At 49.7% G+C, this 70,991-nt stretch overlaps 1 protein-coding gene and 1 long non-coding RNA gene across 3 annotated transcripts; one reads left to right on the top strand and one right to left on the bottom strand.

Moving 5' to 3' along the window:
* Positions 1 to 28,516: 28,516 nt before the first annotated feature.
* Positions 28,517 to 31,164, bottom strand: LOC308526261. The gene is made up of 3 exons (XR_013996527.1): positions 30,226 to 31,164; positions 29,315 to 29,595; positions 28,517 to 29,217 (listed from the first exon to the last, which is right to left on the bottom strand). It is a non-coding gene; the product is annotated as an uncharacterized lncRNA (long non-coding RNA).
* A 1,083-nt stretch (positions 31,165 to 32,247) lies between these two features.
* LOC308525797 (uncharacterized protein) lies at positions 32,248 to 59,935 on the top strand. Of its 2 annotated transcripts, XR_013996479.1 has the most exons (9): positions 32,248 to 32,462; positions 34,891 to 35,156; positions 36,203 to 36,361; positions 44,392 to 44,531; positions 45,313 to 45,489; positions 46,661 to 46,752; positions 51,429 to 51,502; positions 51,780 to 51,884; positions 58,388 to 59,935. XR_013996479.1 is itself a non-coding variant. In XM_081100645.1 (8 exons), exons 2-8 carry the CDS (start codon positions 34,944 to 34,946, stop codon positions 58,661 to 58,663), a joined length of 1,059 nt encoding a protein of 352 aa, XP_080956771.1. In that variant the 5' UTR covers positions 32,248 to 32,462; positions 34,891 to 34,943; the 3' UTR covers positions 58,664 to 59,929. The 2 variants fall into 2 exon arrangements, 1 of the variants encoding a protein (XP_080956771.1); XM_081100645.1 differs by lacking the exon at positions 45,313 to 45,489 and having other exon boundaries at positions 58,388 to 59,929.
* Positions 59,936 to 70,991: the final 11,056 nt, after the last annotated feature.

Genomic DNA, 70,991 nt, shown 5'->3' with positions numbered 1-70,991 from the left:
CTGTTGGCCTCCGTCTAATCCAGTGGTTCTCAGTCTGCTGGCCCTTTAAACACAGCTCCTCATGTTGGGACCCAACCATGAGATTATTTTTGTTGCTACTTCATAACTGTCATGTCACTACTGTTATGAATCGTCATGTAAATATCTGATCTGCAGGATGGTCTCAGGCGACCCCTATGAAAGGGTCCTTCGACCACCAAATAGGTCGCGACCCACAGGTTGAGAACCACTAGTCTAATGGCTTCATGTCCACCGACTCCTGAGAAACTGCACTTGGTTCTCCGTAAGTTGGAGCGTCGGGGAAGGTGGATTTGCCTCCTTGCCATGACCGAGTGATAGATCTCCGTCCGACCCGACTCCCTCCCAGCCCCATCACACTTCCATGCAGGTCAGCTGACTGCTTCTCCAAAACTGCTACCAGGTTCTCAGCATCAGGGACGCTTCAGTGACAGTTCAAATAGTTTGTCACCCACATACTCCTGTTTCTTTAAATCAATTCGAGGCAGTGGAATGAATACGCAACCAGGAAAGAGGTTTCCCTGAGCGGAGACAGGCCTGGCTTCATCTCCGGGACCTCCAGTGCACACTCACCGCTCACCGCGCACCGAAAGGCCTGCTTCTGTGCCGTTTTAGGAAAAGGGTCTTTAAGTGCATCTTCAGCCCGTCAGCTTCAAGATGCAGAAGATGGCGACTTGAAGGCAGCAACCGAGACAGGTGACCTTCAAAACGGGGGGCAGGGGGCAGACTTCCTGCAAGGGGGGGAGGCGCAGTATGATCTATTGAAATAAAGGGCTTAGACAACATGGGCTGGAGAGGGGGCAGACGTGGGCGGTCCTCTTACCCCGTCCTCCCCTCAGTGCTCGGCCAGCTGACAGAGCCGGACAGTGGCAGAGCTGACCCGCGGGAACTCAGTGGGCAGCCTGGACCGAACCCCAGTACCCCCGCCTCCCTCGTCCTGCCCCCCCACCCTCCCCTCCCGTCTCACTCAGGGCCTCTCACCAGGCCCTCCCACACCCTGGCCTCACTCAGGGCCTCTCACCAGGCCCTCCCACCCCCGGCCTCACTCAGGGCCTCTCAGCAGGCCCTCCCACCACCCCGCCTCACTCAGGACCTCTCACCAGGCCCTCCCACACCCTGGCCTCACTCAGGGCCTCTCACCAGGCCCCTGCCCCTAGGTGCCCTCAAACAGCTTGTGCTGCCAGTTGGAGTAGGAACCATGAGGGCGTTGGGTGCAGAGCCCAGAGGTGCACCACCCTGGGACCCTGCCCCCGAGGCTGCTCCAGGCTGGGGGCCGAGCCCAACTGTGACCGCAGATCTACCGTCTTCACCAAACCCGCTGGAGAAAGGAGCCAGCATTCCAGTGCCAGTGCCACAGCCAGCAGTGCCAGTGCCCCGTGAGCAGCGCCAGGCCTCCCTCGCCGGCCTCACCATGAGCTTTATCTGCAGTTATGCCCACAGGAACGGGGGCCCAGGCCCAGGACAGTGTACATGGAAACCAAAGCAAACGTGGTTCCATTCCTCACCCAAGGGCATTTTTTTCATTGACGTTTAGGGAGAGTAGAAGGGAGGGAAGGAGAGTGGGAAGAGACACAGAGAGAGAAACATTGATGTGAGAGAGACGCATCGATTGCTTGCCTCCCAGGTGCGCTCCGACCCGGCCAGGGAGCGAACCTGAAACCCACGTACGTGCCCTTGACCAGGAATCGACACTGAGACCCTTCGGTTGGTGGGCCGACACTCTAACCACTGAGACCACGTCCAGGGCCGATTCCAGTTTTAAGAGGATCCTCTGTCAGGAAAGAAACCGACGTTGTCCACGTGCAGAAACCCTGCTGTGCTATCCACATGCCACTCAGGCACGCAGACCAGCGTGAGATATGTTCAGGCTACAAGGCGTCACCTCCATCCCAGGAGCACGCGGCCGCAAAAGCGCTTGCTTACCAGCTGCTGGCCTTTGGGGCCCCAGCCTGCATACTGCAGCTTCGCGTAGCTCACCTCCGGCGGGTCTAGGCTCTGAGGGTCCCTGGAAAACATGACAAAGAGAGCAAAATGGTGGGAAGGAACGGAGAGTTAAGGGCTGTACTTTGTTCTGCACTGAGCCTCACTCTCGCCACCCCCACACACACACACCGCGTCAGGCTCTCCAGGAGCCTTCTCATCGGGACCAGGGCCCCCAGGCGTGTGAGGTGGACTCAGGTCCTCATGCTGAGTCCCAATAGCAAATATTTCCCGGGAGCGAGCCTGCGGAGGAGTCTATGAACCGATTTTTAAAAATATTCAGAACCGCCTGGGCGGGGGATGGGGGCGGCGCGGGCAGCACTGCTCTCAGCACAACACCTGGTTCATTGTCATTTAATGGACTGAAATCCTCAGGGGTGTGTTCATGCATGAAAGAGAGAGAGAGAGAGAGAGAGAGAGAGAGAGAGAGAGAGAGAGAGAGAGGGAGAGGGAGAGAGAGAGAGAGAGAGAGAGAGAGAGAGAGAGGATGCATTCATTTATTTTGGTGTTAGTTCATGCTCTCGCCCCATGTTTCTGTCTTTCTCTTCATTTACTCATTTGTTTTAAAGAATCCAGTCCAGGCTCTGTATGAATCATGTCAGGGAAGAGATGGACTGGTAAAAAATGACTAAGGACAAATACAATGATCTGGACTTAACTCCATCCCAAAGCAATGACACAGTCCCTTCTGACTTTGAGTATCTGAGCAAGAAGCAACCAGCATACATCATGCTGACTTTTGCAGATTACATTAGTGAATGGAAGTTTTTTAAAAATATATTTTATTGATTTTTCTGCTGAGAGGAAGGGAGCGGGATAGAGAGTTAGAAACATGGATGAGAGAGAAACATCGATCAGCTGCCTACCACACACCCCGTACTGGGAATGTGCCCGCAACCAAGGTACATGCCCTTGACCGGAATCGAACCCGGCACCCCTGAGTCCACAGCCGACACTCTATCCACTGAGCAAAACCGGCTGGGTCATGAATGGAAGTTTACTCGTTCCTCTTCCTGAGCTGGGCAGAGGGTTGAAAGCTTCCAGACAAAAGGCGCCTTTGGAAAGAGAAAAGCCAAGGACTGCTTTCCTGGCTCCTAACCCTTCAGGCTAAAAACATTTTAAAAATTAGCATTTCAGTGTCCAATAATACATGTTTTCAGAATCTTCCTCACGGTGGATAACATAAACATATAAAAGACCCTCACAGTCATAGCAGAGTGTCTGACACATTGTAGATGCTCATACAGATTAACTGGATAATGAATACAGTGAGTGGAACCTCAGTTCACAAACCTGCTTTGTTCTGGAAGGCTGTTCTAAACCCGAATCCTGCTTTCCTTTAGAAATAATGTAAATTGAATTAATGCCTTGCAGACCTCTAAGTGACCTCCTGTTTGAATATTTCTCCTATACAACACATGTCTAATATACAGTTTAACCTATAAATAAACACCTTAAAAACAAAAAGGACATGAAATGTAAATGAGGATTTGACAAAAAGGAAACGAAATGTACAGTAAAAAAAGAAAATCTACACTAATAAAAGACAAACATGCAAATTGACCATACCTTTGCTACACCTTAAGCTACGCCCACCAGCCAATCAGAGCGACTATATGCAAATTAACCCAACCAAGATGGCGGCCGGCAGCCATGGCGCTGGAGCAAGCAGGAGGCTTGGTTGCCCCAATGATGGAGGAAGGCAAGCTTCCTGTGGCCAGCTCTGAGCTCCACTCAAAGCAACAAAGTTTCAATTATAGAAGGTAAATAAATCCCAGAATAAAAAAAAGAAAAGAAAAAAAGGAGATGCTGGGAGCTTCTGTTGCCGGCAGGCTTGGCCAGCCTAGAAACGGCCATCAGCCCCTCCACTAGGCTGGCCAGGCACCCCGTGGGGACACCCACCCTAAAGGGGGTGTGACCAGCCTGCAAACAGCCATCAGCCCCTCACTCAGGCTGGCCAGGCACCCCAGCAGGACCCCCACCCTGATCTGGGACACCCTTCAGGGCAAACCAGCCAGCCCCCACCCATGCACCAGGCCTCTATCCTCTGTAATAAAAGGGTAATATGCAAACTGACCCTAACAGCAGAACGACTGGGAATCACTGTTCACTATGACACACACTGACCACCGGGGGGCAGACACTCAATGCAGGAGCTGCCCTCTGGTGGTCAGGGCGCTCCCACATGGGGAGCTCTGCTCAGCCACAAGCCAGGCTGATGGCTACCAGCACAGCGGTGGTGGTGGGAGCCTCTCTCGCCTCCTCAGCAGTGCTAAGGATGTCTGACTGAGCTCAGGCCTGCTCTAGCTGGCAAGTGGACATCCCCCGAGGGCTGCCGGGCTGCCAGAGGGATGTCTGACTGCCAGCTCGGGCCCAATCCCCCAGGGAGCGGGCCTAAGCCAGCAGGTGGACATCCTCCAAGGGGTCCCAGACTGCAAGAGCGCATAGGCTGGGCTGAGGGACCCCCGCAAGTGCACAAACTTTTGTGCACTGGGCATCTAGTGTAATAATGAGCAGGAACAAAAGCAAAAAACAGGAAAATTTTCGCAGCACCATTTCCTGAGATGTTAGCAACGTGAGGTTTAGCAATAAACTGACACACACTCACGCATTCTCTCCCTTGTTTGTTGCCTGAGAGACGCGTGACTGATCATACAAGGATCAGCATGAAAGGGTGTGGGTGAAAAGCATATTGTTTGAGATGGAGACGTTTGAGAGCCAACGTTCCACTATAGAAGGATAGATGGATGGATATATCGGATACAGTTTAGTCACCAATGGATGGTTGGTTAGGGTCGGTACAACCTTAAACTCATATAACATTGAAAGATTTGTATTATTATTTTAATATATATTTTAAATTGCACAGTAATAATCTTTTTAAAAATGTTTTTACCAATTTCAGAGAGAGGAAGCAGGAGGGAGAGAAGGATAGAAATGTCAAGGACGAGAGAGAATCATTGATCAGGTGTCTCCTGTACACCCCTTACAGGGGATCAAGCCCCAACCTGAGCATATGCCCTGACTGGGAATCAAACCATGACCTCCTGGTTCATGTGTCGAGGCTCAACCACGGAGCCAGGCTGGCCAGGCCACTGTTAAATTCCTGAGGGCAGGGTCCTCGCTGGCATGAACCCTTCGCCTGGCCAACATTGGGGCTGGTTAGTCGGTGCTGTCTGTGTCTGTGGGTTCAGAAGCTCTGCCTGTGAAGAAGGACTTGGGTACAGAAGTCCTGCCGTGGAGACTGTGGGGTTGACTCGTCCTGAAACATATGTGATGGATCCCACACCCAACTCACAGAGGCACTTCCACATACATGGTCCCACACATACGTCCTCAATAAAGTCAGGGAGAATTTTTTAAATAATAGAGGACGCGTCGTGTCTTCAATCAGTGCACCCCATATCTACACCAGCCCACTGCCCAGGGAGCTCCTGCTGGAGGGGCCCTGGGAGGGCTGCGGGGGTGCGGAGGGAGGAGTGGTGCAAGTTTCCAAGGAACGTTAGCAAACCGACCATTTGTGCGATTTTATGGTTTCAGAGAATTTTCATAAACAAGGCGATTTCCTCATGGATTTTGTATGGGGAAAGGTTTTGTAAGGATGACTCACAATTCTGAAGCAATAACATAAGAGAGTGACACATTTGAGGACATAAACATTTTTTAAAAAATTACAGGACAAAACATGCAATGTTGAGCTGAAGGACACAGAGTGTTGGGGGAAGATGAAAAGTTCTGACACTGAATGGGGTGGGGCTGCCCCCCTTGGGAACACACTACAGACACTGAGCTGTGCAGTCTCCATGGGTGAATCCCAGGGGGTGGAATTCTATCTCAATGAAGCCAGGACAGAGAGGAGGAGAAGGTCCCTCAGGGTGCCCCCACACCTGCTCGCGCTCTCCGTAGCTTCTGCCCTGTCCCTCCAGGCCCTGGTGTGTAAGGGCGGATGTCTGTCGACATGATAAACACCTGTATGTAGCAAGCTCTCAGGGGAAAGCACCCAGAGCCATTCTGAGGATGAGAGGGGTGGCCTTGGACCCAGACGCAGGCTGGGGTCCCAACGACCTCGCTCCCAAGCTGTGTGGTCTTGGGGACTCACTAAACCTTTCTGAGCCTCCGCTTCCTTCTCTGGAATTTGGGGTCAGTCCGCTTGGGTTATTGCCAAGTTTTGTTTTGTTCTTTAATGTGTGTGTGTGTGTGTGTGTGTGTGTGTGTGTGTGTGTGTGTGGTTAGTTCAGAGAGGAAGGGGGAGGGAGAGAGATAGAAACATCAATGATGAGCCGAAACCAGTTTGGCTCAGTGGATAGAGCGTAGGCCTGCGGACTGAGAGGTTCCAGGTTTGATTCCAGTCAAGGGCATGTACCTTGGTTGCGGGCACATCCCCAGTAGGAGGTGTGCAGGAGGCAGCTGATCGATGTTTCTCTCTCATTGATGTTTCTAACTCTCTCTCTCTCTCTCCCATCCTCTCTGTAAAAAATCAATCAAATATATTTTAAAAAAAGAAACATCTGTGATGAGAGACAATCATTGATTGGCTGCTTCCTGCACACCCCCTACTGGGGACGGAGTCCACAACCCAGGCATGTGCCCTGATCGGGAATTGAACCATTACCTCCTGGTTTGTAGATTGATGCTCAACCTCTGAACCACACTGGCCGGGCATGTCACGAGTGTTAAACGAGGAGATGAATGTAACAGCCCAGCCAGCCCCTGGGTCCTGGCGTGAGTCCAGAAGGGTCACTGCTCTGATGTCACTGCTACTGATGATGACGGGGCCAGGGAGGGAGAAGAGCCAGGGATCCAATTCATTTGTTCAAGTTTTCTCCAAAGTTACATGGTCTGTAGTCTGAAGCACCTGTGATTCAGAAACCAGGCGATCTGCAGTGGGATGTGCAGTGGGATGGCCGAGGGAGTCAGTCCCTGTGGCTGTGCCCGAGGGCCCCGGAGCTGGCGCCTGGAGGCAGGCCGCCTGCACTTTGATGAGTGCATCTGTTTACTTCCTGTAGGTTTCACCTGACACCCCCACATTCATCAGCCTGAAGAGAGCAGGTGCCAGCGACCAGCCCTGCTGGAGGAGTGTGAACAGGCTTGGGGTCTGGCCCTCTGTCACACCCTGCCCCTCGGCTACGTGTCTCACCCCATTCCACTCCATGGAGGTGTGTCCACGCCCTGTTCTCTCCAGTACTTTCGAATGAGATGCCTATTGTGTGTGGATTTCTCTCAAGAGCTTAAATAGCTCGGTCAAGTCTTAGAATAAGTTGAGCTTCTTAACTAATGTCTCCTCAAGTTTGCAATGTTCGGCAATGAACTAAACCACAGGCAGCCGGCGGCCTGTTAACATTTCAGTGGAAGAAGCACCTAATGAAAGGATGGTGCTCGATCCGCAGGGCCTCCCCGTTCAATGACCGGCTTCACTGCGAATGCTCACAGGTTCCCAGGCCACACTTGCTGTCACTCACCAGCGTTGGCACAGACGGGCAGCCACGCTTCCTGTCTGTTCCGGCTATGCGTGCTTAAACCACTTGATTTCTGTCTCTTAGAGGCAGCCAGCACCAATTTGCTCTTTTCTATTCAGGCATCTCTTCCAAGGAGGGTTGGGAAAGCAGCCAGCAGGGATATTCGAGGGGAAACGGTAGACAGTTTGGTGATAGGCAGTGAGAAATCAGACCATTTAAACACGGGCCCCACGGACCTGACCCGTGAACTCTGAGTAGCTCTCACATGTGAGCTCGTGGGAAGCGGAGGGAGGAGGACTGCCCTCCGCACGTGAACACGGCCGTCCTCACTGAATGTGACCTTCCAGCAGGCCCACGCCTGAACTTCAGGACAGAGTGTGGTTTAGTTAACAGTGCATATTGAATAGGCCCGTCCTCAAAGCGTACATGGCAGAGAGAAGGCCCAGCCAAGCCTTGGCCCGCACACATGAACGTGCATTATTTGTGGTCCCAAATGCTTTATGAAAACCTGGCGTTCCTCATCTCAATGGAACTCATTTCCTTGGAACCAGGCAGCTTTCTGGCGGCGCCCCTGAGTAGGAAGTGCGAGGGCCTCTGTGCCGGGCTGAGGCACAGGCGGGAAACTCACCCTTGGGATCCAGCCGCCACCTTGTCACCAGGGAGTCCGGCCCCAGGTGGAGGTTGCACAGTGTGTTTCACCACAGGCCCAGCCAGGTCTCAGCTGACCGCCAGGCGTGTCAGGCCTGGCCTCCGCGCTGCCCAGCGGATGCCCAGGAGGAGAGATGACCCAGCCTGTGGCCCCATGCGAACTGCAGGTTTATGCGCACCATTATAAAGCACTGAACCTGGGGCAGGCTAGTACATCAGCGTGAGTACAGGGCGAATACGGAGAAAGTGTAAGCTGTTTGGGACCAAGTGACCTTCACCGTGTCACGTGGTGCAGACACACAGCTGTGTCAGGGGATGAGCCCCTCTCTGTTCTCCAAGCCATTCTAAGTGCAGAGCACAGGAGGGAAAGCGAGATCTCCCTCCCCAAGTGTTCTCCCCATGCGGTGAGCGCAGTGGCTGAGGGAACTGGGGCATCATAGCCTCCTTCTGAGATGCCTCCGCTCACCACGGACGCCTCTTCCTCCCCCCTTCATGCAGCCCCCGGCCCCGTGTTATCTCCATCCTACTCTCTGTACCCCTCTTTCTCTCATCTTTTCTACCTACACGTTAGATGCAGACACGCTGGGCTGGCACAGCTACCCAGGGCATTGGCCAACGCACCAGGCATTTCTCCCCAGGAAAAGGACTGATGGGGCAGAGGAGGGAGGAGATAGAGGCTGACGGGATAGAGGAGGAAGGGGACAGAGACTGATGTGACATTGGAAGTAGGATGGGACAGAGACTGCTGGGACAGAGGAGGGAAGTGACAGAGGCTGATGGGACAGAGGATAGAGGAGACATAGGCGGATGGGACAGAAGAGGAAGGGGAGAGTGGCTGATGGGAGAGAGGCGGGAAGGGACAGAGGCTTATGGAACAGAGGAGGGAGGGACCAGTGGCTGATGGGACAGAGGAGAAAGGAGACAGAGGCTGATGGGACTGAGGCTGATTTCATAGAGGCGAGAGGGGACAGAGGCTGATGGGAGAGAAAGGTGTGCACAGAGGCTGATGAAACAGAGGCTGATGGGACAGATGCTGACGGGACAGAGGAGAGAGGGGACAGAGGCTGATGGGACAGAGGCTGTTCGACAGAAGATGGAGCTGAGAATGGAGGGAGGGTACAGAGGAGGGATGAGAGAGATGCTGATGGGACAGAGGAGGGAGGAGACAGAGCTGAATGGACAGAGGTTTATGGGACAGAGGAGGGAGGAGATAGAGGCTGACCGGACAGAGGAGGAAGGGGACAGAGACTGATGGGACAGAGGAGGAAGGATAGGACAGGGGCTGATGGGACAGAGGGAAGTGACAGATGCTGATGGGACAGAGGAGGAGTAAGGACCAGAGCCTGATGGGACAGAGGAGGGAGTGGACAGCGGCTGATGTGATAGAGGATGGAGGAGAAAGAGACTGAATGGACAGAGGCTGATGGGACAGAGGAGGGAGGGAACAGAGGCTGATGGGAAAGAGGGGGGAGGAGAGAGAGGCTGATGGGACATAGGCAGATGGGAAAGAGTTGGAGAGAGAGGACAGAGGCTGATGGGACAGAGGAGGAGGGAGGAGACAAAGGCTGACTGGACAGAGGAGGAGGGGACATAGGTTGATAGGACAGAGAAGGAGGTAAGGGATAGCGGCTGATGGGAAAGAGGAGTTAGTGGACAGAGGATGATGGGACAGAGGAAGAGAGGGTACACAGCTGATGGGACAGAGGCTGATGGGACAGAAGAGGGAGGAGACAGAGGCAGATGGTACAGAGGACGAGGGAGATTAAAGAGGCTGATGGGACAGAGGAGGAGAGAGGGGACAGAGTATGAAGGGACAGAGGAGGGAGGAGAAAGACTGAATGGAGAAATGCTGATGGGACAGAGGAGGAAGGGGACAGAGGCTGATGGGACTGAGGTTGATGGCACAGAGAAGAGAGGGACAGAGGCTGATGGTACAGAGAAAGGTGTGTACAGAGCCTGATGAAACAGAGGCTGATGGGACAGGTACAGATGGGAAAGAGGAGAGAAGGACAGAGGCTAATGGGACAGTGGAGTGAGGAGACAGAAGCTGATGGGACAGAAGAGGGAGGGGACAGAGGCTGATGGGACTGTGGAGGGAGGGAATAGAGGCTGATGGGACAGAGGAGGGAAGAAACAGAGGTTGATGGACAGAGGAGGGAGGAGTCACTGGCTGATGGGACAGAGGAGTGAGGGGGTAGAGGCTGATGGTTCAGAGGAGAGAGGAGGCATAGGCTGTTGAGACAGAGGAGGAAGGGGACAGTGGCTGATGGGACAGAAGACAATGGGGAGAGAGGCTGATGGGAGAGAAAGGTGTGCTCAGAGGCTGATGAAACAGAGGCTGATGGGACAGAGGAGGGAGTGGACAGAGGGAGATGGGATAGAGGAGGGAGGAGAAAGAGACTTAATGGACATAGGCTGAAGGGAAAGAGGTGGAGAGAGGGGACAGAGGCTGATGGGAGATAGGAGGGAGGGGACAGAGGCTGATGGGACAGAGGAGGGGGTAGGGGAGAGAGGCTGATGGGACAGACGACGAAGGGTACAGTGGCTGCTTTTACAGAGGAGGGAGGATACAGAGGCTGTTGGGATAGAAACCAGTGGGACAGAGGTTGGTAGGACAGATGATGATGGGACAGAGGAAGGGAGGGTACAGAGGCTGATGGGACAGAGGATGATGGGAAGGAGGATGGAGGGGACAGAGGCTGATGGGTTAGAGGAGGGAGGAGAAAGAGGCTGAATGGACAGAGGATGATGGGAAAGAGGAGGGAGGGGACAGAGACTGATGGGACAGAGAAGGGAGGGGACAGAGGCTGATGGGACAGACGAGGAAGGTGGGGACAGAGGCAGATGGGACAGAGTAGGGATTGGACAGAGGCTGATGGATCAGAGAAGGAGGTAGGGGATAGAGGCTGATGGGACAGAGGAGGGAGTGGACAGATGATGATGGGACAGAGGAAGTGAGGTTACAGAGGTTCATGGGACAGAGGCTGATGGGACACAGAAGGGAGGGGGCAGATACTGATGGGACAGGGAAGGGAGGGGACAGAGGCTGATGGGACAGTGGCTGATGGAACAGTGGCTGATGGACAGAGGAGGGAGGGGACAGAGGCTCACGGGCCAGAGGCTGATGGGATTGAGGCTGTTGGGATAGAAACCAGTGGGACAGAGGTTGGTAGGACAGAGGATGATGGGACAGAGGAAGGGAGGGTACAGAGGCTGATGGGTTAAAGGAGGGAGGAGAAAGAGGCTGAATGGACAGAGGATGATGGGAAAGAGGAGGGAGGGGACAGAGGCTGATGGGACAGAGGAGGGAGGGGACAGAGGCTGATGGGACAGACGAGGAGGGAGGGGACAGAAGGAGATGGATCAGAGAAGGAGGTAGGGGATAGAGGCTGATGGGACAGAGGAGGGAGTTGAGAGCGGATGATGGGACAGAGGAAGAGAGGGTACAGAGGAGGAGGGAGGAGACATAGGCTGATGGGACAGAGGAGGGAGGGGAGAGAGGTTGATGGGTCAGAGGAGGATGTAGGAGATAGAGGCTGATGAGACAGAGGAGGGTGTGGACAGTGGATGATGGGACAGAGGAAGGGAGGGTACAGAGGCTAATGGGACATAGGCTGATGGGACATAGGAGGGAGGGGACAGAGGCTGATGGACAGAGGAGGAAGTAGGTGATGGAGCAACTGTAGTCAAACTACAGCCTGCGGGCTGGATATGGCCCCTTTGAAATGAATAACACTATTGAAAAAAAAGACCGTTCCCTTTGATGTAATGATGTTTACTTTGAATTTATATTAGTTCACACAAACACTCCATCCATGCTTTTGATCTCTCCTCCAACCAGTTTAAGAACCCATTGTTTCTATGGAGTAAAAAGGTATGCACAACCCTGGGATAGAGGCTGACGGGACAGAGGAGGGAGGAGACAGAGGCTGATGGGGCAGAAGAGGGAGGAGACAGAGGGTGATGGGACAGAGGAGGGAGGGGGCAGAGACTGATGGGAAAGAGGAGGGAGGGGACAGAGGGTGATGGGACAGAGGAGGAAGTAGGGGAGAGAGGCTGATGGGACAGATGACGGAGGCAACAGTGGCTGCTTTTACAGAGGAGGGAGGATACAGAGGCTGGTGGGACAGAGCAGGGAGGGGACGAGGCTCATGGGCCAGAGACTGATGGGATTGAGGCTGTCGGGATAGAAACCAGTGGGACAGAGGTTGGTAGGACAGAGGATGATGGGACAGAGGAAGGGAGGGTACAGAGGCTGATGGGACAGAGGATGATGGGAAGGAGGATGGAGGGGACAGAGGCTGATGGGTTAGAGGAGGGAGGAGAAAGAGGCTGAATGGACAGAGGATGATGGGAAAGAGGAGGGAGGGGACAGAGGCTGATGGGACAGAGAAAGGAGGGGACAGAGGCTGATGGGACAGATGAGGAGGGAGGGGACAGAGGCAGATGGGACAGAGTAGGGACTGGACAGAGGCTGATGGATCAGAGAAGGAGGTAGGGGATAGAGGCTGATGGTACAGAGGAGGGAGTGGACAGAGGATGATGGGGCAGAGGAGGAAGTGGACCGTGGCTGATATAACAGAGGAGAAAGGGAACAGAGGCTGATGGGAGAGAAAGGTGTGCACAGAGGCTGATGAAACAGAGGCTGATGGGACAGAGGAGGGAGGAGACAGAGGCTGATGGGAGAAACGACAGAGGTGACAGAGGCTTATGGGACAGAGGAAGGAGCAGACAGAGGCTGAAGGGTCAGAGGAGGTAGGGGACAGAGTCTGATGGGAAAGGGCAGGCCGGAGGGAACAGAGGCTGATGGGACAGAGGAGGAGGGATGGGACAGCGACTGATGGAACAGAGGATGGACTGGACAGAGGCTGATAGGACAAAAAATAAGGGAGGGAGAGAGGATGAAGAGACAGAGGAGGGAGGACACAGTGGTTGTTGGGACCGAGGAGGGAGGGGAAAGAGGCTGGTGGGGCAGAGGAGGGAGGGGAGAGAGGTGGGAAGGGACAAAGGAGAGAGGGGGCAGATAAGGGATGGGACAGAGGCTGATGAGATCGAGAAGGGAAAGGACAGAGGCTGATTGGACAGAGGAGGAGGAAGGGGACAGTGGCTGATGGGACAGTGGAGGGAGGGAACAGAGGCTGATGGGAAAGAGGAGGGAGGGGACAGAGGCTGATGGGACAGAGAAGGGAGGGGACAGAGGCTGATGGCACAGAGGTTGGAGGAAAGAGGCTGGTGGGACAGAGGAGGGAGGGGACAGAGGCTGGTAGGACAGAGTCTGATGGGACAGAGAAGGGAGGGAACAGAGCCTAATGGGATTGAGGCTGATGGGACAGAGGAGGGAGGTAACAGAGGCTTATGGGACAGAGGAGGGAGGTAACAGAGGCTTATGGGACAGAGGAGGGAGGTAACAGAGGCTTATGGGACAGAGGAGGGAGGGGACAGAAGCTGATGGGACAGAGGAGGAGTGAGGGGACAGAAGCTATGGGACAGAGGCTGATGGGATTGAGGCTGTTGGGATAGAAACCAGTGGGACAGAGGCTGATAGGACAGAGCCTGATGGGACAGATAAGTGAGTGGACAGAGGATAATGGGACAGAGGAAGGGAGGGTACAGAGGCTGATGGGACATAGGCTGATGGGACAGAGGAGGGAGATGACAGAGGCTGATGGCAAAGAGGTGGAGAGAGGGGACAGAGGTTGATGGGACAGTGGAGGGAGTGAATCGAGGCTGATGGGACAGAGGAGGAAGGGGACAGAGGGTGATGGGACAGTGGAGGGATGGAATAGAGGCTGATGGGACATAGGAGGAAGGGGACAGAGGCTGATGGGACAGTGGAGGGAGGGGACTGAGGCTGATGGGATAGAGGAGGGAGGACCCAGAGGCTGAAGGAACAGAGGAGGGAGGGGACAGAGGCTGAAGGGACAGAAGGTGATGAAAAAGAGGCTGATGAGACAGATGTGAGATGGGACAGAGGCTGATGGGACTGAGGTTGTTGGGACATAGAAGGGAGGTCACAGAGGCTGATGGGACAGATGATGGAGGTAACAGAGGAGGGAGGGGACAGAGACTGATGGGACAGAGGAGGGCGGGGACAGAGGCTGATGGGACAGAGGAGGAGGTAGGGCATAGAGGCTGAGGGGACATAGGACGGAGGGGACAGTGGTTGCTGGGACAGAAGTGATGGAGACGGAGGCAAAGGGACAGTGCCTGATGGAACAGATGCTGATGGGACAGAGGAAGGAGGGGACAGAGGCTAATGTGTCAGAGCCTGATGGGATTGAGGTTGTTGGGATAGAAACCAGTGGGACAGAGGTTTGTAGGACAGAGGATGATGAGACAGAGGAGGAGGTAGGGCATAGAGGCTGAAGGGACATAGGACGGAGGGGACTGTGGTTGCTGGGACAGAGGGGATGGAGACGGAGGCTGAAGGGACAGTGCCTGATAAAACAGAGGCTGATGGGACTGAGGAAGGAGGGGGAAGAGTCTGATGGGACAGAGCCTGATGGGATTGAGGTTGTTGGGATAGAAACCAGTGGGACAGAGGTTGATAGGACAGAGGATGATGGGACAGAGGAAGGTAGGGTACAGAGGCTGATGGGACAGAGGATGAGGGAGTGAGAGAGGATGAAGAGACAGAGGAGGGAGGACACAGTGGTTGTTGGGACAGAGGAGGGAGGGGACAGAGGCTGATGGGGCAGAGGAGAAAGGGGACAGAGGCTGATGGGAGAGAAAGGTGTGCACAGAGGCTGATGAAACAGAGGCTGATGGGACAGAGGATGAGGGATATTACAGAGGCTGATGGGACAGAGGAGGGAGTGGACAGAGGCTGATGGGAAAGAGGGGGGAGGAGAGAGAGGCTGATGGGACATAGGCAGATGGGAAAGAGTTGGAGAGAGAGGACAGAGGCTGATGGGACAGAGGAGGAGGGAGGAAACAAAGGCTGACTGGACAGAGGAGGAGGGGACATAGGTTGATAGGACAGAGAAGGAGGTAGGGGATAGCGGCTGATGGGAAAGAGGAGTTAGTGGACAGAGGATGATGGGACAGAGGAAGAGAGGGTACACAGCTGATGGGACAGAGGCTGATGGGACAGAAGAGGGAGGAGACAGAGGCAGATGGTACAGTGGACGAGGGAGATTAAAGAGGCTGATGGGACAGAGGAGGAGAGAGGGGACAGAGTATGAAGGGACAGAGGAGGGAGGAGAAAGACTGAATGGAGAAATGCTGATGGGACAGAGGAGGAAGGGGACAGAGGCTGATGGGACTGAGGTTGATGGCACAGAGAAGAGAGGGGACAGAGGCTGATGGTACAGAGAAAGGTGTGTACAGAGCCTGATGAAACAGAGGCTGATGGGACAGGTACAGATGGGAAAGAGGAGAGAGGGGACAGAGGCTGATAGCACAGAGGAGGGAGGAGACAGAGGAGGGAGGGGACAGAGGCTGATGGGACAGAGGAGGGAGGGGTCAGAGGCTGAAGGGACAGTGGAGGGAGGGGACAGAGGCTGATGGGACAGAGGCTGATGGGACAGAGGCTGATGAAAGAGAGGCTGATGGGACTGAGGTTGGTGGGACAGAGAAGGGAGGTAACAGAGACTGATGGGACAGAGGATGGAGGAAACAGAGGAGGGAGGGGACAGAGGCTGATGGGACAGAGGAGGGAGGGGACAGAGGCTGAAGGGACAGAGGAAGGAGGGGACAGGTCCAGTAGATCCACTGAACCCTCAGCCACCCAGGTGGTGCTGCCCAAGGAAATTAATGGGGAAAAGTTGAAACAATTTGCTGGAATCACACAGCTGGTACCTGGGAGCAGTGGACTACGGAAAATACTGGAAGAGAAGATATGTTTTTCGGTTTCTTCTCCGCTCTGTTTTCTCTGCTTCCCTCTGTCCACCTCGACCCCAGTGCCGCTTGCGATGTCAGAGACCGTGGCTGCCGAGCGGAAAATGGTCTTGGAGAGCTGACGTACTGCCCCACGCCCAGTGCTGCTGTTTGTTACTGGGATAAAAGACAGCAGATGCTTCTGTCTGTGGCTGGAGGCGCTTAAGTGGGATGTCTTCAAGAGGCTGTTTTTGGGGGTGGGCAGCCCAAGGCCTTCCGTGGTTCCCAGCTGGTGCGACCCGTGCGGACCCACCGGCAGGACCAAGGGCGTGCGGATGGCTCCCTGAAAAGCCGCCTGGGACTCAAGGGCAACTCCGCCACACGCCCATCAGGAGGCAGGTCCCTTGTCGTTCCCTGAGGTGAAGGACAGCAATGCCAACAGAGACAGCAGCGTGGCGGGCAGACTACCTCAGTCCTCACACTGTGGTTGTGGTGGGGCTTCGAGCAGCTTAGCCGAAACCCGGTTTCTGTGTCTCTGTCTCTGACCTCTGTCTGTGTGTCCTTCCTCGTCGCTCTCTGCCCCTCGCTCTGTCTCTTTGTGTGTCTTCCTCTGAGTCCCTGTGTTGGTCTGTTTCTCTCTCTGTTGCAGCACACACACACACACACACACACACACACACACACTCACTCTCACACACTCACACACACACACACTCTCACACACTCACACACACACACACTCACTCTCACACACTCTCTCTCACACACACACTCAAACACACACACACTCACACACTCGCGCACACACACACACACACTCTCACACTCTCACACACAAACTCGTACACACTCACTCTCACACACACACAGACACACTCACTCACACACACACACTCACTAGCTCACACACACACACTCACTCGCACACACACTCTCGCACACACACTCTCGCACACACACGCACACACACTCAACACACACACTCTCTCACACACACATCTTTCTCACATACACACTCTCACACACACACACACTCACTTGCACTCGCACACACACACACACACACTCTGAACACACACACTCTCTCTCTCACACACACACACACACACACTCACTCACTCGCATGCACACGCCCTCCCCGTCGCTGGCTAAGCATCCTGTTTCAGTGTTACCTGTGTGGAGAGGTCTTGGTGCAGAACAATCAGCTCCCCATCCTGGCACCACCGAGTTAGGGTCCACACAGGAGTTACTCTGGGAAGGTCACGCCCGCCTCCCAGACAGTCCCTGCTCCCTAGTTTCAATTCCCCTTCCAGCGTTCTTTCCCCTTAGAGATGATTCCTCTTGAATCGGAACAATGCTGCAATGAAACAAACGTCCTTCTATGAAACCCACCAAGAGAGCCGCCCCCCCCGCCCCCCCCGCCCCGTCCTGGAGGCACATGCAGAGGAACCCCCAGGGACAGCAGCCTGCCTCCCCTTATGCCTGCAAACTCAGGCTCCAGGGCTCCACACCCCCTCACTCCTGGCTTCCCTTTCTTCGAGTGGCACCACCACACACAGGGTGCCAGGGCCCCTGGAGAGTCAAGGGACTGTAACTTGGCTCAGGAGTAAAGGATTTGGGGGTGGCGTGGCCAAGAACTGGGTCTGTTCTTGTGTGAGTCCCAGAGACTCAGGATCCCCCCACCCACCGGAGCCTCCGGAACTTGGAGGTGGGAGGGCAGGGCGGGGCAGCAGTGGAAGGGGGGCGGCGTGCCCACCTCTGAGCCCTGGCGGATGGGCAGGAGGCCCAGGATGTTCGCAGCCTTCCTGGGTGTGTCACACCCCAGGGATGTGATGATTTGGGGGGGTGTTGGGGGGACAGCCACAGACTTTGTCTTCACTTTCTCCGAGTTGCACTGTGAGCCCTGAGATGGGAGAGCTGTGTCCGGCCACGCCTCCCGGCCTCCCAGCCTCCCCCTGCCACAGGCCGGAGCTGGGGGAGCCGGGACACGTGCTGCCCCTCTGGAAGGGGACACTGAAGGCGCCAGCTCTTGGGGCAGCTGGGGTATGCTGGCTCGGTGTTCTAATTTCCGTGTTCTCCGCCTTCATCCAGAACCCGATGCTGGGCAGTGTCTGGACTGTGCTGCGCGGCCACGCACGGGGCTGAGGAGGCGACACGGTGTGTGTAGGAGCTGCACGCGGGCGGCCCGGCCTTCGGGGAGCAGGAACTTACTTGAGACGAGATTTAGAATCCCATGATCACTGTAAACGTCACAGGATGCCTGACTCAGAGGCAAGGCTGAAGGAACCCAACCTTCAGTCCTTCCGGCATCAGCACCTTTGTCTGCGCAAAACTTTTGGATCCGTCTTCCCGTCTAAGGCCGCCATTCGATTGGCCATTGCTCCTATCAATCAAAGTCGACCGCACACATTTCCCACTACGATTGGCCTCGGCACCTTTGCCCCGCCTCCAGGCAGACACTCACTTTCACCGGTTTGGGCAAAATGGCACCACTGCCAGTAAGGATGACTGACCTTGATGGTACCAGGCTCTGACCTGAGCCGCCCCGTCCAGCGGAGATAGCTCCATCTTTCGCCAAGCTGGGTCCTCTCCAGGGAGCCCCGTAGCGGACAGGCGCCAATACCAGCCAGCGAGCCGCTCCAGATGCCATCCCAGCACCCGGACCCCAGCGCCTGGCCTGGTGACGCCCTCACAAAGAACGCTGCCCCAAGCCTCGCGAGGCTTTTGGAGCGGACAAGAGGCCCAGCCTCACAGTCGCGCAGTGCGCCTAGTTCCCCCCGCCCTCCTTTTAAAAGAATCCTCACGCAGGGATATTTTTCCCATTGAATTTTTTTTAGAGAGTGGAAGGGAAGGAGGGAGCGGGATGAGAGAGAGAGAACCTCAGTGAGAGAGACACAGGAATTGGTTGCCTCCCAAATGGAACCCGACCAGGGCAGGGGATTGAACCTGCAACCCCAGGATGTGTCCTTGCCTGGGAAGTGAACCTGACACCCTGCAGGGCGCAGGCCGCCACTCTAACCACTGAGCCACCGGCCAGGGCACCCTTTTTTTTCTTCCCTAAACGGAGTGTCTGGAAATGAAACGTTAAGTCACAGGATAGAAACAAACAATGTTTGCCTTTTACCTCCCTGTTACTAACAGAAAGCAGGCCTCCCCGGGCTCCCAGCCTCAGGAATCTCAGCATGGCATCCAGAACTGCCCAGGGAATGACACTGAGTTGATGAGGCGGCCACGTCAGCTGGGATTACAGTGAGATATTGGGGGTGCCGCTGTCCCACCAGCGCAATGCTGTGTCCATGCCTTGAAGAAGTCTCCTTCCAATGGCTTTGCTAAGCAAAAGCGTCACTTGAACTGCAAAGGAATGGGCTTTGTATTTTATCAGGAAGACGAGGGAGTTGGTGTAATCTCCTGGGTGTGGACTTTGAAGGCGATCAGGCCCGGAGCACGAGGATCGAGCAGCGCGCACGCCCGGCCCTTCCCCTTCGGGCCCTTTGGGGTGTTAGGACACTGACCGCTCTGGCACTCGGGGCGCCGCTCACAGAACGTGTAGCCACAGGGGATGCCTGTCAGTGTCCCTTTCATTCCACCGACACCCTCCTGAGGGGCCAAGGACCATGTGGCAATAGAATCCCAAGACTGATTCTCCTGAGGCCCAGAAGGCACCCCGGAAACCAGAACCCTGGGGCTTTCACAGAAGATGTCACGGAAATGGTAAATGTACTTACTAAGGGTATTGACCCCGATGGTCATCACACACATGCAAATTAAAGCCGGCAAATGTGTGCCTGGAGGTGTGAGCACAGGGGTAACGTAAGTGGACTTAAAAAGGACTAGTGCCCTGGCGGGTGTAGCTCAGTGGTTAGAGCGTCGGCCGGAGCACAGAAGGGTCTCGGTTCCATTCCGGGTCAAGAGCATGTACACTGGGTTACAGAACTGATCCCCAGCCCTGGTTGGGGCATGTCCGGGAGGCAACCAATTTCTGTGTCTCTCTCACATCGATGTTTCTCTCTCCCTCTTCCCTTACCCTTCCATTCTCTCTAAAATCAATGGACAAAATATCCTCGGGTGCGGATTAACATAAAGATAAAAAATAGAAATAATAAGGTTAGGATGTTACAAATTATTATATATAACTAGAGGCCCAATGCACAAAATCTGTGCAAGAGTAGGCCTTCCTTCCCCCGGCTGCGGGCACTGGCTTCCCTCTGGTACCTGGGACCCAGGCTTCCTTCACAGCCCTGGCTTCATCAGGAAGGTCGTCCGGAAGGTTGTCGGGAAGGACGTCTGGTCTAATGAGCATATTACACTTTTCTTATTACAGATAGTATTCAGATGATATAATATGCATCTGAAACAAAAAAACAGTTCAGGAATCCCCTCCTGCTCCGCCCCAACCCCCACCCCAGCCCCACCTCTCCCTGGCTCCCTCCTCGGCTCTGACCTAAATTAAAAAAAAAAAAAATAGTTCAGTGTAAAATGAAAAGACATGCTTAGGTCACCCCTGGGGAAGGGGACCTCAGCTAAGAGGCTGTCCCTGAGCATGAGTCCTCCCCTCCCCGACTCGTGGGCAGCCTCCCGGGAGGAGCACTGTGTTTTCCCCGGGGCTCAGTGTCTTATGGGGGCTCTGACCACTGCTTTCTGGAGCCCGCAGAGAACTCAGAGGGAAGTATCCGGGCCAGCGCTGCCACTCCTTTTGGGGTGCCAGTCCCGAGAAAGACGAGGGAGGCAGATAATTACACCAGGCCGCCCAGGAGGCTGCCAGCCTGTAGGTGCTGCAAGGAAAAGCTTCCCACGGGCGGCCTGGAGCACAAACACCGTCATTCACAACAACACTTTGTTTGCAGGGCGTTTAAGAGATTTTCCCAAGACTTCTCATAGAGGAGAGCGCATTTGGTCCTGAGATAAGCTGTTCGGCCTTTTCAAGGACGGGGCTGAGCTCAGACACACTGGGCGCAGAGCAGGCGGGGCTGCGGGCTGCGGTTCCCATAGCATCACTAGGGCGTGACCTGGGGAGAATTACTCCCATGTTTCTGAACTTTAATTTTCTCACTGCTGAATGGAGACACAGAGAACAGAAAAGGACAATATACTCGGAATGCCTAGCTTGGTGAGGGCCGCGTGGGGAGCCCTGCCTGCATGGTGTTTGTTATCAGTTATTCTGTCCCGTGGACGCGGTGAGTGGTGACGACGCCCTGACTGGAACACAGCACCTGCTGGTTCAGGCCTTTTCCTCTGTACAGGTTTGGTTGGATAAAATAACACCACAGCCCACCGATGCTGCAGAGAACATCTGTGGACGTGGGCAAGGCCCCCCTCCGCTCCTCCGCCCCCCCCCCCCACCCAGGGCTGGAAGAAGAAGAGGACACGCAGCTTCGTGGCACCCTGACCTCAGCTGAGGGCATGAACCCCAGGGCCCCCTAAGCCGGCACCTGCCATTGGCGCCTGTTGATCTAACAGGATACCACCGCCTCTGGGAAGCGTCGGTTTCCCTGGAAATGTTCTACTCTCTGGCAGTTTTGTGTGTCACACAGTCCTTTGTTCTGGGCCTGGTGATTAAAAATGGACTCTCACGCGTTCCTGGCTGTGTGACGTTGGAACAGTGACCCCCAGGCTGCGACGTTAACGGCCACTTCCTTTTTCTTATTCTGTGCCTTTTAGTGGGAAGATTTTGAAATCAACTAACCTGGTAACACGATGACCCAGGAAATTTGAAAGACAGAATGGGCCACACAAATCCCCCCATGAGCCTGTCCCAGGGTAACTGGGCTTACAGAGAGGAGCAGGGACTGCTCACGTTCAGAGGACATTTCAATGACTCGCTTCCCGGGAATAGCTGCAGCTCTCAGCTGGTTTAAAGACACATGAGCTGTCAGCGATGCAGGAACTCAGGTTAATTAAATAACCCATGGACATGCAATCACAATTTTTTTAGATCGGGGAGTTTACCGGAATTTCACGGAGCCTGCACGTGAACACGATATGGTGGGTGTTGTGCCCAGATTTCAAGGTTCCCAAATGGCCCAGCAAGGAGCCAGCGAGTCCGATGCAAAAGCAAAGAGTCATTTCGTACCTGTTCGGCTCCCCAACCACACTCACCGATGCAACGGTAAGCCCCAGTGGCCGAGAGAGAGCGAGGCCTGATGGGATTGTGGGTTTTATAGTAAAAACCTTTTATGCATACTAGAGGCCCCCGTGGGGGTCCCTCCTCTGGCCTGCGGGGCTCGGACATGTCCTGAGGGGTCCCGGATGGTGAGAGGGACAAGGGACCCCACTGGTGCACAAATCTGGGCACCAGGCCTCTAGTTATAGGTCAAATTGTTTTTCTTGAAATCTTGTTTACGGCATGTAACATATTTTAAATAGTTTTTCAAGAAAAAGAGAAAGAAAATGCCAAAGAAATGAAAAATGAAAATAAATAAAATAGAGCTTAGTAGAGGCTTTCAAACGAGCAATAGCATTCATGTGTTGGACTTACTGGAGCACCTGCAGTGATTCCGAGGGGACGTGCACACAGCTCTGCAGGCCTGCTGTCTGATGGATCCAGGAGCCGAGGGCAGCTCGGGGGCGGCCCACAGGCTCGGGACAGACCCTGGGACAGACTCTGGGCCCCACGAGGACGCCCCTGTCGCCACAGGCTTGGAGCGGAAGGCCGTCCCTGAGCGCGTCATGGCCGGTGTCCGTCCTGCCGCGGGGAAGGCTGCAGCGCCAAGTGCACAGTGACCACCTGGGCCGCGTTCCGTGGACGCTGGACCGGCAGCGGGAGGTCGGGGTCCGTGGCTCTCACTCCCCATCGGGACCTTCTGTCTGAGCCGAACCCTGTGGCTGAGGAGGTTGCGGGTCCGGGAAGCCCTGGAGCAGAGCCCTGAGCGGGGCCACACAGGGCGGGGCCGTGGCCGGGTCCAGCGCCCTCTGCAGGGAGGAGGGTGGCCTGGCCGGTGAGGGGGCGTCTTCCTCAGACACAAACCCCGACTAGGAAGGCGCCTCCCTCCTGGAGCCACTGGTGCGGGCAGAGCGGGGGTCGCTGCCCAGAGGACCTGGGGCCTGAGCAGGGCGGTCCTCAGCCCGCGCCCCAGGGCCCCGCGGCCCCCACTCGCCATCTTCCCTGCAGAAGCCTCCTGGCTGCCCTGGCCGTGCGCTGCCAGCAGCCACACAGGTCGGACAGTGCCCACACCTCCAAGCTGTTGGCTCCACAGGCTCCTGGCTGACTTCCGGGAGGGGCGGGACTTCCGCGCAGTGGGCGGTACCTGCGAGGGCCCGTTGTGCGCCACCTCGTGGCGGGAGGCGGCAGCACAGGGAAGTGTCAGCAGCCAGGTGCCTCCTGGGGGAGCTCTGTGCTCTGAGCTGGGGCAGCAGGGGCTGCTCTAGCTCCCACAGCAAAGCCCTGCAGGTCCCAGTGCAGACGCCTCCGCCTGCCCCGCCATGGAGGGGCCCTGCTGCTCGCAGGCATCACGTAGGCACACGTGGGCGTAGGGACTTGGAGACCATGCCCACAGGGAATGTGCCCTTGGCCTGGGCGCCTATTGGCCAGAATTGACGGGAAATTTCTACTCAGCTTGCTGTTGCCACTCAACCCCGGGCCTCGTGCCTCCGTGTGCCGTGTGGGGCCTCTTCTGTGGTGTGTTCTGTGCCCCCGGTCCATGCGGATGGGACAGAGTGGCCGTGGCCTTGTTGAGAACGGCCTTGGCCGGTGGACTCCAGGTCAGAGGGGTCTCAGGGTCTGGGGTGGGTGGGCCTCACTGAGTGACAGGTGTCCTGGTGGAGGGAAATGAGACTCGCTGGCAGAGAGAAGGTCATATGACTTGGACGCAGAGATGGGTGGGCGGATGGGGCTCCCAGCCCGGGAACCGAGGACAGCTGGCTCCACCTGAAGCTGCGAGAGGTTTTCCCTGCAGCACCAGGAGGACCAGCCTTGCCCTCTCCCTGATCCCGGGGCTGAGAGTCTCACAGGCAGCGTGGAGAGCTCCGGTCCCTGCCCACCTGCCCGGTCACTGCCTCCTGGGCTCCTGGAGAGAAGCCACAGGAGAGGAAGGGGCTCCAGGCTGGGGCTGAGGAGCAGGAGGAGGGGTGCCTGGGGCGCTGGCTCATCCCTGATGCCCTGGGCACCTCCCATCCTATAGCCTGACCTGTGGACCTGGGTTTATATCTGCCCAGAGGGCCTGAGGACCAGGGTGCAGGGCCGTGCGAGGGAGACTCAAGAGCAGGCGTGACAAAGCTCCTCTTAGGTCTGAGCCCACCTCCTCTAGTGCTGCCTGTACTCAGCACCCTCACTACCCCCACCCAAGTCTCTACAGCGTCTCCCTTCTGTCTTACACCCTGGAGCCCATGACTCTTTCTCATGCAATGGTTTCTCTGGTGCTAATTGGGAAGAGGGAGTCAGTCGCCCCCTTTCACAGGAACCAAATGAAGTGAATCCATTTATTCCCAAGGAGTGCTGACAAGGGCTCTGGCACAGAGGAGCTGCTCAGTGAATGAATGCCAGCGCCCTCCGCAGGCACTCAGGGCAGATGGTGGACAGGAAGTTCTGTTTCTCTGCTCCTGGTGAAAGGCCTGGTCGCAAACATAAGACAGTTCAAGAATGACACGGAGGCTGACAGGTGAGAGCTTGGGACAGGGTGCTGGTGTGCACGCATGTGTGCACGAGAGAGAGAGAGGGAGGGAGAGAGAGAGAGAGTGGGTATGTGTGTGTTTGCAGGACATGCAGTGTTTCCTAGGCTGTCATCCTAGAACTAGCTTAGGGAAAATGCATGAATCTATTTTAATGAAAAGGTAAGTGCAAATGTCCAAGCTGCTCCTGTGCCAGCTCACACTCAAATGGAGAGTGAGCGCCTGTTCGCCACACCCCCTCCATCATTGACTCCTTCCTGGGTTTTCATCTGTGCCCATCTGGTAGGTGGAAGGTCAGCATAGAGAGACCCTGTGAGAAGGGAAGGGATACGGGGGACCCTAGGCTGCAAGGTCACCCAACCCTCTTCTTCAGCTCCCTCCAGCCAGCCACCCAGCCACACCCAGCTGTTTTCCCCCCTGAGCCTGGGGAGAACATTCGGGCAGACCCTGGGAGCCGCCCAGTCTCTTCTCCCATCCTTGTGACCATGGTCCTGCCGCTCCTCCTGCGGGTCCTCTTCGGTGCACGCGCTGGCAGAGGGCTCACTCTCACCCTCGCAGGCCCCTGCCATTCAGCCCACCCTACCAGGCAGTGGCCCTGGCTGAGCTGCAGCAGCCTGTGCTGCTGCTGAGAGCCCATGGGTGTGTCCAGGGGCTTCAGAGGCCACGTGATACACACAGACATGGCTAACAATTAACTCATATGAACTTGGGATTCAATAAATTATATTAAAAGCAAAGGTGGTAACCCTGGCCGGTGTCGCTCAGGTGGTTGGGCATTGATTGTCCTGTGCTCCCAAAGGTCACCGATTCCATTCCCAGTCAGGGTTCAGGCCCAGGTTGCATGTTCAGTCCATGGTAGGGGTGTTGGCAGAGGCAACTGGTCAATGTCTCTCTCTCTCTCTTTCTCTCCCTAATCCTCTTTCTAAAATCAATAAAAACATAATAAGAAAGAAAGGTTATAAATACTCAAAACTTGCCCCTTGGCCTTGTTGGCGTGGCTCAGTGGTGAGCAGAAACCAATGAAACAGGAGGTCACGGTTCAATTCCCAGTCAAGGGCACATGCCTGGATTGCAGGCTTGATCCCCAGTGGGGGGTGTACAGGAGGCAGCCAATATATGATTTTCTCATCATTGATGTTTCTCTTTTCTCTCACTCTCTCTCCCTTCCTTTCTGAAATCAATAAAAATAGATTTAAAAAAACACAAAAATCCAAAACTGGTTACTTGGAATTTTTTCCCTGTTACCCATACTCTTGGGGTTATTCAGACCTATCGTACCTGGGTGGAGGTGATATTATAGAGCAGGGTGGACCATACATCTATCCCCAGGTTCGTGGTCGGGACACCATGTCAGCAGCCTGAAATCACCTCTGGTGAAAATATTTGCACCCTAGGAATTGGCCAGTGTTACCAAATCGCGACTTGATTTGTTTTCTTCTGTGCCTGTGGTCTCTAGACTTGAGAAAGTGATGCAGAAAATGTTAATAGTGAAGATTAAACCTGAAAGTGTGCCCTGGGTGAATATTATGACACGTAAATCGTCTCTCTGGTTTTTAAAAAGACCTCTGTAGGCCTTGCAGTGTCAACACATTATAAGAATTGAGGGACTGGGCTGGCATTCAGAAAAGCACTACCTGACTGAGTAGTCACTCACATCATGAACAAAAGAGTGAGCATCTCATAGGCACCTCCAGTTTGTCTTACTTGCTTACATAACAGCAAGCATCACCCAACATTCTCATTGGAATGACACTCATCCGTCAGTTGAGGGCAAGCATAGGGTAGCTATAAATTCACCTGTTTGGCAAAAATCAAGAAGAGCTTTCGAAGGGAGTCAATGGGCTGTGTATCTACATGTTTATATTCTCGTGTGTGTGTGTGTGTGTGTGTGTGTGTGTTTATGTGTGTGTGTCTCTATGTGTGTCTGTGTTTGTGTATGTGTGTGTGGACATATAAACACACTCCCTCCTCTTCCTCTGGTTGGTTGATAAACATGTGGCTGGATGCTTCTTTCCCGAGGTGTGTCTGACCTTTTCCCATTTTCTCACTTTCCTGCTCTCCCCAGGGGGAGCCCCTCTGGTGCCACAGGTGACCCCGCCCTCTCTGCAGGCAGACCTCAGCCCTGAGCAGTCACGTGGATGTTTACCACCCCCCAGAGCACACAGCTCCCAGCCAGTGCAGAGAGGTGGGGTCCTGGAGCTCAGGAGGGCCTCGTTTGGGTGCTCCCTCAGCCATAGGACCCCATGGCACAACCCTGGGAGGACCACCCCCTGGGTTGGGTGGTATGTGAGTGAGAAGTCAGAGTTGGGAGCAACTGGGGGAGTGAGGGATAGGACACGGGGAAGGGAGGGCGATGCCCAGCATGGTCTGGGGCAAGGGGACAGAGGGGATGAGAGGAGGAGCAGAGAGGCTTTGGTGGGGGAGGAGCGTGAACGGTGTGCTGAGCATTGTGGGGTGGAGGTGTCTTTGGGACCTACAAGCTGGGAACAGATCAGGCGGTTCCCAGGAGAGGCCTGGCCTAGCGGTGCTGGGAGTCTTCTGGGAAGATGGCAGTGAAAGCTGTAGGTACGACCAGCTTGTCTGGGGCTGGAGGGGGATGAGAGCGGGTGGGGTACACCCCGCGGTGAGTCACATGGAACACATAGTCCGCAGAAGGATGGGTGTAGCTAGTGTGGAAGCTGAGGGAGGGAGGTTCACAAAGGTAGGTCAGCGGGGTGGATGCCAGAGGTGTCAGGGGCTGAGAAGTTGTGGGAGGCAGGCAGACCAGTTGGCCAGGCCCTGCCAAGACCCAGGGACAGGGCTGTCAGGGGGACCTGGGATGAGAACAGTCAGCTAAGAAGGGCGGGCACATTCCAGATCCATTCCAGACCCAGGTTCAGGAGAGCGAACACCTGTGGGAAGTGGAGAGAGGAGGGGTCCAGCCCGCACCCCAGGTTTTGGCTTCTGTGATTGACAGCTGGTGGCCTTGGTTAAGCAGGGAGCCCAGAGGAGTCAGGGACAGTGGAGAAGCCTGCAGCCTGGGCAGGGGTTCTAAGGCAGCGACCTCAGGCCTGAAGCTCAGGAGCAGTCAGTGCTGGGGAGCAGGTGGCTCAGCCTTGCAGAGGGGCAGGGAGGGGGCTGCCTCCATGGTGGAACCGGGGAGCAAGCACACAGGGAGCTTCAATGAGTGTTTGTGGAAAGGATGAGGGGGGACCCAGGGACCGGCCAGTATGCGCCCTGAAGAGCTGTCCCAGAGGGGAGAGAATCAGGGGACAGAGGCTGAGAGCTCCCAGGGGTAACCGGTCAGGTTCAGACCCTGCAACAGCCAATGGCGGAGGGGAGGCGGCCTGCAGGGGTCCACCCGCTCAGTTTGGCTCCCATCTTTGGGGAGGGCAGCTCGCAGAGGGGGCGGCTCCCCCAGGGGCAGGGCCTCGGAAAGAAGGGGAAAGGAGGCCACAGGAAGCACCTTACAGAAGAGGCTGGTGAGGGAGGAGGGACACGCAGGCGGCAGCTGGACGGGCTGCCATGAGGTCAGGTCAGGGGGGATCTTCACCTGTCGTCCTCCTCCCTCCTCGGCCTCTTCCTAGTTGAGTGGCCTTGGAAAACCCAAGGATCATTTTTTTTTTTTAATATATTTTATTGATTTTTTACAGAGAAGAACGGAGAGAGATAGAGAGTCAGAAACATCGATGAGAGAGAAACATCGATCAGCTGCCTCCTGCACATCTCCCACTGGGGATGTGCCCGCAACCCAGGTATATGCCCTTGACCGGAATCGAACCTGGGACCTTTCAGTCCGCAGGCCGACGCTCTATCCACTGAGCCAAACCGGTTTCGGCCCCAAGGATCATTTTAAGCTGAGCTCCTGCTGTGATAGAAATCCCAAATCAAAATGGGATTCCACTTAGAGGGACTTAAAATACACCAAGGCCTGGGAAGAGGATACACGGGGAGCCCGGAGCTCGGGCATCGCTGCCAGTGATGAGCGGTGAGGAAATCCAGGACTCAATTCTACTCCAACTCATTTTATTACAAACCCATCTTTGTATTCCAGAATCAATGGCTAATCAGTACAGGTCACAGCACTCGGAGACAGAACACATTTGCACACCCAGTTCTTTGTCAGCACATTAAGGCCAAAGGAAAACCTCTTTATAGAGCCCCGGTCCCCAGGCCAAGCCCATCCCAGGAGAGCACCTTAGGAAACCGGAAACCATGTGTCAGGAAACTGGCCATATACACACTAGAGGTGTGACTCCTAAAGAGAAAGATTGATGCCAGCTGATGTCAATATAGCCTGTCCCCCCCAAAAGGTAAAAAGAGGTAGGGCTGCTGATGGAAAATGAGTCCCCATTGGATGTAAATATGGGCTGTCCCCCAAAAAGGTAAAGAGAGGTTGGGCTGCTGATGGACAATGAGTCCCCATTGAATGTAAATATGGGCTGTCCCCCAAAAAGGTAAAGAGAGGTCAGGCTTCTAATGGACAATGAGTCCCCATTGAATGTAAATACAGGCTGTCCCCCAAAACAGGTACAAAGAGGTCAGACAAGTGATGGAAAATTCTCTCCATTGAATGTACATGTAGTATCCCCCCAAAATGTAGACACATTAAGAGCTGATAACGCACTTAATTTTCACTTCTTTTCAGTTTGAACAGATTTGAAGAAATCAGTGAAGACGGTAAGATTTGAACGAAGAGCATGTCTCCACAGGACTTTTTATGGGGACACAGAAAAATTAAAGTTGAGGGGACGCAACACCCAGCAGTCGAGGAATCAAGGGCAGTTATTGAGAGATATGCGTACAAACACCTAACCGAAGGAACGATTCTTGATGTGTGCGGCTCCATGGCTGCGTCAGTTGTGGTCCAGGCGCTGCTGCTGCTGAAGCAATGGAACCGCAAACACCGAGAATCGCTGCGTTCCGTGTTTCTGCGCATCCTCTGTCCACAGCGGCCCTGGATGCCTGGACTGGGGCCCGTTCGGGACCAGACACTTCATCCTGGATGTGTCCCCATCACAAAGTCCAGAGGATACATCTTCTTGGTTCCAAGCTGAGTCTGGCTTCACCCATTACATCAAATCCGCTAACCCTGAAAAGGAGGGAAAATTGAGTTCTCAGCTGTTAAAGTGTGTGTACATTTGGTGGACAGCCAGCCTGTGGTACATCCATTTGGGGGACACCTCAAAACACATATATTCCATGAGTGCCTACACGGGTATGGAATATAGTAAATTGGGTTTCTATCCCGGGGAGTGACTCAGAAACAAAGACTCAAAGTGTCATCCTCGATGGTGGACACCGGGGGCTACAGCCACGTTAGCGACCAGGCTGTACCCGCCTCTCGCACACGCTCCCCTCTGCACACTGTGGCCTCTGCTGGGAGGGGCGGGCAGGGCTTCTCTGCGCCAGGCGGGGCAGAGCCCATGATGGTAGAAAAGTGAACCCGGGGGCAGGTCCGGGGCCCAGGAGCCAGCTGGAGAGAGGCACAGCCTGAGGCCACCTGCCTGGAAGGCCTCGGGCCCCGGGCTCAGGAGTGTGGGGCCCAGGCCTGGCTCGGCAATGCTCTGGCGTATCAGTGAGCCCGACTCCAAGGTCCACCCAGGGCCGCGAGTTCTTGGTCGTCAGGCCAGTCTGGGCTTCTCCTGGGAGCCCCAGGCTTCTGGAGATGGAGTCAAGTCCGGACCACAGGGCCCAGCCCTGAGAGCGTGCCTTCATGTACCTGCTCACCCACAGCAGCACACACATGGACGCTTTCATGGAGGTCAGGTTGCTGACACATGTTGTAAGGGGCACAGCATCTGCCTCAGGGAGTGTGTTTGTGACTGCACTGTGAGCATCCCCGGGCCAACGTGGATTTGTTCAAAGAGACCAGTTTCTGAAGGGTCAGACGTGTGCAGCCATCGTGGGAGTGTGACCCTAGGGTCCGGCAGAGCCTTGTCACTCACCGAAAGATGGGAGCAGCGGCGGGAACACTTCTTCATTCCAAAGTCGCTCCCGGCCCCTCCGGCCGATGGGAGAGGGGGCCCTGGTGGTCAGAAGGGGCGTCAGGAGTTTGAAGGCTCAGGGGCTGCGGGTCCAAAAGACCAGTCACCCACGGCCACGCTCATCTTCTGAGCTCCACCTGCTGGTCCCACGCAGCTGTGGCGACACCCGCCTGCTCTCTAAGTTGTTCCCATGACTGACGTTCTCAGGGGCCCGTTGGCGTGGGAGCCACGTCGGGTGACTTGCGTGGGCTCTTGGCAGGGAGCCCCTCCCTGTGGTCCTGCCCTGGACCCGTCGGGCTCTGAGAAGCTGACACTGCCAGGACAGGGGCCACGGTGGCCACGTGCCCTGAACGTCCGGGGCTGAGGCCTCGTCCTGGCAGCCGGGGCTGCAGTCACTGTGTGGTGCTGGGGCTGGAGCTGCTGTGGCCGCCACCTCCCGTGGCCATGGCGGGGCCGTGGAGGAGGCTGCAGGGGAGCCAGCCTCTCCTCCTTTGGGGGAGCCAGTGAGAAGCGCCTCCTGTCCAGTGGTTGGCACTGGGGACCCTGGCGGTGAAGGAGCTGGGGCAGAGGGTGTGGCTGGCTGTTTCTGCCCTCGAGTCCTCAGAACCCCCGCCTTCAGGTGACTCCTGTTTGCCGGCCTGTGGCCTGAGGTCCCAAGCAGCTGGGCTGAGGCTAGGCTGACTGCCCTATTTAGGGACAGGCACCAGCGGGCAGCTGTGTGGGAGGTGGGGGGGAAAGGGGGGAATGGGGTGGCCTGGCTCTGCCCAGAGAAAGGCTCTGAGGAGGCAGGGCTGCCTCAGGGCGCACTGGGTGGGCCTCGGGCTCAGCAGGTCTCAAGTTGGGCTTCACATACCGCCCCGCCTTCAGCAGCTTCCCCCGCAGGGGCTGACAGTCCTTCTGCGGGCACAGAGCTGGAGGGCATCCTCCCTTTGCTACTGGCAGGTGCGCCTGCCTGGCCCCCGGGGGTCAGGAGATGAAGGTGTTTCTGAGCAGGTACCTTGGCAGGTCATCGGGCACCTGGGAGTGTCCTACAGAGAAGAGAGGAACGATGGAGAGGACTTAGTGAGGGCAGGAGGGTTCTCGGAGAGCCCTCCCCTCCCAGGGCCGCCCCTCACAGGCCACATGGCCAGGACCAAAGTTTCCGCTCCTGCTCAGCCTGTTCACAGCCTAGCGTCACCCCAGCTCCCGCAGCGCCTTTGGTCAGGACGCCAGGCCTGGGTGCTGGGTCAGCAGAGGCATTTGAATGGTCAAGGCTGCCTCAGTGGAGGGCCACTCCCTTCAGTATCCGGTCTCCAGGGATGCTTCATCCAGGTCTAGGCGTCACCTGGGGGTGTGTCTGTGAAGCTCAGAAATGGCATGCCATGTTTCTGTGAGGACCTCCGTGTCTTTCCTGCACTTTTCACAGGGTCTGGCCCTACAGGGTGAAGGAGCACTGGCAGAGGGGAAATCAGCGCGCCCCTCACAGCCCCAGTCCCACGGGGGAGCGAGCAGAACCCGCCTGGAAGTGCGGCAGCTCCGGGTGGAGGCATCTCAGGCTCCTAGTGACAGGACTCGGCGCAGATGGAGAGGCCGGGACGGTCCAGTCACAGCTCAGCCTCCAGCTGACCGGGTCCTGCTTCCGGGCTCCACTCGGCGCCGGGGACAAGGCGGTACCGGCGGGCGGACCCAGCATCCTCCCCCGAGGCGAGCAGAGCCGGACCGCGGGCTGCGGCACCTCCCGCGAGACCCGGTGCTTCAAGGCCCCGCCCCCGGGCCCCGCGCGAAGCAGGACGGGAAATTCAGCAGAGTCTGTCCTTTGCTTTTAGAGCGGGAGCTGACGCCCGCGGTCCTGGGCTGCTGCTCGCCGGTTCCCGGGAGCGGGGGGCGGAGGGGGAGGAAACGCTCAGCGGCGGCGGAGTCCCCGTGACCGACTCTGCTGTGGCCCCGGGGGCGCAGCCGGGCTCCCGCGCCTCGCACGTCCCGAGTGACTCAGGCGAGTCCCGGCCGGCGGCACTGCTGGTCGCCGCGTGTCCCTGACCCCGCACCCGACCGCCCCGGGCAGCGTGGCCTGGGCTCTGCGCCGCCCCTCCCCGCGCCTCCCAGGCCTCCTTCCCAGCTGAGCGCGGTGTCCCCGCGGCCGAAGCTCAGAGCGGGCCGCCAGGCGGCTGGTGCTGCTGAGGCCCCGGCTCAGCCCGCGGGTCTCGCTGACCCTGAGGCCCCGGACGCGGCCCTTCTGCCCAGACCCGGCTCCGGTGCCTCCTGTGCCTTCGGGTCCCCCCCTCCCCCCCAGCCGCCTCGGGTGCTCTTGGCAGGTCCCTGTTCCCAGGAAGCCAGGCCGCAGTCTCCCTGGGAGCGCATCAGTTCCATGCGGAGCTGTTATAGGGCCCGGGGAACCACACACACAGTTGGGGCTGCAAAGATCTAAATATACTAATCAGCACAAAGTGGTCATTGTTCTGTGCAGGCGATCCTTTAATTACCGATTCTGTGGCTTCCTCTCAGAGTTAATATGTTGGATAACCTGTTGACTAGAACATAGGAAGGCCGGCTGGATTTTGTGGTGTTTGGTGTAAGTTTTATAAGGCACTGTGGGGTGCACAGTCCTCTGCCAGGGGCTGTACCCACGTGAACGCCGGGCAGTAGACAAAGAGGACATGAGAGACAGAGGCATATAGGAGAGTCTTTTTAAAAAAATATTTTCATTTTTTTTTACGTAGAGGAAGGGAGAGGGATAGTTAGAAACATCATGAGAGAGAAACATAGATCAGCTGCCTCCTGTACACTCCCTACTGGGGATGTGCCTGCAACCAAGGTACATGCCCTGGACTGGGACCCTTCAGTCCGCAGGCTGTTCTCTATCCACTGAGCCAAACCGGTTAGGGCAGGAGAGTCTCTTTTGCAGGCCATGTAGCCATTGCTAACAAGGAGCCATCAGACAAAACAGTTCTTCAAAGTAGCTTCACACAGTGGCTGCGCCAAGCAGCCCTTGCTAATACAGTAGCAAACAGGAGCCATACCAAGCAGCCACCCACCGGCTGGTTAGGAACACGTTTGTACTAACTTAGACACAAAGGCTTCCTGCCCAACAGTGACATCAGTATTTGGGTTATAGTAAGGTACTCCTGCCCAGTGTGTACAGTACAATCTCTGTGTCCTTGCTTAGATTGGCCTTGAACATCCCAGTTAGGATTCTCCTGCTCAGATTGGCCTTGAACATCTGGCGTACCCTGATGAGGCTCCCACAGGCACTATCTCAGTCATGGCCCAAGTTAAACTGTTCTCAAAACTGACTTATCAGAAGGAGGAAAAAGTGTCATGAATGTGACATAACCGTTCTCTCAGGAATAACACTTAATTCACAGAAAACATAACTGCAACCCTAGAGGAGCTGCATGGGAACCACAGGCTTAGATATTTCAGCCAAGAAAGCTGCTGGTGCCAAAAAGATCTCAGAGGAGAAACGAAGTCAAATTAAACTGTTTGTGATGTGAAAGCCATTTCAAACACTGTTTTTAAAGGTTGTCTAGTGCTGACATGAATGTTTGTTTTGATTCCTGTATTTGAGGATTGCAGCTTAACCGCTATGCCACAAAACCGTTTTACATATAAGAGTTGTCTGAGGCAGAACTGTCATCCACCTTCTACAGTGGCCGAATTTGACTGGCTGTTAGTTACTGTTCATAGAAATGTTCTGGAAGTAAGGGGTGAGGGCTCTTACCACCCACAGCTCATCCACTTCTTTGTAGTAATAAGCTGAACTGTTAAGTTTGCAAACAAGCACGACTGTTCCATTGCCAGTAATTTTATTCATGCCTTGGTCTTTTGGGTTTGCACCAGAAATTGGAATTGCTTGCAATTATATGTTTAGGTGGATTGAGCCTCAAAATTAATGATGACATTTACTAGTTTCTTAAAGCACCAAGTGGTTCAACTTTTGATGCATTAGAAATGATATGTTGTTTTTGTTTGTTTCATTTCAATATGCCAGTCATCTGTCAGGTGTGCTTTTTAAATGTTGTTCCAGCATTTGAACAGAAATGCCCTTAAATGTTGAGAGCCATTTACTATAAAGTAAAACTTGTCTAAATCCTTAAATGTGAAATGTGGAGAAATTAGTGAGTAGTAGTAGGAAATGTAGGATCAATATTGTCAGACATCAGTGCTTATCTCTCAGCCCAGTGATTTCCTACAGTTGATTTTGTCAGCAGCTAACATGTAGCTGTAATGTTAATTATGTACTGATAGTGTGAGGTAACTATGAAATGGTAACTAATTCCCTGAAAGAATCAGATCTGGAATGCTCTTTGATGTTATGATTACTTGTACACCTACAATGTGATAGGATTGTATGACACTCATCTAAGGATTCATGGCTCTTCTGTAAACTTCTGATAATTTTCTTCTCGTTTTGATCCCAGCAGCTGGCCAGAATGTGTTTGAATTCATACAGAAATAATATTGATATCTGAAAGCCATGTTGAACTTCTCTGAAGAAAGGGCAACAATGATTGCAGCTGGGGATTTGCAGGAATTTGTTCCTTTCCGTCGAGACCACTGCAGACAGCACCCTAATGCTTTGAACCTTCAGCTTCGGCAGCTGCAGCCAGCCTCTGAGTTGTGGTCGTCTGATGGTGCTGCTGGCTTGGTGGGATCCCTGCAGGAGGTTACAATCCACGAAAAACAGAAGGTTTTACCAAGTTTCTCAGTTTGCTTTTGAAATGTAGAGAGATTCGATCTACTTGTAATTTAAGGCTACCCAGATGCAACTGAGAAATGAGTATGATGCTACTTCTAGGGTATTGGTTAAGATTTGGTAATTTTCATGAAAGCTAAAAATAATGACCTTAATTGTATTACAGTGTCATGGCTGTTTAGACATATAACTCAGGGATTTATAATGAGAGTCACTATGATTATGGTCCATTTAAATCTCTTTTTCTTCATTTAGTACGTGGGACCAGATTTCATGTTATTTGATGGTTAGATAGTCGAGTTAGCAATGGTCCCTGCTGCCCAAAACTTACATATTTCTAGAGGAGAAAGGAAATGCCACATAAGTAGATACAGTACTAGTTTTTAAATAGGGGAATGAGAAGTAAGTGCATGTTAAACAGTCAGTCATTCTCATCTTAATTCCATTTCTGTATCCCTTTTGGGATACCAAAATTTCCAGGAGCGGAAGTCTGTAGTTAGGAATCCAAACCTTTCTCTGCCCTGTTCATTCTGATGGTTGGCACAAGGGCAGGAAAGTGAATGTATATGCAGTTGTGAAGCAGGGAAGTCTGCATGGTTGGTAAGCTCCCCCAGTGTCCCATGTGCACTTCACTGCCCCCTCTGCTTCACCCCCCATATGCTTCATATGTCTTTAGTCTCCCAAGAATGTTGGTTTAATTTTTGGATATATAGGTAAGGTCCAATTTTTGTTTATTTATGTTTTTGGCAGCATAAAATGGTAACGTAATAATAAAATACTTAATATAGAGAATTCTTGAGGTAAATTCCCATTTTTGAAATCCTGTAAGATACAGTATGATACATACACCCACACCCCCTCCTCTGTTAATCGGTGGCACCAAACCTAAGAGTTGGGCTTGGACTGAGCCTTACTCCACAGACAGAGCAGGAGACTTGTATCTGAATTGCGGTTCAATTTTAATTAATAAATCTTGCTCCATAATGTTGCAAAAGAAATAAAAACTGCTTAAACATGTCTTACATATGTAAATTTTTTAGGAAAGCTGGCAGTTAAGGAGAGGCAGAAATGAAATTGGAGAAATGGATTATGACGAGGAACTCTATGTGGCTGGAAATATGGTGATCTGGAGCAAAGGGAGTAAAAGCCAGGCATTGGCTCTTTACAAGGCCTTTACCGTTGATAGTCCTGTTCAACAGGTGAGTTGATTTGAATTTTAGTATTTGATTGATTATTTAGTGTTTTTTTTTTTAAACAATGCTTTTATCCTAATTTTAACAGAAATAATAAAAACAATATATAATGATCTCAGTAGCTAGATATATGTTTTAACATGTAGTGAAGATAATGGTAGGGAAATAAACATTTCAGTTATTTTCTATATCATCATTTTTTTGCACTGTTCTTTGTCAATTTCATGGTAATGTTTAAACACTTGAGTAATTTAATTAGTTATTGCCGAGAAAATTCATGACTTAAATTTAAGGGTATAAGAATATATTAGCACATGATTATATTTGGTTGCAAAGTGTTGAATAAATAAAAATCAAGTTCATAGTGAAAATAGAGAGTACGGGAAAGGAAAAAAAAATCTAATTTGCTGTCATTGCACATGCTTGGGTTGCTGGCTTGATCCCCAGTAGGGGGCATGCAGGAGGCAGCTAATGAAAGTTTCTCATCATTGATGTTTCTATCTACCTCTTCCTTTCTGAAGTCAATGAAAATATATTTATATATGTATTTATATTTCATAAATTTATATATAAATTTATATGTATATTTATTTATATGTAAACTACATGTATTTCTAACTGATTATAAAAAAAAGAATAGAAACAAATAAAAATTAGTAATTAAAGGGACAGAATTAAGCATTTGCTCTGCCTTTTTAGGAAGCCTTGCAGTTCATCTCCAGTTAATAAAGGAAAACCCTTATTTAAAGTAGAATTCCAGCTAATAAATATAGAAGGACTGGTAGAATTTGAAAATCGCTATTCTGTGTAACCTCTTACTCCAGTGTAACCTCTGATTCAGACAAGGATTGTAAATGGGATAGTAATGCCATTGCGTGAAAGGTGTTAGCATGGCACCAAGGTGTCACCCAAAGTGAAGAAATAAATGCATCTCTACTTTGAAGCTGCATGTTGTTCTCCACCTCCACAACCTGGTGGGTTACCATCACTGATAGGGGACAGAGGACTCCTTTATACCTACAGCTGTAATGTGGCATGGAGACATGATGTCATCTACTCAGTTTTCTTCCCCCAAATATTTGATATGAATATGTAGACCTAACTTCCAGTTATAGGAAGTATGGGGCCTAGAGGATCAGTTTGTAAAATGAGATGAGGAATGGGTGGAGGTATAGATGAAACAAGAACCACCAGAAATTGAGAATTATTGAAGCTGGCTGTTGGAGATTTATTATGTTACTCTGTTTCCTTTGTATATATTTGAAATTTTCTATAATAAAGACTTAAAGAAAAAACCACTATGAGATACAATTAGACAAATCCAGAATATGGGATAGTCTACATTCTGGTCTCCTTAAAGAGTTAGTCATGGAGAGAAACCAAGATGGCAGCATAGGTAAACACTGGAGTTTACTGCCTCGAACAACCACTTCAAAAATACAACTAAAAGACGGAATGGACACCATCCAGAACCACAGGAAGGTTGGCTGAGTGGAAATTGTACAACTAGAAGGGAGAAGGAAAGAGAAAAGCATACCGAGACTCAGAGGAGACGCAGTATGGCAGTAAAATACTATGGTGCGGAGGTGCATGCGGAGCGGGCTGGCGGCTGAGGGCATGGTTGTCGTTTTCAATCAGGAGGTAGTCTCAGGCTCTGAGCTCCGGTTCCAGGCAAGTCTCTAGGGACCCAGACTCATACGGGAGAAGCGGGACTGTCTGGCATAGGTCAGAACTCGAGGGCAGCTTTCTCTCCGAGGTGCTTGCAGCGATTACCAGGACATTGAGAAGCAGAGCCTCTGAGGGCTGGACTGAGAGCAGCCATAACTGCTAGCCCCACCCTGTTGATCCCGTGGGACCCGCCCCGCCTAAGCCCTGCAGGGAAGATTTTGCTGTATAGCATCAGGCAAAGGCTAGATTAGCACCTCCCTAGAGATCCAGGAGCCAGGAAACCCAGAGGTAAGAGTGGAACCATCCAGTTTGCAGCTCTGTGGAACCATAAAGGACACACTCAGGGGGCAGACTCAGTGAGCACCAAAGCCCCATTGAAGCAAGTCTTGCCCCAGAGGAGTGTGTCCAGCACAGAAGTTCTCCCACTGCAGACACAGCTGATACTCACAGCCAATTGGCCTGGAGGTCAATTCCTCCCAGTGATAACTGCAACAATCAAGGCTTAACTACAACAAGAGTGTGCACAAAGACCACAAGGGGGTGCACCAGGAGTCTCCTCCTCAGGTAATTGGGGAGGCTGAACCACTGGGCCCTAGTGGACACTCAGCACAGAAAACCACTTTATCAACACAGGGAAGCATAAAAATGCGGAGACAAAGAAGAAGGACACAAATGACAGAAATGGAGGAAAGCAAACTACTGGATATAGAGTTCAAAACCACACTTTTAAGGTTTTTCAAGAATTTTCTAGAAACTGCCGATAAACTTAATGAGATCTATAAGAAATCTAATGAGACCCTCGAGGTTGTGATAAAGGACCAACTAGAAATTAAGCATACACTGACTGAAATAAAGAATATTATACAGACTCCAAACAGCAGACTCTCTAGCCTTGATTGCAAGAATCAAGTCCACGATTTGAAATATGAAGAAGCAAAAAACATCCAACCAGAAAAGCAAAATGAAAAAAGAATCCAAAAATACGAAGATAGTGTAAGGATCCTCTGGGACACCTTCAAGCGTACCAACATCCGAATTATAGGGGTGCCAGAAGAAGAGAGAGAACAAGATATTGAAAACCTATTTGAAGAAATAATGACAGAAAACTTCCTCTACCTGGTGAAAGAAATAGACTTACAAGTCCAGGAAGCGCAGAGAAGCCCAAACAAAAGGAATCCAAAGAGGACCACACCAAGACACATCACAATTAAAATGCCAAGAATAAAATACAAAGAGAGAATCTTAAAAGCGGCAAGAGAAAGACAGTCAGTTACCTACAAGGGAGTGCCCATACGACTGTCAGCTGATTTCTCAACAGAAACTTTGCAGGCCAGAAGGGAGTGGCAAGAAATATTCAAAGTGATGAATGCCAAGAACCTACAACCAAGATTACTTTATCCAGCAAAGCTATCATTCAGAATTGAAGGTCAGATAAAGAGCTTCACAGATAAGGAAAAGCTAAAGGAGTTCATCACCACCAAACCAGTATTATATGAAATGCTGAAAGGTATCCTTTAAGAAGAGGAAGAAGAAGAAAAAGGTAAAGATACAAATTTTGAACACCAAATACACATCTATCAACAAGTGAATCTGAAAATCAAGTGACTAATCTGATGACCAGAATGAACTGGTGATTATAATAGAATCAGGGGCATAGAAAGGGAGTGGACTGGCTATTCTTGGGGGGCAAAGGGGTGAGGGGGATGTGGGAAGAGACTGGACAAAAATCGCACACCTCTGGATGAGGACAGTGGATGGGGAGTGAGGGAAGTGGGTGGGGTGGGAACAGGGTAGAGGGGAGTTATGTTGGGAAAAAAGAGGAACAAAAGTAATAATCTGAACAATAAAGGTTTAATTAATAAAAAAAAGAACAGTAGTAGAAAGCAAAAAAAAAAAAAAAAGAGGCATGGAGGGGGAAAAAGGTGGGGCCTATTGTAGGTTAAAAGAGACTAAAGGACATCACCAAATGCAATATATTTTGCACCATTTTGAATGAACTTTGATTGAGTCCTGGTTCTAGAAAATTGTCTTAAAAAAACATTTTGGGGAAAATTTGAAAAAGTTGCAAATGGACTGAATATTAGGTGATGTTAGAAAAATTTTTTCTTAGGCAAGATGATGGTTTTGTGGTGTATAGGAGAGAATATTTATTTTGGGGAAATGCATGATGAAGTCATGATGTGGGGGATTTTCAGGTAGTCATCATCCCCCAGTCAAATCCCTCACATGCACATAAGCAGATATGGCATATTGGTAACCACTGTTAGATTTATTTGTTTATTTTTAAAACATTTTTTATTGATTTTAGGGAGGAAGGGAGAGGGAGAGAGAGAGAGAGAAACATCAGTAACATCAATGGTAAGAAGAGAATCATTGATCGGCTGCCTCCTGCATGCCCACTACTGGGGACTGAGCCCGCAACCTGGGTATGTGACCTGGACTGGAATCAAACCCAGGACCAGTCCGCAGGCCGATGCTCTATCCACTGGCCCAAACCGGCTAGGCCTTAACAACTGTTAGATTTAGATGAAACAGGTGTTCACTGTATTATTTCAACTTTTCTTACTGAATATTTTTAGAATAAAAAGTTTTCGGGTGGGGGAGAATATATCTATAGCAGTTGAATTAATTATTGGGCTATTGACAAGAGATTTCAAGACTTTTTGACTAATGTTAAATTCCTTAGTGGTAAGCACTGCAATCTTGGTACCTGGACATTGCTTTTTTGTGTTTTCCCCCATTAACTGTTTCCTGATGAACATTGTACCCTTCTAACAATATACTGGGAACGATAAACTGAATTATTCCTAAACTTGAGGGCATGTGTAAAAGCATTTCTGTCCAGGAGTGTTGAAGCCAGTGACCATTTTTTTAAAAATATATTTTTATTGATTTCAGAGAGGAAGGGAGAGAGATAGAAAGATAGAAACATCAATGATGAGAGAGAATCATTGATCGGCTGCCTCCTGCACGCCCCCTACTGGGGATTGAGCCCGGAACCTGGGCATGTGCCCTTGACTGGAATTGAACCTGGGACCCTTCAGTCTACAGGCTAATGCTCTATCCACTGAGCCAAACCAGCAAGGGCCCCAGTGACCATTTTGATGATATTTCCGCCCCCCCTGCCCCCCCGTAACCATATGGTTAGTGTAGTTGTGAAAGTGGCATGATGATATCCAACAAGGGTTTTTTTTTAATATGTATTTTTATTTTCCAGAGAGGAAGGGAGAGGGAGAGAGAGATAGAAACATCAATGATGAGAGAGAATCATTGATTGGCTGCCTCCCGGGGATCGAGGCTGCAACTCAAACATATGCCCTGACCTGGAATCAAACTGTGACCTCCTGGTTCATTGGTCGATGCTTAACCACAGAGCCATGCTGGCCGGGCTCAAACTCATTCTTTGCTTCTATGTTTCCATCTTAAATTCTCCAAAGGATGATTGCATGTTTACTAGATTCCATGGATGTGCAGTTAGATGAATTGTCTCTTTTGTCTCCGTTATCTTAAGACTGCTTGTAAATAGAACGATAAGATTTTTAATTTCAGTCCTTTTGGTCTGGAAAACATATTGTTCTTTAGTCTTCTTACTATATGCGGGAAGATATTTTATATTTTGGTTAGGAATCAATACCAGGTGTATGTGACTCAGATTTAGTTAAACAAATAAACAGATAACTAAAATGCTGTATGCAGATGAATTAAAATGCCACATAATACCTGTGTGTCCACAGTGTGGTGAGAGTCAGGGGACTGGCTCTGAAGGAAGGATTTCTCAAAGAAGTTGCTGATTGAACTGGAAGTTGGTAAAAGAAGGGCATTCTAGGCAGAGCGAATCAGCCAAACTATTTATGGAAAAACATGATGTTTTTAAGTTCAGAATGGATGTACACAAGGTTTGGGTGTGGAGAGATGCTTGCAGGTGCTGAGTGGATCCAAACTGAAGGGCCTTGTTTGTACCTGGGAACTTGAAATTTAAACTGTACACAGAAGGAGCCTGTCAAGGATGTTAAAATGGAAAGTACATCTTCAGTTCTGTATTTTGAGAAGATAGGACTTTGGTGGCAATGTGTAGGATGTGTAGGATTGGCTGGAGAGTAGAGAGACTGTTGTCAAGGATACTGTTCTATGATAGTTCAGGGGAAAAAGATTGGTTCTGAAGAGAGAAGACAGAGATGAGAGACAGAGCTGAGGGAATGTGCAAGTCCTGAGACATCAGGAGTAAGGGAGAGTATGAAAATACTATTGGGGTGGGGTGGGGATGGGAGTGGCCCGGAAGAGATTAATGCGGGGAAAGGAGGACCTATGTAATACTTTCAACAATATAGATTTAAAAAATAAAAATAAAATAAAATACTATCTGCTTTTAGAGACTGGGAGGATGGGATTTCATAAAAGGAAGCTGAGTCAATAATAGGTACATGCCGGTTTTTCCTAAATTCAACAACCACAGATCAGACAATTCAATTTAAAACTGGACAGAGGGCTTGAACGGACATTTCTCTAAAGATATGTAAATGGCCAATGAGCACATGAAACAGTGCTCAGCATGTTTAATCATTAGGCAAATGCAAATCAAAACCACAGTGCGATACCATGTCATACCTACTGAGATGACTGATTTATTAAACAATGAAAAAAATAAGTGAGGATGTTGAAACTGGAACCCTGTGATTACTGGTGGAAAAGTAAAAAATGCCACTGTGGGAAACCATTTGCTGTTTCTCAAAATATTAAACCTAGGCAGGGTGGAGGGGATGAATGGGGGATAGAAAGGGACATCTATAATAATTTCAACAATAAATTTCAAGATAAATTAGGGGGGGGGAGTTAAACCTAGAATCACCATATGATCCAACAATCCCCCTTTTGATTATATATACACAAAAGACAAAAGCATCGATCAGATGCTCAAACCTCAGAGGGAAGGTAGGGGAGGGTGGGAGTAAGGGATCGAGGTCAACCAAAGGACTTGTATACATGCATATAAGCATAACCAATGGACACAGACCCAGGGGAGTGAGGTCATGAATGGGAGTAGGGTCGGGGCAATGGGGGGATAATGACATATGTAATTCCTTAATAAAAAAAAATGTTGAAATAAAAGGAAAAGATTTGAAAGTGGGGACTCAGTCGAACACCAGTGTTCATAGCAGCATTATTCACAATAGTTGAAATTGGAAACAACCCCAGTGTGTATGGAGAGATGACTGGATATACAATACGTGGTATATGCCTACAATGAAATATTTAGCCTTTAAAATGAAGGAAATTCTGAGATGTGCTACCACATGGATGAACCTTGAGGATGTTATACCCAACATAACATAAATACTGTATAATTCCACCTTCATGGGGTACTTTGCTTTGAATAGGTAAATTCATAAGGACAGAAAATATAATAGAAGCTGAGGGAGGGAGAAAGGGGGAGTTGTTGAATTGGCAGTTTCTGTTTGGGATAATGGAAAAGTTCTGGAAATGGATAGCATTGAGGTTACACAACTTTATGAATGAATGTATTTAATGGTACTGAATTTGTACACCACGAAATGGTTAAAATGGTAAATTTTACATTATGTATATTTAACCACAATTAAAAAACCCATAAAATACCATTAAATAATTTCAAGTAAGTGATTGTTAGGCATGCTAGTGAAAGTTGAATGGCATTTCCTAGTTTATGTTTTGCAAGATGAAAGGGAAAGTTTAGTTTTTCTAAAGATATTTTTCTGACTGTCTAAGAATGATAAGATCATTAAGAAACCTGTAGGTTATGAATAGCTCTTCTGGTAATCTTTAGTTTTATAAAGGACATAAGGTCAATACAGGTTGAGCCACGGTTTGAGGTCACTTTTGTGGCAAGGCTTCTAGCTAGTTGATTTTTAAATTTTTGTCTACTCTTTTCTTAAAATTTATTTACACACATACTTTATCTTATAATATTTATCATTCATTTGTTTAATTTTATTTTACCTTTTTTAGTTCCCATGGTGCATGTGTTGAGCTGGTGAGAAGGTAGTATATAGCTATATGTCATTATTATTTATTTATTTATTTTTAAAATCTTTCCTTTTGAAAGTATTATATATGTCCCCCCTTTTTTATTGTCCCCTTCTAGCTCACCACAATTCTTATTTAGATATGATTTGTTAATAGGCTATTATTTAGATGCAATTCTTAGATAAGCATTTTGTTTTAATTTTAGGCATTTATCATATCACAGGGTAAGTCTGAAAAAGCCTACAATAAGTTTCTTTTTGGAATTTTATTGAACTTTTTGATTCCAAATGTATACCTCTTTTTTTGTTGTTCAAAACCAAATGAATAATGGTGGTTTTGTCTAAGCATTTTTATATTATTCATTAAAGGAAGAGTCCACATCTCTTTCCGTAGAAGGTGCTGTGGAGACTGTGGAAATGACAACAAAGAGCCTCAAATCTCGTGGAGAAAGTGCTTTGGAGACTGGAAATGACAACAGAGGATTTAGAAGATCACTAAAGTCATTTAGGTGTTTTGATATTCCTTTCATTTTCCAGCATTGTGATTACTTAATTTTTAAAATGTTTTAATTGATTTCAGGGACAGGAAGGGAGAGGGAGAGAGATAGAAATATCCTTGATGAGAGAGAATCATCAGTTGGCTGCCTCCTGCACACTCCCTCCTGGGAATAAAACCAGAAACCTGGGCATGTGCCCTGGTCAGGAATTGAACCATGACCTCTTGGTTCATGGATTGATGCTCAACCACTGAGCCACACCTGCTGGGCCAGCATTGTGATTTTTTTTTCATATTCTTAGATCAACTGAATATGAAAATGGAACTTGAATTGCTTTAATTGAATTTTTTTATTGTTTAAAGCAGCGGTTCTCAACCTGTGGGTCGTGAGCCCTTTAGGGGTCGAATGACCCTTTCACAGGGGTCGCCTAATACCATGGGAAAACACATATATAATTACATATTGTTTTTGGGATTAATCACTATGCTTTAATTATATTTAATTTGTAACAGTGAAAGTGGGGGTCAACATAACATGAGGAACTATATTAAAGGGTCGCGGCATTAGGAAGGTTGAGTTTAACACTGGTTTAAAGTATTACATATGTCTCCTTCTCCCCTCATCGACCCCTCCTTGATCACTCCCACCCCCCTAATTACAAGGAGGCATGATTTAAAAAATCAATATCTGTTTCTTCTTCTCGGGATTGGGATTATTTACTGAATTCAGACCACCACCAGAAGGTTGAGTCTCACCTTTTGAACAGATCTTTATGTCTGAATCTTTTGGAAAGTTTCTCAGATGAAGGATGAAGACTTGTCACAGAATCTTAGTCTGGATTCTTCTACACTTCTCTCACATACCTGCAATCTTTTTCCTACTTCACTGGGTCTCTGAGGAGCCTAAATGGAATACTCTGATGGGAGAAGGAATTCATTCACTTGTTGACGCCCCTTGTTCAGTTGGCAAGGTAAATACTGTGTGTAGAGTGAAAACTTCCAGGAGTGCTCAGGTGACTCAGACGTTGGCCTTAAGAACCCAGAGCATTGTTTGCAAAACCTAGAATTGTTTGAAGATACTGGCTATGTAAGGGCTTGTGAGTCATCTTTGTCCTAAGATCAGTAGGAAGTCAGGAAACATGGTAAACACTGGGGGTGACCCGAAGAGCATTTCATGTTGACAGGCTGACTGCCTGCACTGTGGTGGAAGGTCTATAACAATACCTGCTATGCTGTAACAATACCTACATTCTAGTAGTGCTTACAGTTCAGAGAACTGCAGTTTAGCTACATAAATTGTCAACCAGGCCAGGGAACCATGACCCCCATTAGTGATGAGAAAACCTGTCAGTGTGTTTCCAAGACCCTGACGCTTGGTTCGCTGTGGGCTCTCTGCTGCACTTGTGCTGTTGCCTTCGGTGTCTGTCAGGTTCCTGGTGGATCTACGTTTAAATGGTGCTAACACTGCACTCTCACAGCCTGGCCAGCACTCTGTTTAACACTGAATTCTAAAGGTCACACACTTGGGTATTGTGACCGTTGATAATAAATAAAATTGAATGGAATAAAAATACCAACATCTGAGTTAATATTACAGAACGTTTTCTAATTTTTGTGATCTTCCTTGAGATAAAGAAGTTGTATTCTGAGACATGGCACTTTTAATTTTTTTTTTTTATTTCTCTTAGGACAAATCATTACTATCGTGAAAACTGTTTTATAATGAAATGATTTCCAACCCTAATCATGGGCTCTGGTATTTTTTACATATTTTATTTAGTTTTAAAACTTCACAGTGAATTAACTGGTATTTCCCCATTTTCTGGAAGAAAATATTGAGGCTCTAGAGATGGTTTGTTCAAGATCAACAGCCAATAGGTAATGGAAGAGAACCGAGATCACAGTGTTTTTACAGTAGTTTCACCTGCACAACATCTGTCTAGCAAAAGTAGTTGAGGTTGCACTTACAATACTGGGCACAGGAAAGTCCAGAAATAGAATAAAGGGGCTCTGGATTTGATTATCTTTTTTCTCATAAGTGTTTTTAAATGGGAAAGTTCTATTGATGATTGCTAACTGTTGGGGGTAAATATTGGAATACCTTCCTAGTTATTTGTATTTTATATGTTCTTGTTGTTGTAGGGACTTAAAAATGGAGTTTTACTTAGATCATTACTGCAAAGATTACACAATGCTTTTCAGAACAACTGAAGAAGTATGCACACTTGATCAAGGTAAGCAACTGTGTCATTAAAGGTTTTGTGAACAGTATGGTGACATTTGCTTGTATTTCGATTATGTTTGGACTCTATGTTATAAACTCGCTTCTAAACAACATCAAGTACAGGCCAGCTGATGGGGTGTCAGGTCCTGTCACTTGTCTTGTACTCTCGTTCTTGAGGTCCCTTCCTTCCTCTCAGCCTCTCTCTCGCATTCTGTGTGTGTGTGCGTGTCTCTGTCTGTGCCACTGACCTGTTGTTCTGTCTGGAAGCTGAGTCCACACCCTTTTCCTTACCACTTTAGCAAGTCTTGGTTTTGGTATGTTCTCCACTTTGTTCTGAGAGTGTTTTGATCTGAGAAAAGATACGGCATATCGTGCTACTTTATTGTAACTTCTAGACATAAGCTGTCAAGTGCCTTGAGTGGGATAGATTTCCACCTTGACATTCCTGATACAACGATTCTAGTGTGAAGCCATCAAGGTTAGCAGCAAGAGTACTAAGCCCCATTGACTTCGGGGCCTCCTGATCCCATGTGTGCTCTGTGACCTGTCAACCTCTAGTATCGCCAGGTCCCTAAGCATTCTCTACGGGCAGACCGAAGGATCTTTTGAAAATGTCAATATGATCATGTCTCTTCTGAAAACTGCCAGTGGTCTCCTATGGCCTTTAGAAATGAGTCCCAAATACTTAGCGTGTCCGTCCAGGCCGACCATGATCCGACCTTAGCTCCTATTGCAGTCTTGTCTCTCCCTCACCCCTTTTCTGTGGTCACACTTTGAGATCCTCATTGGCATCACACTCTGCCAGCCCAGCTTAGAGCTGTGCCATGCCCTGTATCCCGACGTCTCCCTCTGGAGTCGGTGGAAGGCTGGTGTACTTTCCGGCATCTCCCATCTTTCCCCTGTCTTGCTCTCTGCTCCCATTGTTTTTTGTTTTTGTTTTCGTGTTTGTTGTTGTTGTTTTGCAATACCATGAAATGCTACAACCTCGTCCACCCTCAGGAGTTTTAAGGATCTCATTCAGTGTGGAAGCTGAGAATTATAAGCAGCAGAATAGTGATGAAGCTAACAGTAGGGACTTGTCTTTCTCACAAAAGAACAAGTCCACAGGTAGGTGGATCCAATATTGAATTCAGCTGCTCAGTGATGTCAGGGTAAGCTCCCAGCATCAACGAGAGGAAAAAAATCCTCTCCTCGCTGTTGTGCTTTATATCAGGGAGGAACTTAGTGTCTCAGAAATCAACTATGAGACTCTTGCGTGAACCCTTGGGCAGAACGGGCCAAATTGCAAGGGACATGGGGCAGTTTAGTGTCAAAGTGCTCCCGAAGGAGGTGCCTCAGCCCAGGAGGAGGTGGTGAGGGGAAGGGCAGTGGGGACGTGTCAGATGGAGAGCTTCCTGTTTCTACTGTGATCACTGAGGGCCCCGTACATTTCTTCTGTGTGGACTTGTGGAGGACAGGTGTCCCGAGATTCAGCGATGACTGTTTCACAACAGTTGCCTAGTGTTTTGAAGTACACTGTCTCATAGGGTCCATATTATCCACATAGAACTGGTTAAACATATATGTTTTCATTGATCTCAGAGAGAGGAAGGGAAGGGGAACAGAGAGAGCAGGGGGGTGGAGGTGGGGGCGGTGAGGAGGCTGGGGAAGGGGAGAGAGAAACATCAATGATGAGAGAGCATCATCCGTCTCATAGCCCCTAGCGCGCAACCCCAGTATGGGCCCTGACTGGGAATGAAACGGGGATCTCTTGGTTCCGGGGTCCACGATCAAGCACTGAGCCACGCCAGTCGGGCAGCCACATATCAATTTAAAATGAAACTTTTTTTAATTCAAATTTAGTAAAACTTAAAATTCACTGAGACATTTAGGTTTCTCCTGTTGGATACCTGAGGAGTGTTGGCTTGGTGTATTGACCAGCTAGCTGGTTTTCCTTGAAAGCAAATATGAAATGAAAGAAAGGAAATGTGTCTCCCCTCAGAGCAAGAGTACTGCTCACATGAGAACGATGAGCTTTGGATGAGTGGGCCACAGCACTGAATGGATCCCTCTTGCACAGCGTGCCTCCTTTTGAAATACTCACCAGTGGCATTCCTTTGTCCTTTTCTGCTTAGAATTTTCTGACATGGTGGTTTTCATTTTAATTATAGATTGTTCCCGTGGTGGTGGTGTCAGTGAACTATGGCCCCTCGGGTAGAACCAGGGCTGTGTACCTTGTTTCCATACCGTCCTGTTCCAGTGGAACCATTTCCTCTCCCTAAGCTGAGTTTGACTGGTGAGTTAAATTCTGGGCTCATGGAGGAAGGGAAATGATTCAGGAAGTGTTTAGTGGAGGGAGTTGTTTTGAGTTACTCCTGTTGCAACCAAAGCAATGCTCTTGCTATCCCTAGTGATTTTAAGTATGGTTGAGAGCTAGTCTACTGGTTGTTTCTGGCCAAATAGCAAATGCATCTAAACAGCGAGGGAAGTAGAATGCCCCCCATTAAGTAATTTTTCCTTTCCTGAGACCATTTCAAGATACAAATTGGCACTTGGGAAAGTTTAGAAAGATATGATTGAGTCTGGCCAGTGCTGCACGGTGGTCGAGCGTCCGCCTGTGAAGCAGGCAGGAGTGCACAGTTGGTTTGATTCCGGGTCAGGGCACAGGCCCGGTTGCAGCCTGGATCACCGATAGGGGTCGTGAAGGAGGAAACCGATCCATGCTTCTCTCTCATGGTTTACGTTCCTGTCTCGCCCTTTCTCCCTCCCTGAAATCAATCAAAGTGTATTTTTTAAAAATATATACTGAGTCTAGCCCCGGCTGATGGGGCTCATTGGATGGGCATCTCCCCTTGCACTGAAAGGTTTCCGGATCAGTTCCCAGGGAGGGCATGTGGCAGGGTTTTGCGGTCAGTTCCATGTCGGGGTGGGCACGAGGCGGCTGGTGCACCTCTCATCTGTGTTCTCTGCCTCTCCCTTTCTCTCTCTACTGTCTATGTCTATATATTGGAGGTATGATCCTTGTGTCAACCAGAACCTATACATGAAGCAAAATGAGAAGAAACTGTCACTTCTGGTAGTTTCACTGCTGACAGTTCACCAGTGTGAACATTCTGGTGTATATATTTCCAGATTTTATTTCCCCATTTTATCAGTGTATACGTAGTTATCAGAGGAAATTAAATGTTTCAAAACTTATTTTAAAACTGTATTATACAGTGAGCACCTTCCATGTCAGCATATATGTGTACGTGTGTGTGTGTATGTGTGTGTGTGTGTGTGTGTGTATGGAATTATGTATATGTACGTGAGAAGACATGGTCTACACGTGTTTTTAATAAACAACCTTATTTATTCAAAAGGAGTATTTAACTTAATGGGAAATAGTCTACATAAATAGGTAGGTACTTTTAGAAATTATCCTTATTTACTATTATAAATGTACAGTTGGGATGTATTCCTCTGAATTATTTAAGATAATCGCCTAGAACTCTTCTGACAGCACGAGGGAAGGCTTCCAGCGCAGCCAGTAGCTGGCTCCATAATGGCTTCAGGTACTGCCTCGAGCCAGGCCTGGCCAGGGCAGGGCCTCTCGTTGGACCAGGCTCTGGCCCCTGAGCAGGCCCTTCCTCTGCCTCCGGAGAGCTCTGGAGCTCTGGGCGTGGACCTGGAGCAGGAGAAAGAGACACATTGACTCACACTCCTGGCTTTCCTGTGACTTAGTGCAGACAGGAAAGATGCCACCGCCTTTAAGGGAACTCCAGCCCATGAGCCTGCCCTCCCCCGATGATCTGCCCAGATGATCATTCCGCCTCACCTTGTTGAGTTGCCTCGGTGGGCTCAAGGTGCTGCAGCGCCAACCATAGATTTTGGGTGTGGCCCACCAGGTTTGGGAAGGGGAATTGACGGGCACCAAGGCCTGCTCTACCTTGAAGCAGGCGGAAGGAAGGGGCTGCCCCAAACCCTGGACGTGGTCCAGCCAGGTCCCCACCATCGCAGCAAAGGCCCTGGGGAGAGGCAGGTGGGCAGCAGATTCTGAGTCCTGCTCTTTCCTTCCAGTCTGCCCTCCCATGGTACACTTGTTTAGATATGAGCTTCTGTGCAGGTCTCCCATGACCACCCATGGGAGAGCACCATGGTAACCCCGGCCCTTGTGTGGCTGTCATGGTTGTAGCAGTTGTGGGATCCAGCAGGTTTAACACGGAGTCTGTGTGAGACTCTTCTTCCCACTGGCAGCTCACCTAAAGGTCCAGTGCACTGCCCACCCCCACCCTCCAGGCCCTGGGCATCTGGACTGAGGACTGAGACAGGCTTGTGAGCACCCTGCTCACCACAGGCCTGTTCTGAGCCTGGCCACTGTGGTCAGGGGAGATGGATATGGAGAGGGGCAGGCAGAGCGGGGTGGGTCTGTGGGGGGGAGGGGACTGTGAGGGACCAATCAGCACAGCGTCCCCTCTGGGTCTACAAGGCCCGGGACCCCACCCACTGTCGTCTTTGACTCCTATCCTCCTGGAATAGAAGACTCCAGAGCCCAGGCCTTTCTTGGGAATCAGATGATGTATAAGATTAGGGTTCTGCCAGGCACTCTCCATCCCCCACCCACCACAGTCCCCACGATGCTGACTCTGAGGGCCCTCCTTCTGGACCCGGAGACCACTCACTTTATGACTTGGTCCTGTGATGTGTCAGCCCGGTCATTCTAAACAGGTGTGCATCCAGATGGAAAAATCACTCTGATGGCATCAGCCCTGGTGGATGGTGGACACGAGCTGCAAATGATGGTGAGCGTGACTGCTGGACCCAATGCCCAGAACTGAGGCCCAGGGATTGTGTCTGCTTCATTCCTTGAGTCAGGCTAAGTGTCTCCAAAAGTGTGTGCACATTGTCGAGTAAAGAAACTCCAACCAGGAGCATGCCATACATCTGAGTGGGCCTGGGCCCCTGCTCTCCCCAGAAATCCCCAGTGTGGTTACACCAAGGACCAGGACCGGCTAGGTGAAATCTCACACTGCTTAACAGGTCGCTTTGCATGTGCTTTTCCAACCTCTGATGCCACAGGCCGCTGATGGGTGTGTCAGAGTTCTTTCCGTGGGACAGAGTGAAAGAATTGCCAACAACAACTGCCGCACATCCAGCTACCCTGTCTGCAGAGCCAGGGAGAAGGTGAGACCTGCCATGGCTTGTCCCCACAGCAGTGCTATGAGGTTCCCCCCCCCCCCAGCAACCCACTTTTCAGAGGAGCATCCTGAGACTCGGGAAGATGTGGTGACATTTTCATGCCTCACAGCTAGCAGTGGGCAGAGTCACGAGTGTATGCTCACCGAGATAGAAGCTCGTCCAGGAACCGTTGGGCTCTGCAGAAGGCCAGCGTGGAGACGTGGGGGTGATTCCCCCTGGGAAAGCTGGTACCGTGGCCATGGCAAGATGAGGGACAGGACACAGTTCACACGACATTTCTCTCTCTGATATTGCTACAAATATGTGAGGAGCTTGTCTTTACCGTCCCATGTAGCTGGACGGGGGCGGGGGGTCCTCATTTCTTTGTCTTGGGGCAGTGGGACACTAGGGAGAGTCCTGGGAGGGTATCTGTGGAGTCCCCAGATTGGAGTGTGGGTTCTGGGCACTGCCAGGTTGTGTTGGGGTTTTGGGTGTAGAGACCCTCGAGGCCAGCTCTCACCTCAGACAGGCACTGGTCTGTGTCGTCAGCCTGATGCACCTGCACCCTGACCCCGTAGGTGGTGTAGTCGGGTCCATGGGCCAGCACCTCAATGATGTCCTCCTTGGAGCTCTGCAAAGACAGAGTGGGTACTGAGCCAGGAGGCATCAGGAACCTTCCACCCAATCTGTGGTCCTGTGTCATGGCAGACCTAGCCTATGAGGACAGTGAGGATGTTTCTGGCAGCCCTGCTGAGCTTGCAACAATTGATTTGTGTCAAGGTGTAGCCACAGTGAAAGCCTGAATGACTGAGGAAAACTCTGTCCTTGTTGGGATGATATGGAGTTGGGTCAGGCCACAGCTCCTGAGCTGGCCGCACTGCAATGGTTTGTCGTCCTCTGTGAGGTGATAGGTTGCAGAGAAAAGTATTCAAGGCCTTTATCCCTTCCTACACCCCTAACCCCCACCCCCGCTTCCCCCTCCCCTTTTTTTTCAATACACAGCACTATCAAGTGGGATGATGTGTATAGCTTGGAGAAGGTCTGCAAGGACAGTCGGGCTGGGGCTGGTCCACAGGATACTTTGGGCAGGGATTTCATCAGTTGAAAGGAGCATGAGGCAAAGAGAGCAACAGATGCTTTCTCTCTGATCCCAAGAAGCACAGGAAGAAAGACTGCTTTTCTCCCCTACCAGGGAGCTGGTCAGGAGGATTGAAGGTGCAGATCACTTTGGGAGTGGGCCTGTGAGAACTTGAGGCCCCAGATTTGAGTCTGACTTCTGGTCCCACCCCAGTCACCTCAGAGTCCTAGGTGTGGGCCAGCTCTCACCTCAGTTTGGCACTGGATGGTTTTCCTGTCCTGACGCACTTGTCCTTTGTACCCGTTGAGGGCATAAGTGAACCTGTCAGCCAGCTCCTCGACGTGCCCTTGTTGGAGCTCTGCAAAGACAGAGCCCGCTACCGGGCCAGGAGGCATGAGGGGCCCGGGCATTACCAGTGGGGAAGATGCCCACCACCCATTCTGCTCCCCAGATCAGGCAGAGAGGGGCATCTGCAAAGACCTCCAGGCAGGGAGTGAAGTTGATGACCCCTTGAGCACCCCTGCGATTTAATAAGTGGGTAGCAGAGCTCTGACCCCAGCACTCGGCTTCCCTTCCTGTGAGCCATGACCTGGGCAGTGAACATGACACACCCTCCAACACCCTCCAGGCTTCTGACACTTACCAACCTGCTCCTTAGCCCAGGTTGAGCATCCCTCATCCCCCGCTTTCTTCACCTCACCATCCCGGACACACACACACACACACACAAACACACACACACACACACCTGGGATGAGGGGTAAGAGGTGTGGGCTCCCCAGGTATGACCCCCAGTTGGCGCACAAGTGTGAGCTGAAAGGGCCTGCCCTTGGTTACCTGTGTGTGCCTCGTGCCAGAGGGCGAGGGGTATCAGTGGTGGCGCTTGCGCCTGTTTCCCCAGCAACAGAAACATCTCTTGCCCTGGACTTTCTTCTTCGCAGAGTGTCGGAAGAACGGGAAGCAACAGAGAGACATCCTGGTCTCCTGACCTTCTCCACTCAAGTGAGCTGGAAAGGAAGTTGTCTCTAGAAGAGGCATGGGTAAACTTTTTGACTTGAGGGCCACAATGGGTTCTTGGCAGGCTGTAAGATAAGCATGGATAGAGTGTTTGTGTGAACTAATGTAAATTCAAAGTAAACATCATTAAATAATAGGGTGCGGTCTTTTTTTTTTTTTTTTTTAGTTTTATTATTTCGAAAGGGCCAAATCCAGCCCGCGGGCCATAGTTTTCCCATGGCTGTCCCAGGTGCTGGGACTTGGAGTGTCCCATGGGGTAGTGGCTGTTGTGGTCGGGAAGGGCTCATTCCAAGGGTGAACTTGGGCTTGTCAGGTATTTAAAACGCTTGGAGGATTGGGGTTCCCCTGGGCCTTGCTCTGTGGGGGCAGCCAAGGAGTCACTTTCCCAAAGGGTGGGACTTGGCCAGCCCCTGGTTCCTGGGAGAAACCAGGAGAGTGGAGAGGCTCGATCAAGTCGCCACCTGGGACCAAGAGCCCCAGTGAGAGACCAGTAGCCCCCGTGTGGGCTCCTTCCCTGTGCGGGGCTGGTCCCCTGTCATTGTGGGGCAGGTTGCATGTGCTCCCTGGACCTGGAGGAGTGTTGGCTGCTGAGCTGACAGGAGGCAGCTGGGGACAGAGTTCCCGCCAGACCCCAGCAGGGCCCCCTGTCTATTAAGCCAGGAAGTGAGGGGTCCTGCTTCTCTGGGGCTTGTGTCTCAAGCCAGGGGACAAGACGGATCTGTAGTCCCCAGAAAGTTAACTACCTGGTCAAATAGGGTGTATGTGTGGGGGGGTGTGAGCAGGGGAGGTTGGAGAATCGAGCTGAGGGAAGGGAATGGGCATGGGCAGAGCTTATTCCAGGCCTAGGAATATGTGTCTAGGAGGGTAGTCACCACGTGAGCCCATATACAACTTGGTGTTTATTTAGCAGTGGCTTCAGTGCAAGGATTATGATTAAATTGTGGTTGGTTGGTTGGGTGGGTGGTTGGGTGGGTGGGTGGGAGGTTGGTTGGTTTGGTCTCAGAAGAAATAAGAGGTAGAGACAATTGTCAGTCTTTACTTAGAGCCCAGCAGTGGCCTGACTGGGTCTTGGCTGGTAGGGCCTGTCCTTCTCAGGATGAATTTGGAAGTATTCTGAGAGAGATGGCAGCACTTCTCCCACCTGTGAGCTGAGGCTGGTTTCCTTGCTGCCTAGCAGCTGGCTGTCCGAGGGGCTTAGTGGTAGGAATGATTCACACACAGCTCCCTTCCTCACTGGGGAGAATAGGTGACATGTGGCTCTCAGTCCTTGCACTAAACTAATGTCAGGTTGGGGCAGACCCTACATGGAAGTATTTCAGCTTCACAAACCATTTGAGTGAGTTAAATAACAATTCTTATGTTTTTTTAATTTTTAAGGCAGAAAATACAGCCACATTTTAATTTGATGTTTACAGGAGTTGATTTTTACACCCCCAAAATTGGCTTCAGCTGAAGTTTTCCATACCTGGGAAGTTACTTGTTGAATTTTAATAAAAGTGACATATGGTGCTCAACACATCTGTATTTTCTGAGCCTTTTCCACCAATCCAAGAATATGCAATTGATGTTTTAAAAAGATAATGCTAAATTTACTAGTTTGGGTTATAGTACAGTTACTAAGAAATGTTTAATAGTATCTACCGAAATTTTATAGGATAAGTTTTATAGAGATTATATATTTTTGAAATGAGTAGTATTATAAAACTGTGTTTACATTTTTGTGAAGTTTTGTACCACAAAGTTTAAAACAAGAAAAAGTTTATTATTGCTGAGATATTTAGGAACATTGTAGAAATCTGAACCTACAATTATTTTTTGAAGCCTTTGAAGAAACCTTATTTAAGAGGTCTAATTTTACCCTCATCCTATAGATGCAGCTAGGAGACCCAGAAAGGGTAAGTGAAATCCCCAAGACCACAAGCTATTAATAGCAGAGATCAAATGAGAACCCAGGGCAAGTGCTCATTCTATTTTTCCTGTCAGCCTCTGTAGACCCAGTTGAGGTTAGAACCATAGAGCTGTGACTTAGGAGATCTGAATTCTTTAAAAATCTTTTCTGTATACATATGTTTCTCTTAGGCGTCTTGATAGTATTATTTAATTACTAGAGTCCCAGTGCATGAATTGGTGCACATTGAAAGGAAATTAATTAGAAGAAATATTGTAAGATCACTATTTGCCCTTTCTCAATAATAGAAGTGTATACCAAATTCACGATCAACAATGACAGATGGAAACACATGCAACTGGCGCCAGAGAGATAGATAGATAGATAGATAGATAGATAGATAGATAGATAGATATAGATGTAGATATAGATATAGATATAGATATAGATATAGATATAGATATAGATATAGATATAGTTATAGATATAGATATATAGATATTTGCTTACTTAGACCTGCTTTCTGATTAGGTAAACTTTTTCCAGCTTGGTGAAGTGCCCCAATTTCTTTTTCAGGATATTGACAGCAAAACAGCATAAATACCAAAATGAAAGCAGATTATTATTGTGCATCATGCAGAGATAACAAAGGGAGAAATATTTAACTATAACCCCGTTTGACTATATTCCCTGCAGTGAGAAAACCTGAAGTCATGTTCAGGCTCTACCATTTCTTGCTTCTTTTCAGTTGGGTCAATTTTTAAAACATTCTAAATCTTCATTTTCTGGCTAATGAAATGAAAACAGGATTCTACCGAGTCTCCTCTCTACCTATTCCGGGACTTCAGTGAGGATCAAATGAGATGAGGCACATGAAAACACTTCAAAGACATTTGGTGAAAGTGTAAAATGTTTGCACCTGGCTATAAAGCAAGTGGGTGAAGAAACTCCAAGGAGGCTAGTCGCTAGGGAGAGGAAGCCTGGCATTACTATGTGACATCATTACCTGGTGCCCACAGCCACCATTTCTGTGCTGGGCTGGCCTGTGGGCTTTGTGCCATGGGTTCGTGGCCGGGCCTGTGTCCCACTTGGGAAAAGCGGAGTGTTGCTTGTGGACTCTGGGTGCGCAGTGCCCTGCCTCTGTAAAGGGCCAGTTCAGGTCACAGCAGCTCCAGTATTGAACGTCTGCCCCTGGTGGTCAGTGCTCTTCATAGCGAGTGGTCAGGTGGTGGAATCCTTAGCACATTAGCCTTTTATATATATGGATTTGCAATAAGAACGGCAAAAACCGTTTTTAAAAAAGTTACTGTGGCTCATGTCTGAAGTTTATCAAATCTGAAACTTTACTGTAGATATCAGCCTTCCAATGAGGAATTCTTCAAATACAGCCTGAGCTGTGGACCCTGAGGCATCCTACCTAGGAGCCTCTCTTCAGGGTTGCTGACCCGCCCCATCCCCTACCGTGCCTCCAACCCCTGCCCATTATTTTTTCCAAGCAGACCCAGCATCTCCAAAGCCCAGTGTTCTCATTCAGGAGCTGTTGGAGTGCAAGAATGCATTTTAAAGGATATTTCACAACGCAAAGCACTTTTTAAGCTTCTCAAAGATAAGTGGATGGTCACTGAACATGGATGCAAAATGCATTTTACACCAAAAAAAGTTACTTAAATGTGTTTTAGAAGATTTTTTTCATTATCAAAATAATATAGGATCATTAGAATTTTAAAAAGAATAGTATAAAGTAAAGGAAATCACTTCTTTCCACTATCCAAGGTTAACCACTGTCAACATTTCAAAGTATTTCCTTTTGTCTTTCGTACATTTATATATCTAGATACCTTTTTGAGGTGATACTATTAATTCATTTATATTAATATATGTTGTATTGACTTCAGAGAGGAAAGGAGAGGGAGAGAGAGAGGTAGTAGTAATATGAATGATGAGAACGAATCATTCATCACCTGCATCCTACATGCCCCCTACTAAGGATGGAGCCCCACGTACTCTGACAGGGACTCCATGTATGACCTCCTGGTTCATAGATCAAGGCTCAACCAGTGAGCACGCCACCAGGGCAAGATGATACTATTTGTTATGTGTGTATCCTGATTTGTTTTCTCTTAGTTATGGTGTTTTCATTCCACTGCATCTATAACCACTTTTTCCCCGTTTATGAAGGCACTGTTTATTTTTCCCAGCTTTATTGAGAAATAATCAATATACACCACTGTATAAGTTGAAGGCAGACAAAAGGATGGTTTGATTTGCCTACATTGTGAAATGACTACCACAGTGAGTTCAGCTAACATGTACTGAAGATGTGACAAACCAAAATTGAAATCTCTAATGTAATTTGGGTTATTTTTTCTTCAAAGTCAAATCTACAATTGTTACTATTGCAAAAAAGAGCTTGTACTTGGAACTAAAGTGCAGGGTGTGGTGGGTCTGCAGGCTGGGGCTCTACTGCCCTGGCCCCTTGCACTTGAGCCCTGTGCCTATTCACATGCAGATCCTTTCTCCTTCCAGACTTCACATGAGGCTGGTGATGGATGTGCTGCCCCTGCTGGACGGGTTCCACAGTCTGTCTTCCCACCACGGAGTGTCAGAGGTGAGAGGCCCCTGTGTAAGGCTGTGGAGCATATGAAGTTCAGAGTCACTTGTGTCTCAGCAGCTCTGGGGGTGACCTCAGCATCAGCATGCGCAGAGCCTATGCTGGCCTCCAGGGTGTGCTCTGTGCGGGTCCAGCTCACCCACAGCTCCTCTCTCCCTGGATTTCAGCCACCTTCCTGGTCCTTCTGCTAGAAGCTCTGGTTCTCTCAGAACCTTACACTCCTCTCCACCCATGAGCTGTGTGGCAGCTTCATATAACAGGATGGTTATCAGGGAAAACTGGCAAGAGAAAAAGAAGAAAAATAATCAGGAGTCGCCACAATGCTTTGGAGTCCAGGGCCTGGCCAGGAGAGAAGGGGGAAGGGTCCAGGGCAGCCGCCACTCTGGCTCCAACAGGCCCCTGGTCCAGTCCTCTCTGAGTCATTCCCGTCCTGCGCACAGAGCAGTGCTAAGACTCACTGTCTTCAAGACAAATCAGCTCACCACCGTGCTGGTCACTGGTCAAGTTCTCAGTTCGCTCCCCACTCAGCCCACTGCTGCTCTCTCTGGAGTCTGCAGATAGTATTCTCTCTGAGACCACGGTTGTCATCATTGGGTGGACAGCTGGCCATTGGTCTGCTCCATCTCGGTGGCTCCAGAATGATGTGTTTTCTTCTTTGGAGAAGAAGAAAAAAGAGCAAGAGTATGGGTCTGGACAGAAAGTAGCCTTTCTGTAGAAATGCATGGACAGTGAGTTTTTTACTCTTAGTACTTTGAAGTGCTATGTGGATTGGCATGAGGTACTTTTGTTTTATTATTCTTTCTGGATGTTCTCCCTGAAGGTGACTGAGTTGGCTGGCTGCACAGGTAAAGGAACAAGAGGGTGAGTGTGCTGCCCTGGGTGCCAAGTAGCAAGGAGTTTGTGCTGTTCTGCATTTCTGAGCCTCTCTCACCATGTGAATCAGCTCTGGCCAGAGGCAAGGACAGCCATGAGTGGCTGCTCCAAGTCCATCCTGACTCCACTCGTCTGTCCCACCTCCACACGATTGAGCTGTGCTCATTGCCAGCTAAATCCACAAGCCAGGGGAGCCCTGGAGCCCTCAGTCACTGTGGGAGAGGATGAGCATTGGTGGCTCCCTGGCCCACATCATGGACCAAAAAGAGCAAGATTTTATGGGGTACAGACACTGAAAAGGCCTTCATGACAGCCCTACATTATTACCCTAATGATACAGGTTTGGATGGACAATTACAAACTCCCTACTTGACCATAGAGTAAAGTATGAAACCTTAATGAGTGACACTCCGTCTCTCATCTTCATTTCACCCCTTAAAATAGGGATGTGTTGATTTCATCCACCAGCATTACTTCTTCCATCTTGCATTCAAGTTGACAGGAAAATTGGAGCCATCTATGGAAGGAGAGAGCATATGAAGACAGGGTATTATTTTTACCTTAATTTTGAGCACCACTCTGTTGAGTACAAAGAAAAAAATTATTTATCTTTCCAGACCTTTAACAGAGCATAGGTATCTTTTCTACAGTTGAGATCTGCAGATGATTAAAAGGCACGTGCTTCCAACGACAATGCTGCCTTCCTTCATCCTTGTCCTTGGGAAGTGTCACCCTGGGCCCTGTACCCTGGTCCCAACCTTGACACCGAGAAGTGAATCTGCTCTGTCGACAGGACCCTGGCCCAGTGTTCCTGGAATGGCACAAAAGGCCCATCCTTGTCACTTGGTGGATGTGGTTTAATGAAGCAGAGGGTCACTGTGGGAGGATTGCACTACCTGCGTTGTGTTTTGTGAGATGGTTAAAAGGTTTGAAGCTCCTTTAAGAAACCAGGTGGCACAGTGAAGGAGCTGTTCCCCCCAGTGATCGCATTAGAGGTGGCTGAGACACAGCAGCTGTATTAAAAGCTGTGGAAGCTTCATGATGGGATGAGAACTTAGCTGTGTAGGTGACTGGTCTGGATGGTGGCCCTCAATCCCACTGACCACCAGTTCCTGTGGGCAATTCCTTATACTCAGCCCTGACCCCAATGGGACCTGCTGGACCAGATTCTCTGGGGCAAGACAACCAAATCTGGTTGTCGCCCCTTTTATTTTTTAACCTTTTAAAATTACAATTGTAGATTCCCATTATTTATAAGAGATAAGACAGAGGTGGCCCATGTAATCTGACCCGGTTTCCCTCAATAATATCTTATTAAAATCTCACAACCAGGATATTGACAGTGACCCAACCAGCCATGTAGAGCCCATAGAAAACAGCTCTACCCGATTCTCCCACACCCAGGACAGTGCCTTCTATTTTTATTTTTTTTTTGGTATATTGTTATCACAGTAATATATACACAATGAAATTTACCATTTTAAGTATTTTTCAGGGCACAGTCCAGTGGTGGTAAGTGGTCCTTAACACAACTTAACAATCATATTGTTGTGCTGCCCTTACCACCATCGGCTCCATCACTGTTCTCATCTTCTCCAACTGAAGCTCTGTCCCCACTAAACAGCAACTCTGCATCCACTCCCCCATTACTGGTGCCCTCCATCTTACCTCTATGACTCTGATGGCTCTAGGGACCTCATGTGAGTGGGATCACACACTATTTGTCCTTTTGTGACTGGCTTATTTCATTGAGCATCATGTCTTCATGGTCCATCCAGGTTGTAGCATGTGCCACAATGGCCTATTTTTCTAAATTGAATATATTGGGGTGAGATTGGTAATGAAATCATGTAGCTTTCAGGTATACAGTTCGGTAATACATCATCTGTATGTTGAATTATGTGTCTCACCGCCCTCCCCCCGACCCAAGTCAGGTCTCCTTCAATCACAATTTATCCTTCCTAAACCCTCTTCTACACACACCCCTCTCTCTCTGATAATCACCAAACTGTTGTCTGTGTCTATAGGTCTTTTCTTTGCTTAATCCCTTCACTTTTCCCCTAGTCCCCCAACCTCCTCCCCTCTGACAGTATTCAGTCAGTTTTCTGTATCTATGAGCCTTTTTCTATTTTGATTGTAGTTTATTTTGTTCATTAGATTCCACATATAAGTGAAACTATAAGGAACCTGTATTTCTCTGACTGGCTTACTTCACTTCACTTAGCATAATACTCACCGGTTCCATCCATGCTGTTGCAAAAGGTAAAATTTCCTTCATTTTCTATTGTGTGTGTGTAGGTGAGTAGTATTCCATTGTGTTAATGTACCATAGCGTTTTCTCCATTTATCTGCTGCTGGGCACTTGGGCTGCTATGAAATCTTCGCTATTGTCAATAATGCTGCCGTGAACATAGCATTGCATATATCCTTTCCGATCTGTGTTTCAGGTTTCTGCAGAGATATTCTCAGAAATGGAAATGTTAGGTCATAAAGCAGTTCTATTTTTAATTTTTGAAGGAACTTCATACTGCTTTCCACAGTGGTTGCACCAATCTGCATTCCCACCAAGAATACACGAGAGTTCTCTTTTCTCCACATATTCACCAGCACTTGATGTTTATTGATTTATTGGTGATAGCCATTCTGACAGAGGTGAGGTGATACCTCGCTATGATTTTAATTTCCATTTCTGTAATGATTAGTGATGCTCAGCATCTTTTTATTTGTGTAATAATCATCTACAGATCTTCGCTGGAGAAGTGTCTGTTTAGGTTATTTGCTCATTTTTAAATTGGATTGTTTTATTTTGTGATGATGCTGAGTTTTTTAAGTTCTTCATAAATTTTGGATATTAAACCCTTATCAGATGTATCATTGGCAAATATGTTCTCCCATTCAGTGGGTTGATGGTTTCCTTTGCTGTGCAACAACTTTTTAGATTGATGTAGTCCCATTTGTTTAGTTTTTCTTATGCTTCTGGTGCCCAAATAGATATATCAGAATAAAAAATATTTCTATGAAAACTTATTGCCTTTATTTTCTTCTAGAATTTTTACGGTTTCAAATCTCACTTTCAAGTCTTAATCCATTCTGCATTTTTTCTTCAATATGGTGTAAGAAGGTAGTCAGCATTCATTTATTTTTCTACTTATGTGTCCAATTTTCCCAATTGCATTTATTGAGTGGACTATCTTTACCACATTGTATAGTCTTGTGTCCTTTGTCAAATAGTAATTGACCATAAGTGTATGGGTTTATTTCTGGACTTTTTATTCTGTTCCGATGATCTTTATGTGCGTTTTATGCCAGTACCATACTATATTTATTACTATGGCCTCGTAGTATAGTTTGTTATCAGGTAGCATGATTCCTCCCACTTTGTTCTTCTTTCTCAAGATTACTCTGGCTATTGGTTTGGTTTTATTTTGTGTGTGTGTTTTTTGTTTTTTGGGTTTTTTTTTGTGTGTGTGTGTGTGTGTGTGTGTTGGGTTTTTTGTTGTTGTTGTTGTTGTTGTTGTTTTTGTACTTCCATATAGATTTTTGTGATATTTGTTGTAGCTCTCTGGAATACGTCACTGGACATTTGAATGTTGTTAATTCTTCCTATCTTTGAACACCATATATGCTTTTATTAATTTGTATCTTCTTCAACTTCTTCCTGTCTTCCTTCCTTTCTTTCACTTTCTTCTTTCTTTTTTTCTTTCTTTCTTCTTCATAATCTTTATTATGTTCAGGGGAATTCCCTCTATTCACATTTCGCTGAGAGTTGTTATAATGAATAGGTGTTGTGTTTTGATGCTCTTTCTGCATCTATTGTTATAACCATGTGATTTTTATTTATTTTGTTTACGATGTATCATGTTTTTTATGTGTAGATACTGTACAAAGCTTGCATCCCTGGAATAAATCCCACTTCATTATGGTGTGTAATCTTTTTAATGTATTACTGGATCCAGTTTGCCAATATTTTGTTGAGGATTTTAGCATCTATATTCATCAGGGATATTGGCCTATAATTTTTTTCTTTGTAAAGTCTTATTCTGGTTTGGGATTAGGAGAATGCTGAACTCATAAAATGAGCTTGGGAGTCTTCCCTTGTCTTGAGTGTTTTGGATGAGTTTGAGGAGAACAGGTGCTAGTTCTTCTCTGACTGTTTGATGAAATGCACTGTGAAACCATCCAGTCCAGCACCTGCATTTGTTTTTTGCTGCTTTGTTTATTTCTGCTCTGATCTTTATTATTTTCTTTATTCTTCTCACTTTATGGTGTCTTTGTTTTTCTTTTGCACTAGTTCCTCTAAGTGTCAAGTTAGATGATGTATTTCAGATTTTTCTTGTTTCTTGAGGTAGACCTGTAATGTTAGGAATTTCCCTCTTAGGACTGCTTATGCTGTGCTCCATAGAGTGAGGATTGTTGTGCTCTCATTTCCATGTGTTTCAAGGTATTATTTCATTATTTCCTTGATCTCATTGTTATCTATTCATTGTTTAGTAACATGTCAATTAGCCTCCAAGACTTTCTGTGTTTTACAGGTTTTTCTTTTTCTTTTTCTGTTTTCTTTTTAATCCTATAATTACTAATTTTTATTGTGGTAAAATAAATATAACATTTAGAGTTTTAACCACATTTAAGTATACATCAAGTATATTGACATGCAATGCTCACCACCATGTATCCCCAAATTTTTATGTATTTATTTATTTATTTTTGCTTGTCATGGTTTTTATTTCTCTGTTAATAAATTTATTGGGGCAGGGTGGTTTTAGGTGTGTACAATTCAGTAATAGATCACTTGTACATCAGTTTTGTCTAATTGACTTCTAGTTTTATACAGTTATGACCAGAAAAGATTCTTGATATGATTTCAATCTTCTTAAATTTACTGAGACTGTTTTTGTGCCCTAACATGTGGTCTATCCAGATAATGTTGCACGTCCACTTAAAATGAATGTATATTCTACTGCTTCAGGGTGAAATGCTCTGAAGATACCAATTAAATCCATTTGATCTATTGTGTTATTTCTGTCCACTCTTTTTTTTTTTTAATTTAAAGACTAGGTGTGAGGCCGCCCTGCACAAGGGTGAGAAGGTGCCCAAGTCTCCCCCCCACCTCTCCCTCCCCCCCCAGCCCCCGCCCGTCTCCCTCCCCCCCCAGCCCCCGCCCATCTCCCTCCACCCCCACCCGCAGGGGCCCCAGCCCAGGGGAGCCAGGGGAGCCTAGGGGAGCCAGGAGAGCATGTCCCACGCTAGGGGGAAGGGAATGCTTCACTGATTTGAGTGTCACCCTTGCGCAGGGGCCAGCCTAATCTCATCTGTATCATTCCAGCTTTAGGGTATGTGCTCCTGCTGCTGCTGCAGAGTCCAGCACCAGGCCACTCTTTGCTTCTTGATTTTCTGTGTGGAAGATCCAGCCATTGATTCCAATGGGATGTTAACATCCCCTACTGCGTCTGTATTATTGTTGAACTCTCCATTTATGTACATCAGGATTTGATTTACACATTTACTTGCTCTTATGTTGAGGAAATACATGTTTGCAAGGGTTATATCCTCTTGCTGGATTGCTCTCTTTATCATTCTGTGGTGTCCATTCTTATTGCTCAATATAGCCTTTGTTTTAAAGTCTGTTTTGTCAGCTATATAGGTTTACCTCCCCGGCTTATTTTTCATTTGTTTTTGCATGAAATACCTTTTGCCATCCCCTTGCTTTTTGTCTGTATATCTTTCATTCTGAGATAGATCTCTTGTTGACTGCATATATATGGTTATTAATTTCTTATCAATTCAGCTACCATGTCTTTTAACTGCAGCAGTCAAGCCACTTACATTTAAAGTGATTATTCGTAGATATGTTTTATTCTTTTAACTCTGTTTCCCTTTTATTCCTTCTTGATAGTTCTTATACTAATGGTTTGGTGGTAAAACACTTGTTTTGCTGTTTCTTGTCTAGGACGCTCTTTATTTCTCCATCAATTTTAAATGACAGCCTTGCTGGGTAAAGTAGTCTTGGTTGAAGGTCCTAGCTTGTCATTATTTTGAATAGTTTGTGCCAATCCCTACTGGCCTGGTATGTTTCTGTAGAGAAATAAGCTGACAATCTTATGGGAGCTCCCTTGGAGGTAACTGACCGTCTTTCTTTGGTTGCTTTTAAGATGTCCTGTCTTTAATCTTTGTCATTTTCATGATGATGTGTCCTGGTGTCAAGCCTTTTTGGGTTCATCTTGTTTGGGACTCTCTGCTTCCTGGACTTGTGTGTCTCTTCCTTCACCAGGTGAGGGAACTGTTCGGTCATTGTTTCTTTTAATATGGTGTAGTCCCTTAATCTTTCTTTTCTCCTTGTACGCCTATAATGTGGATGTTGTTAATGTTTCATGTTGTCCCAAAAGTCCCCTAAACAGTCCTCATTTTTAAAAGTTCTTTTTTCTTTTTGCTGTTTTGTCTTCTGTGACTTTGTCTTCCAAATCACTCATTTGATTCTCTCCTTAATCAAATTACTTATTTTCTCTAGTGTATTCTTCATTTCAAAGATTTTACTCTTTATTTCTGACTGGATCTTTTATATGGCTTAAATATACTTTTTCATGCCTACTATCAGTTTTCAAGTTCCTACTGATTTCATCCATTTTTCACCTAACTTCAATTAACATCCTTACAACCATTTTATGTATATATATATGCGGTATCTGGAATATTGCTTGCCTCACTTTGTTTAGCATTTTTTCTGGATGTGTCCCCTGTTCTTAAATTTGGGGCATGTTTCTTTGCATTTTGGCTGCCTCTGTGTGTTTCTTTCTTTGTATTAAAATCCAGGTCTTGATAGTGTGGCTTCGTCTAGTAGGAGTCCTGTGGAACCCAGTGGCGATTTCTTCTTGATCATCTGAGTTGAGTGCTCCAGGGATGTCCCGTGTGTGTTATGTGAACCTTCCTGTGGCAGTTGGTTCTTGATGGCTGTTGGCCCATGCATGTACTAAGTCGATGCTCAGGCTAGTTGGCTGCGACCACAGTGTACCCTGCCTATAGTATAGTGTATAAGCTGCTGACAGGTGTTGACCACGTGGAGTGCAATTCATCTCAGCGGGGTCTGGTGCCTGCCTAGATCTCTCTTTGGATCTGCCACTTCTGAGGCTAATTGTATCCTTCTCTGATGTGCTCTGAAGCTGGCCACTGGGCTTGTTGGTCCTGAGGCTTCCTGGGAGCGACTCTGTTGCTGAACAATGTCAGATGCTTGATGTGACTGGCCCAGGGCAATCTATTTGCATCTACAAAGCAATTCACAATTTGTGACAGGCACTCCTGAGGCCCAGTAAGCTCAGGAAGGCCCTGGCAGGGCACCAAAGCTGGCTTTTACTAGCACTGATCCCGGGGACAGGTCAGCAAAAGTCCCAGAGCACACCATGTTCTGCCTCCCTGTCTGCTTCCATGTGCCGAGTGCCTGTTATTCTCCGCTAATGAAAGCGTCTCTGGAAGCACTCAAGTTGCATGAGGTAGGTTCTCAGGGAGTCCCCAGGTAGAGGTGAGTGGTGTTCACCAGATGGATGCAGGTTCAAGCTCAGTGTCAGTGTTGGGTCTGAGGCCACTCAGCAAATGTCCCAGGGTATACCACGTCCAGCTGCCACCCGCTGGGTCCTCACACATCTTTGAGCAGTGTACAGAAGACACAGACCTGGCATTGTTTGTAGGAGGAGAATGAAAAATCAAAAGAGGCTGCTTCCCAGGATTGAAGATGTCTGGAATCTGTAGTCTGAGATCAGCCGTGTGAGCTTAAGGGCTTTGCAGAGGGTCTGTGGATTTTCAAAGGCCAGAGAGCTGCTTTCTGTTGTAGATGATCCATGGATCCCCTGGGATGCCACAGGGGAGCGAGAGCATGGTGGGATCATGCAGGTGTAATCCAGTCATCATGTAGTGAAAAGTTGAGTCCCCTTATGGGTGGCTGATTTCAGCAGATTCATCCCTCCATTTCTGTCCTAAGAGAACTGAAGCTCTCTCCAGACTTCTGACCACATGCATGCTCACTGGCTTCCCAGGCAGCACTGTCCCTGCCTTCTTTCCTCCAGGCTGGGTGAGCCAGGCTGGCTGGAGTGTAGGGAAGGGAGGATAGAGGTCCATTTGGTGGGTTGAAATGCTGTGAGAACCTTTAAGGCTTAAATTTATTTTTTCTGTGTTGGCTCCCACACTACAAATAAGCAGCCAAAGTGATGCTTAGCTCACTCTCAAGGAAGCACAGTTCTGCCCTGCACCAGTGCCACACATCACCAGAGCCATGAAGGGAGCTACTGGAGGAAGAAAACAGGGCATTCCTCTCCCAGGAGTGTAACACCCTCACAGGCATGATGCTGTCTGTAGAGCTGACCACTGTTGGAGCGCTTAAGGCTTTTAGGCACAGAGTATAATGATCTGATTTACATTTTTTAAAGATCACTCTGATTCGCATTTTCATTTTTATTCAAAATTGTTTTACTACTTTAATTTAGTTTCAATTAGGGATGACATTCAATATTAGTTTCAAGTGTACAAAATAGTGGTTAGACATTTATATAACATATAAAGTCATCTCCTGATAAGTCTAGCATGGGATATCTTTGAAAAGGGTATTAATCGTATTCATGAGGGCTCCACCCTCATAACCTAATCAACCTCAAAAGACCCACCTTTCATTTACTTTTAATCAACCGTATTTGGGTGACATTCATTAATGAAATTGCATAGGTCAGGTGTGCAATTCTATATTGCATCATCAGTAGATTGCATTGTGTGTTCACTGCCTTCAAGTCAAGTCTCCTTCCATCACCATTTATCCCCCCTATTCCCTCTTCTCCCTCCCCCACCTGTCACCCACCAACCCTACCCCCTACTCCGCACCGGCCACCACCACCTGCCACCCGACAACCACACCCAGCCCCCACCGGACTCACCACACCCCCAACCCACAGCCCCCTCCTGCGACCCCATACCACCCACGTGCCAGCTCCCATCCCCAACCACTACCGCTCACCCCTACCTCAAACTCTTACCCACACCCCTACCCACACCCCACAACCCACACCTCACACCGCACACCACCCCCCTGATTCTTGACCCCCCATTCCCCAGTCCACACGCCCTAGCCCCCACTCCCCTCCCACCACCCCCACCTACCATACCCACCCCCCAACTCCCCACCCCCAACTCCCACTCCCATCCCCCACTTCCCACTCCTAACCTCCCACCCCCACCCCCCTTCCCCTGTTTGTGATTTGACATTTGAAATGATATTTGAGATGTGTCTTGAGAGCACAGGTAGGACTTAGACAGATGAAGAAGGTGAGAATGTACTTCAGGTACAGAGAGTGGACACTCAGCCTAAAGGCAGGAGAGATGAACACTGGAGAGGCCAGAGCATATGCCCCTCAGATGCCTGTGAGTGAGGGGTCAGGGCAGGGAAACAGAAGACTCTGGCATGGAAGGAGAAGGCAGAGGGATAAGGTGACCAACCACAGAGTGGTCAGAGCAGCGGAGACAGCAGGCCCTCCATGGGAAGGCAGGGCAGTGGGGGCAGGGGACCAGGGGAGGGACCAATGGACAGGGAGGACAGGGAATGCTGTGAAGGGGCAGGGCTGGGGGACAAAGGCCCCACCATGGGGGAACAGGGGACTCTCCATGGAGGGGTGTGTTTCCCCTGTTACCTATCTCTACTCCCCTGTCCTCCCTTCCCTGGCCCCTCCATGGATGGTGCCCTAACCTCACTATCCTGCTCAGACTATGTGGGGTCCTTTGTCCTCCCTGCCCTGCTACCTCGCGAGAGGATGTCCTCTCTCCCCTGCCCTGCCATCTATCTAAGGACCTGTGCTGAAATCCTTGCTGTCTCAAAGTAGGGTTCTCTATGCCCCCAGCCTCTCCCCTCCATGGAGATATCCCTGTTCCCTCTCCTGCATGACCTGTCCCTCTATGTAGGATTCTGTCTCCTCCCTGCCCTTCTCCCTCAAACCGGGGTTACCTTTCCCCACTGCTTGCCCCCTCAAAGTGAGGTTCTCTGTCACCCTGCCCTGCCCCTTCCATGAAGGAAACCTTATCCTCCCTGCCCATCCTCCTCAAAGTGAGGTTCTCTACACCCCTGGCATGCCCCATCCATGGAGGGTTCCCTCCCTCACCTGTCCTGAAGCCTCCATGGAGGTTTCCCTGTCCCCACTGCCCTGCCCTCTCCCTGGAGTGTCCCCTCTCCTCCCTGCCCAGTCAACTCCATGGAGGATCCCCACTTTCCCAGCCCTCCCCCCTCCATGAAGATTCCCCTCTACTCTCTGACTGGCCAATCATAGAGGGTCCCGTGTTCCAAGTCCGCACTGCCCTACCCTATCAATGGAGAGTTCCCTGTTCCCTATACCCCCTTCACTTCCCCCTCCACATAGAGTTCCCATTCCCACTATCCTTGCCTTCCATGGAGGGTCCTCTCCTCCCTGCCGTGTTACCTCCATGGTAAGTCTCCTCTCCTCTTTACCTGAAACATCCATGCATTGTCCCCTCTACTCTTTATTCTCTCCCTCCATGGAAGGTCCCTTCTCCTCCCTGTCGTCTCCCCTCCATGGAGGGTCCCTTGTCCTCCCTGCCCAGCCCCCTCCATGGAGGGTCACCTCTCCTCTCAGTCTTCTTCCCTCAATGGAGTGTCCCCTCTCCTCCCTGCCCTACCCCTCCATGGAGGGTCCCCTGCCCCACCTGTCCTGTAGCCTCAATGGAGGGTTCCTTGCCCACTGCCCTGTCTCCTCCACGGAGGGTCCCCACTTCCTCTGCCCTCCCTCCTTCATGCAGTGTCCCCTCTCCTCCCTGCCCAGCCCATTGTTTGGGGTTCCCTGTTTCCCGTCCCCACTGCCCTGCCCCCTCCATGGAGGGTCCCCTCTCCTCCTCTCCCTTCCCACTCCATGGAGGTTCCCTTGTCCTTCCCGCAGAGCCACTTAAATTGAGGGTCCCCTCTTCTCCCTTCCCTGTCCCCTACACTCCCCCCTCCATGGAGGATACCTTCTCCTTCTTGACCCATCGCCTCCATGGAGGTTCCCATCTCTTCCCTGCCCTTCCTCTCCCTGGAAATATCCTTCTCCTCCCTGATCTGTCCCCTTTATTGAGGGTCCCCTCTCCTCCCTGTCTAGCCCATCCCTGTAGGGTTCTCTGTCCCCGTCCCTGCCCTCTCCTCCCTGGCCTGTACCCTCCACTGAGGGATCCTTCTCCTCCATGAACTGTGGCCTCCGTGGAGGGTCCTGACTCCTCCTTACCTGTCCCCTCCATGGAGGGTTCCAATAACCCTACACTCCCCCCTCCATGGAGGGTACCTTCTCCTCCATGACCCATCTCCTCCATGGATGTTCCGATCTCCTCCCTGTCTTGTCCCCTCCAGGAAGGGTCCCATCTCCTCCCTGCCCTTACCTCCATGAAGGGTCCCCTCCATGAAGGGTTCCCACGTCCTCCCTGCCCTTCCCATGCATGGAGGGTCCCCTCTGCTCCCTACCCTGCCCCCTCCTTGGAGGGTCCCATCTAATCCCTGCCCTTTCCTCCCATGAAGGATCCCACCTCCTCCCTGCCCTTCCCCTCCATGGGGGGTCCCATCTGCTCCCTACCCTGCTCCCTCCATGGATGGTCGCCTCTCCTCCCTGCCCTTCCCCTCCACTGAGGGTCCCCTCTGCT

Source organism: Myotis nattereri (assembly GCF_964212035.1).
Source record: "Myotis nattereri genome assembly, chromosome: 10".
Lineage (NCBI taxonomy): Eukaryota > Metazoa > Chordata > Mammalia > Chiroptera > Vespertilionidae > Myotis > Myotis nattereri.
This window is presented reverse-complemented; position numbering and strand designations above follow the sequence as displayed.

Coding starts and splice junctions, on each gene's coding strand:
- LOC308525797 (XM_081100645.1), top strand. CDS start 34,944: ATGTTGAACTTCTCTGAAGAAAGGGCAACAATGATTGCAGCTGGGGAT. Junction 35,157..36,202: donor CAATCCACGAAAAACAGAAG/GTTTTACCAAGT, acceptor TAAATTTTTTAG/GAAAGCTGGCAGTTAAGGAG. Junction 51,885..58,387: donor TCTGCAGAGCCAGGGAGAAG/GTGAGACCTGCC, acceptor TTCTCCTTCCAG/ACTTCACATGAGGCTGGTGA.